The following is a 60752-nucleotide window of genomic DNA, read 5'->3' on the forward strand; positions in this document are numbered from 1 at the left end:
TATATATATATATATATATATATATATATATATATATATATATATATATATATATTATTAATATTATTACGTTATAATTAAAAATAATCAAGTCCAAAAATTGTATCATATAAAAAAAAATTAAAAAAATATAGTCGATACCTCAAAGAAAAATATAGAAGAAGAAAGAAAGAAAAAGAGCAACATAATATTATATGCCACTGCACTTCTCATCGAAACAAACTATACAAAATCCTCTCTTCCAAATAAAAACTATAAGCATATAACTTATACAAAGTGTAAGCGTATAATTTAAAATTATGAACATTTATTTTTTAAATGATTAAGAAAGAGAGTGGATATATCACTTTTCGGATTTTATTGATATACAATAAAGCAATACTAATTAATGTGAGATTAATAGCACATTATGAAAAAGGGAAAATTTAAAAAGAATAACGATAGAAACCAAAAAACAAGAGAAGAGATATAATATATATATATATTACACTCAAGGAACTTTCTTCTGTGGGTGATTTATGTAGTTAGAAACTTGATATAATAAAAACAATGCTCCATATATTATATGGTAAAATAATAAAACTTATCTAAATTTATGTTTATAGTAATATATACATATTTCTTTGCTTAAATCTAATATTGATTCGTAAGAAGTTAGCCCGTACATTTATGAGCTTTTACTTTAGGTAATTAATTATTGTTATTTTTTCACTTTTGATTCACCAAAAACTATGTTGGAACTTGATTATAAGAAACTGTTTTTTACTGGATTACAAGAATCCTAAAACTTAAGAGACAAAAAAAAAACAATATACAAAAGAATCGAGAAAGCATGAAGGAATTTTGCAGGTTACTATTATTTATATTTTACTTCTTGAACATGGTAAATTGAGATGAATTTGGCCTACCGAAGTATTCACACCGAAAAACATTAAAGTTTTGATCTATTTAGATACCTAATAAAAAAGAAAAAGAAAATAAGAGTATAGTGATAAAAGAATACATGTAATGAGAGGCAACAAAAATTATAATAACTTCACAAATATATTTTCCTTACAAAATATACCCACGCTCATATAAAATAAAAAGTTAGAAAAGAAGTTGTCACTCCCTGAGCCTACACCTTGGGCGGAATCAAAACTCGAATGCCATTGTTGGACCCTAAGTGAACCCTTGGCCTGACTTACTTAACTCAGTGAAATACTAAACTCAACCTAAGCAAGACCGAAACATATTTAAAGAATACTCCATATCATAAATCTGGCCAAAATGACACACAACTCTCAATAACTGAAACAAACTCTAAAAAAAATTACTATTGTCCACAAAGACTCTAAACTGACTGAAGAGGAATGTTGGTACATACCCCACAACATCCTAAAACTAAACTACTAAAAGTACATGAAATTGATGTCCTCTGGAAAGTAAAGAGGCTCACCACTCACTCTGGAGCTCAATCTGGATCAACGAAACACCACATGTTGATCGTGGTTACCTGCGTCTGCATCATAAAATAATGCAGACCAACTGACATCAGTACATTGAATGTAAGAGTATGCGAGTTGGAGAACTAACAAAACCAAGGCTTGAAAGGGAGTAAGAATGAATACTTACCTTGGCTCTACTCAACTCATGATCTGCTAACTCTTATTCAATATACACAGTTAAAATAAGTGCAATATAAAGAAATGCTGACTGAAAACATGCTTAAATCTCTAAGTGTGTGTGTGTCTATATATATATATATATATATATATATATATATATATATATATATATATATATATATATATATATATATATATATATATATATATATATATCATATTATATTATATTATAAGTGGGAAGATTCAAAGCTCAAAGTTGAATTACCATTTTATCCTTATATTAAAATAATTAAATAAATATTATAAAATATAATTAAATATTTAATAAATAACTCATTTAGAGGTGCATGAATCAAATTCACATTAATAATAAATTATTCTATTGTAAAAATCAGGAGTATTTGAAAAGTTTTTCCATTAAACAAATATGATATGGACTAAAATCATTGAACTAATTTAATGCAAATTAATTATCTAGTCAAAGGTCATCATAGCTACTTCTATAAATTACCTAGTATGATTTTCATGTAAATGACAAGAGGAGGATGAGAGATTATCATGCAAAAATGAACTTTGCAAATCATTTTGTATGCGTAGTAATTTTTTTTTTTTTAGGAAAAGGGTATGATATACCCCTCAACTTTGTCATTTGGAGCTGATATACCCCTCGTTATAAAAGTGGCTCATATATGTCCTTACCGTTATACAAATGGCTCACATATACCCCTGCCATTACAAAATGGCTCACATATACCCTTCATTTAACGGAAGTTAAAAAATTAGTTTTAAATTTATATTTATTACTTCTATTTTTTTAAAAAAAATTATTTAGGGGTATATATGATTCTTCTATCAAAGTTCAAGGTATAATTTTAATTTTTTTCATACATAAATTATTTTTTGACTTCTTTTATTATAATTATTTGAATTTCTTATTCTTATTTTGTTGTTTTCTTTCATTCCTTAGTTTAAAGAATAAAAAACTAAACTATTTTTTTGTGTGTATAGTAATTTAATTTCGTATTCGAAGAAAAAATTTGGTCATCTACAATAAATTTTACAAGAATATTAGTGAAACATAAATAAATTTGATTATCAAAATAATAATTATAAATTAGTCATTGAAACAAAAAAAAGTCAAAAAAAATATGTTTGACGAGGATTAAATTTACTCATATGGGATTATATTTTTTAGAAAAAAAATAATAAAAATTTAGATTAAAATTATTTTTTTCATTTCCGTTAGAGGAAAAAGGTATATGTGAGCCATTTGTTTACAAGTAGGGGTATATATGAGTCACTTTCATAACAAGAGGTATATCAGCTCTAAATGACAAAGTTGAAGGGTATATCAGACCTTTTTCCCTTGTTTTTATCCGCTCCTTTTTGTCCGTCCTAAGTATTATATATTTCCTTTTTATATATGTTGATGTACTTTCGTATGATTATATTTTTTTATTAGAATATTTTGTGTCCCACATGAAGAAAATAGTAATATACAATTCATGTTCTGCTATGTATCTTAGTTACTGATGAAATTCATATTAATGAAAGATTAATCAGTTCATTTGACATGCTTATTTGGCTCTCGATAGATTATTCTACTTTCGTATAAATATATTTTTGAAATTATTATTTATGAGTAGTGAGAAGAATGACCAAATGAGAAATCATATATATATATATATATATATATATGAATGAATCCATATCCTAAATAAAATGGCCCACCTAATTGGAGATAAAAAATGGATCATACTCTATACAGTATATATGTGATTGAGGTTGTATTTTTATTTAAACTTTTCGTTTATATATAATTTATTGATCTTATTAGTCTATTATTTGATTGTTGGAACATTCATTCCTCAAATTGTTCATATATCTAGAATAAGTCATTTTGAAAAGTTTATATTGCTCAATATATATTAATTATCAAAGAGAAATGTTATAAAAAAGGAGTATTATTCTTTTCTCTTCATAAATCATGTGTACAATACTTTTTAAGGTTAAAAAAGAAAACGTATATGTGATATAATGATAAAAATAATTGACATATTAATCATGGTAATGGCTTTAAGTGTGTTTCGTAATATACCAAGTGTTTGTATCATAAATTTGCATATGTACCACATTGACGAAATCTTTTAGCATTTATAAATTTTATGCATAAAACGTCTATCTACTGTGATTATAAGCTATTTATTTTTTATGTAAAATTTTAACTATAGCTGGAAAATTGTCAAACTCCCATCTATAGATTATTGATTGGAGCTGGACCCATAAATAGTAAAGTAGTAATTATTTTTCAAACTAGAATGTCTACTTTTGCCTTAGAGATATTATTTTATTTAGGAAAAATGCACAAGTACCCCCTCAACCTATGCCCGAAATCCAAGATACACACTTATACTATACTAAGGTCCTATTACCCCCCTGAACTTATTTTATAAGTAATTTTCTACCCCTTTTTAGCTTACGTGGCACTAGTTTGAAAAAAAAAGTCAACCATCGTTGGGCCCACAAGATAGTGCTACGTAGGCTAAAAAGGGGTAAAAAATTATTAATAAAATAAGTTCAGGGGGGTAATAGGACCTTAGTATAGTATAAGTGTGTCTCTGAGATTTCGGGCATAGGTTAAGGGGGTACTTGGGCATTATCCCTTTTATTTATGATATTGTGATAGTCTTCTGCCTACTTATTGATTGTTAATTATTTCTCATACACATAATTTTTTAAAATTTAAAGTTCATTGTGAAGAGTCATTCTCCACTATTTATGTAAAGACACTTTGAGAATTAAATTTTTAATACGCTTTTTAAGAACCAATTTATTAAGATTGATATTATCATAGGAAGGAAATTGCACTATTCAACATGAGAAGAAAAGAGAATGAGAGAAGGATAACAAAAAAATATTAGATATATCATCTATTTAATGTTCTTCATATTATATTTGTTATTATTTAGAGAATAAAAGATAAATGGTAAAACTACTATTGTTAATTTAAGCATCTTTTTAATTACTTAACTTTTTAGTATATAAAAATTTAATAATAATAATAAGGGACGAACGTGCAAGGCACGTTCTCAGAAACTAGTATATATATATATGTATGTATATATATATATATATATACCAAAGTTATAACACCATATCTCCAAAGTTAGTATGAAAGAGTACGTACGCAAAACAACAAGTTCTTGGCAATTGTAACATACATATGTATGTTTACTTAAACAACAAGGTATATAGTTCCATTGAAATAATGAACACACTTGGCCTCTTTCTTTTTTAGCACATGGTGATAATGTATTAATGTACGAGTAGCAATGTATCAAATCATAATACAAAATCATTTTTTGTAACGCTGAAGTTGGGATTAGTTTGCACATTCCACTGTGTACTTGTTGCCTCCCATAAGGGTAACTTTACAATCAAAGTTCAGGCTGATTTGAGTCATCCAGTGTCTTTCGCTTCTGACTGAGATTTTGATCTTGCGAGGTACCACAGTTAGCTGAAAAATACAGAAATTAACTTCATGAAAATCATTGTCCAAAATTTGAAAGATTAAAAGAATCCTACATGACATTAGAAATATGTAGGGTATGAATTGACACAAGATACGATAATAATAACAAATTGAGCACTAAATCAAGATTCCAGAAATATGGAAGACACGACATATAGACAATCATCTTTAGAAAATATGGTTGCCCATCAAGCCCAACAAGAAGAATCACAAGAACAATAACAACTATCTTCCATGATCACAACTGTTGTTTCACAAGCTTACAAATTATAAACTTTTTATCTTCCATGATCACAACTGCTGTCACACAGAAGATGAACATGCCATCCAAGTCTTCTAGGAACAAGCTTAATTACTTCAACAATCAACAATGGAAACCTCCTGTAGCTCAAAAGTCCAGCAACAACAGTAAGCAAGACTGGAGGTCGAATTCGAGACAATCTGTCTGCTGCCAACTGTGCCAAAAATTAGGTCACACTGCAGATGTATATTGTTTCGAATCGAACAATCATTTTGAAGGTCTTGGGTTTTGGATTCTGGCGGGACTCATCATGTCACCACTGATCCGCACAATCATAAAGAGTATACAGGCAATAAGGGCATATCCATGGGTGACTGTAAAACCATTTCTAGTACTCATACTGGTTCAATCTCTTATACAAGCATCTAATTCTGCTTTTAGGCTTAAATTTCTAACACTCTTTGTCCTCATCAATAAAAAACTTGACTTTTGTCCGCCAAGTTTCGTCTAGACAATCTGACATCGGCTGAGCTTTTTCCTTTTACTTTTATTTGGAAGGACCCGCATTCCCAAAAGCCACTGGTACAAGATCGGAATAAGAACGGACTCTATGAGTGGCCGTATCAAACAACAAAACCAGATCCTACACCAAATAGAATAACAGCTAGGTCCCATGTTCTGTTATGTTAGGAACCAAGTTCAAGAACACGAGGTCTTGTCACACACACTTACGCTTGTGATCAACTTGCTGATACATTTAGGATTTACCAAGCCCTTGCCAAAACCAGCCTTTGAATAGTGTTTTTCCAAGTTAGGCATTGTTGCACTACTCTTTTGTTTCACATACCAATGTGGTGATACAGATCATGGACGTGACATTAAATTCTATGCCGTAGAGGCTAGGCTGAACTCTTTACACCAGGAGATGTTATTGCTGCAACTGACGGAAACAACACCCTACAAGAGATCCTTGACTGATTATACCAAAGTTCCAAACTCTTAAAAAGGAAGCTATTCATTTCCTTCATCTAGTTAGGACCAAAGAGCAATTGGATAGCATTTAACTGATGCACTAGTTGTGCAACAAATAATTCCTCTTTCATACTCTTTCCAAGGCACTCCAATTTTATTTTCTTGTCATATTGCAGTTTAGTTTGCACCAAGCGTTTTTGGTATTTGTGGACAACAGGAAGCACTGAAATAGACATAACTTACGATGCACAGATGTATATATTTTTATCATGAAATAGACTATACTTGAAACAAAATAAACACATTTGCACATAAATATCTTGCTCAAATACAGATATTCAAGTCGAAGTGACAGGTCAACACAAACAAGACTATGACAAGATAGAGAGGTTACCAGTGCTATCCCCACAGTTTTCCCTTTTCAATGCATCTTGAATTCTGACTCCTTTCACAAGCTGATAGGATTATCAAATTGGTTATTCTAGTAACTAAACCTCAAAACTGAAAAAAAAAGGCAGCGTCATAGGAAACAAAGTACCACTAATCCATACCTTTGCATTGATTGATTTAATACGATCCAACAACTCTTTTGCACTACTTTTTTGTGAGTGACACAAAATACGAATGCCAAGATTCAAAATCTTTTTGATGTCAGCATAAGAAGCAACAGATGTGCAAATGCTTAAAAGCTTCAAAGCATGTGGAACCAAATCCGTCCTTGAATCACAATATCGACAGAGATACTCTGCATTCAAATTGATGCTTCCTTTGACTGTCCCAGCCATGTAAGATCGTAGAGCACACTCTAGATGGGAAACATGTCCACATATGTGGCCATCAACTACTGTAGCTTCACATCGGATGTAACTGTACCCATCATAGTCCAAAACAATAAGCTTCCCGCAAAGTATACAACAGCAGTCTCCGCAAAAACCAGGCTCACTGCAACAGAGATCACAAAATCTGGTGCTCGTCAAAGGATTTTCTGCTGTTAAACTGCTACAGATTCGGTTTCCAGCCTTACAAGTAATGACTCCGAAAGGAGAATCAGACAGTAAAGGCTGCATTTTTGTCCCCGAAGATGTAGTCCTTTCTTTCATATCTGAGTCAAAACCAATACCTAAATAATGAAAAAAAAATGGCATAAGGTTAGTAAACTACCAGTAGTGGCGGAGCCAGAATTTCAATAGTTTTTATGCCAAGTAGATTCAACAACTTACAGATGTGCAAAAAAAGTCCTTTTCCCTATCTATATGGTGTAATTTTCAACGAAGCTCCGTTGCGCACAGTATAATCATGGACAAAATTCACTTCAAAAACAAAAAGGTTCACCAAAAGGGAATAAAAAAATATAAATTTGTGTGGACTGACTAGGTACTTGTAATGAATAGGAAACCAAGTTCAGATCACCATTTTCCTAAAAATCCAAATTCTTAAGAAAACTCGAAATGTTTGACTTCAAAATTAGGAATTAAATAGCCTCTACTGATGGGGTAATAAAATCTTGAAGTAAACAGTGAGTAATAAAGACGGGGAGTCAAAAAACGTTACCCAATTGAAGAATCTTGAAAAGCCCCTTTTTTATTGCCTTTACCGAGCTCCCGAAGTTCAAAAATGGTGTAATAAGGATGAATCCATGATTTTGGAAAGAAGAATCTATCCAGGTCACTTTTACCCTTCCCAATCGCGACCCATTGTGATGAGTAATGCTGGTCAACTCATTAATTGACCATCGTGATCGTGACACAGGGCCACGCAATCAGGATGCTCAAGATGCTATTGCGATTGCAACATCCTCCTAAGTATTGTAAGCTTCTTTTTTTTCTTTCATAGTGAACAACTCTCTCTGCTTTTATTGGGAGAAGTAGGCCTATCAGAACCTCATTAAATCCTTGTTTATTCTTCTTCTCTAATTTTTCATTGTTTGTGATTGTGTGCTAGTTAATGTGTGATATTTCTGCAACAATTGGTATTGGAGCTTTGTTAAGGTTTCTAGGAATAATCAAGGGTTAAGATGTTTTTATCATCTTCAATAAAGTATGAAATAGAGAAATTTGAATTTTTTTTTTTTTGAGTGTGTGTGAGTGATCTAGTTTTAGTCTAGGGAAGATTAGAATGAGATCACCTTTGGTGTTACAAGGATTGTGAAAGGCAATCGAGGAGGATTTTCCAAAAATGTTGAAAGAAACAGAACAAGCATACTTGAAGGGAAGGGTTTTGAGTGCGATATTCGTGCGCATTACAAATAGTGTTCTTAAGGAAATTGCGCGCTAAATAGAAATCTTTAACAACGACATGTAATAAGTTAGAAGATTTGTACTCTTAAAAAATCGCTGACAAACAACCTCTACTTGAAAAAAAGGTTATACAATCTCCGTATGAATGAAGGTACACCGGTCAAAACTCACTTTGATGAGTTTAATTCAATTATAATGGACTTGAGAATGTAGATATCAAAATTGAAAGTGAGGATCAAAACTTAATCGTGTAATGTTCTTTACCACCGTCTTATGATACTTTTGCTGATACCTTGCTGTATGGAAAAGACAATATTTCACTTGGTGATGTTTGTAATGCACTAAATTCTAAAGGGGTTGTTGATGTAAAGAAAGTATCTATACATAATAATACAGGAGATACGATGACCAAGACAGTCTGGACCAATAATTTTAGGCATTGCCTAGACTTGATTGGTGTGACTAGTACTCAGTTAGCCCTTTGGAGGGCTTGGAGCAAGGCAGATATGTTTTATTTCAATTGATGAAAGGAAATCAAGCCAAAGGGAAGATTTGTTAATTATGTCTGGAATTATATTCTCTTGTTTATTTTAGGTAACTATAATTAGTATTAGTTTAATTAGGAGACCCTTTGTCCTAATAGATTTGGAAAAGGAGAATATTGTTCTTTTAAGATTAGGAAAATACTATATTAACTGTGTGCTGCTTCTCTGTGTCCAGTGGTAGATCCGCCGCTCTCAGCTTCCATCTCCGGCTGAATCCTTACTGTCCTCCGTGTTCGCTGGAAGCTCGATTCACTTAAATTTAGTTATTTTCCAACCATTTATTCGAATCATTTAGTTAGTTAAGACTTAAATTTGAAAAAATGTCTGATTGGTCTGAGCTTAACTCCGATCTTCTGGTTCTAGTTGTTAAGCGTATTAATTTGATTGAAGATTTTCTTAGTTTTGGGACTGTCTGCAAATCCTGGCACTATCTGGCCACAAAGGATAATGTTAATGTTAGCCGAGGAAGAGGATGATGACACATGTAGGAAATTCTTCAGCCTAGAAAATGGGATGATTCTGAAAAAGAGTATCCCTAGAGCTAGGGGAAAAAGGTGTGTTGAGTCGATGAGATAACTTGTAACATTCCGAATAGGCCAGAACAAAACAAGTCTGTTGCATCCATTTTCTGGTGTTGAAATCCAGCTGCCAGATAAAATTCTATACCACGTGCCACATTCGAGAAATAATGAATATTGTGGACACGTCACTTTCTCACGAGTAATCTCTATCCATAAAGTATTTTTGTCAGCTAATCCTTCCCATACATCTGACTAATGATCATTGAGGGAGACTTCAGTTTCCTCACTCTATGGAGACCAGGTGATTTGTTATGGACCAGACTATCGCCCTACAATGGACAAATTACTAATGTAGTATATTTCAATGGCAAATTTTTTGCAGTCGATTATAAGGATTGTATCTATGTTTGCTCTGCCTCTGGCTCTGAAATTGATGAAAACCATCCCATAGCACAGCTAAATCAACGTATTGATGGTATTATAACATCCTAGGATCTTTTTCTCCTATTTCGAGAAGGATGCAGTTGGACATGGGGGTGTTCAAATGAAAGTATCCAGCCACATTATGATGGTGTTTCCATCAGTCGTGTTAATTTTTCAAGAAGTCTTTTTAGAATTTCGTAATACATGAATCTAGTAAATTGTGATACATGTATTTAGTTATTTGTGCAAAATATTTGATTTACATTATTACTATAAATACAAATGTAGTTGATGATAGTAATCATCTCAAGGGGCCTTAAGTAACCTATAATGAACTTGAACATTCGATACTATTTTCCTTCCATATTTCCTACAGGATCTACCAGTGAACACAAAGAAGCAGCACACCATTAATATAGTATTTTCCTAATCCTACCACTTGGGGATTCTAAGACATGATACACAATATAGTCTAAGAGATTCTTAAGTATTGTAAGCTTCTTTTTTTCTTTCATAATGAAAAACTCTATCTGCTTTTGTCGGGAGGAGTAAGCATAACTGAACTTCATTAAATCCTTGTGCTATTCTTCTTCTCTAGTTTTTCTTTGTTTGTGATTGTGTGCTAGTTAATCCACAATATTTCCGCATCAATAGATATACAATGCATTTCCATTTAACCTTGTGAATGAAACTGGATATATCTTAAAAATTCCAACTATTTCTCTCCTTCAACCTTTGAGTTTGATTATTGTTCATTTCCTTTTGTAGTTCAATTATTGTTTTGCCTTGTTTTTTACTTTTGTTCAGGTTGATTTGTAAGATTTTCTATAGTATCTTGCCATAAAATTTTCATTTATGTTATTTCTTTCTCTATACTACTTATGACCGTTATTTCTCTTGAGCTGAGGATCTATCATAAATAGTCTTTCTACCTAGGTAGTAATAAGGTCAACATACATTTTACCCTCTTTAAATCTCATTTTGTTAGATTACATTGCGTATTTTTTCTGTTGTGGATAATTAAACATTATAAAACAATTATAAAACAGGTAATGACATTCTCCAAAATAAAACAACCATTCCAAATACTTTCCGTACGAACAACACAATTGTGTTTACACTTTTGTATATTTTGATTTCTATAATACACAATTCGACCAAAAATGAATGTCAATGACTTAATAATTTCTAAAGTAAAATGAGAAATCTCAAAGCTTAACCAATATATATCTATACAACCTGTAGGTAAAGTTATTGGATAATGAGCTACATCCATTGTTCTCTTTTGTAATTAATGGATATTCAAAATACTTCTCAATGAGTATTAGAATGAATACTCTCATTAAATATGAGAACATAACAAAGTTTACTCGTAGCAGTATATTATACGAATTTTCACATTTTGTTTGGTAGTACTTGTAACTGGTATCATAACATTCACATTTGACAAAAGGAAACAAACAAGCTACTACGTAAAGATTAGAGATGTAACAAAGTCCATGGACACGGATGCATATGTGTAAAAGCCAAGAGGTGAGACATGTGATTTGGAATCGGTCCTTACACATAACTCAGTAAATATTAAATTTATTTTGAAGTTTAGTATACACAATGAGCCATGTAGTTATTACTGCTTCTTTTAAGTGATGCAAACGACTGAATAAATCTCTAAATGATATATACCAAAGAGCCTTGTTGAAGCTAACCTTTTGAGCTTGCCGACTTCTTTGAAGGAATCATCCAACTGAATGAGGCAAAGAATTGATCGATATCCATACCAGGGTAGGCAGATTGGAGATATTTTTTTACTAAAGCCTTACTTCGAAAGGCATTTTCCTTTCCATTTTTCGGTGCCTGAAAACGCTCCGGAAGATACAAATATCTATCTTTGAAGGTGCCTTTGTTTGTAACTCTTTTCCCTGTCCTCCATCCCCACTTATCACCAACATTTGGCCAATCCATAGGTGCATATGGTAAACCTTCACCATATTCATTCTCAGAAACTGGATACAGTTGAAGCCCTGTTTCATTAATTGTAGATGCACTCTCATTATATACAACAAGTGCAAGACTCTCCCCAACCTCCTCGTTGGATGACATTTAGTTGGAAATCTCTAACTCCGTTGATACCAATGAAAGTCTGAAATCATAGAAAAATAATAAAGAAAAGAAATGTCAAAGTCCACATCAGAAAGCAAACTGTTTTTGGCTATAAAAACTATACTTCATATGAAAATAAATGTAAGAACTACAAGTATTGGCAACCTAACCAGCAGAATGCTTGTATAATGCAGCATGCTTGATATAAACATTAGAATTTATACAACTCTTTATCGATTTCCTCTCATTAATGCTATGTTTTGAATTTACTTCACCCTAGTTTTATAAGAAATAGTCAACTCAACGATATATTTAATTAAACTTACTATTTATAGGAGATAATTCCATTAAGGATAGGTAGTGATAGTTAGCGCTTTTATTTAGTGGAGGAATTAGTTTCTCGCAATGTATTCAATTGGACCCCCTTCACTAAAAAAATATACTGTGCAATTATGGCAGACCCAATCTTCCTAGTTATGTGTAAATTGTTGAATCCCCTTGACATAAGGTAAGATACTAGAGTAGTGGCCAATGGGGTTCATAATTTGGCCTCCATGGCACAATGGGTGATGGATCACTCTAGTACCATTGATACAATCGAGGAGAACATGAAACTAATATGGAGTAAAGAAAACGATAAAAGCTTCTAACACAAATGAGTATATTACCTACTTGAAGAAAAAAAACATTATTTTTAAGCATTGAGGACAAGTATATTAATTAACAGAAAACCCTGATTGAATTTGAGAACATACCTGAGAGATTAGGAACTTGACTAAATTGTTCTCCTGCTAATCCTAGACAAACAAGAAAACATAAAATCAAAAGCAAAGGAAAAGAAAAAATCAAAACCCTAAAACGGCCTTGTGAAATGCGAAGGCTGTAATAAGGTTTTTTTCTTAGTATTCAAAAACTTTTATACTCCCTCCATGTGTGAATTGGTACACACCTGTCACATTCCTTAACGAGCAATAATAAAAAGAGTAATTATATTGTATCATTCTTTGAATATTTAATTATGTATTAGGGAAATCAATTGTACTTCCTCTAGTTTATATATTATAACTCTCCTCTTAAACAAAAATATTTAAGGACAACATTAAAGACTATTTTTTTTAATTATTAATATTCCTAAATTATTCTCTTAACAAACGTAAAGTAGTTAATAACATCGTTAAAAGAAAGGATAGATACGGAAACAAAAATCCTAGTAACAATTATCTTTAACTTTGAAAATTTCACTTAGTTTGAACTATAAAATTTTTTTTTGACAATTCACTTAATTTGGGCTAGAGAGTAAATCTTAATTGTTCAATTTGTTGATTACCTGGACTTTTGTTTCATCTTGTTGGTGAAGGTCCAATTTATCAATAGCCGATTGACGGTAAAAAAGGACATCTATTTTTTTTTAAAAAAAGTAATGGTCAAAGTCACATTGGCATTACCGGTTAATTTTTTTTCTTTCTACGTGAACTATCACCATATATGTATTAAACACACACTTCATTTGAATAGTTGATTGTATATAAATAGTATGCACTCTGTACTTTAATTCAAAAAAAGATGTCAAGCAACAATCCACATGTGTGTATATATCTATATTATTATTATTATTATTACGTAATAATAAAAAATAATCAAGTCACAAATTTATATATATATATATATATATATATATATATATATATATATATATATATATATAATAGTTATTATTACATAATAATAAAAAAATAATCAAGTCCAAAAATTGTATCATACAAACAATTTTTAAAAATATATATTCGATACCTCAAAGAAAAATATAGAAGAAGAAAGAAAGAAGAAGAGCAACATAATTATATGCTACTGCACTTTCCATTTAAATAAACTATACAAAATCCTCTCTTCAAAATAAAAACCATAAGCATATAACTTAGGGAAAATGCACAATACCCCCTCAACCTATGCCTGAAATCTCATAGACACACTTATACAATACTAAGTGATATTCAAGAGAGGTGGCGCGGATTAAATATTCACTTAGTCAGCTATCAATAGTCGATAGTTGACTCACCTGCAAGTTAGTAAGATAATAAACAATAACAGAAAGTTGCAGTAAATAGTTGACACACAAAATTTTAACCTGGTTCGGATCACTAATGTGGTGTCTAGTCCAGTCCCCTTTGGTTTCAAGGGTTTTCCTTATTAGGGTTGAAGAGATATTCTTTTTTACACCGACGATTGAACTTTTAACATGTCTGATATGCAAATCAGATTTTTACCTTGACACTGTCTAAACTTGTATACCTGCACTCAGATATTTTTCTTTTCTCTTTTCTTTCCAATTGTATCACTCAAGTATTTACAAATTTTTATGAAAGACAAAAGAAACCTATTTGCTAAGCTCAAGTAAAGTTGCGTGCTTCGTAATATCTAGGTCGATATAAACATATGATAACCTCTGCTCTTTTGTAAGGAAAAACCCCAAGGATTTTATCTCAATCAAAGATTACTTTAGAGAGTCTTTGATTGAGGCGATTTAGTTTATCTGTAGTAGATCACTTCTTCTTCTTTCCTTGTGCTGATTTAATCTTGTCCTTGTTTGATCATTATACTTCTTATCTTGTGGCTTGATTTATGGGTCTTCGTTTTTCATCGCTTCTTCTGCTTTTCTTGTGTTGATTTGATATCGTCCTTGTGTGATCAACAATCTTCTTATATTGTGGCTTGAATTGTGGTTCTTCCCATTTCTTGATGAGTTAATTGTGATTGCTGCCAAGAGTGTGAGATTCTTGCTTCTTTCCTCTATGTGCTGATTGACCATATTTTCCAATCATATATTTCTTTCTTTCTTTTGTCCCTTAGATTTGAGGCTTTCCTTTCCAATTCACCTCTGTATTTTAATGAAAAAAAATTTCCTTCTTGAAGTCATCTGTGCTGATGACTTCTCTTTTTAGATTTGTGACCTACGAAAATTGAGATCAACATGTTATGAGTCTATTTTCAAAATCAATGAACCATATGATGTTAACAATCTCTCCCTTTTTGATAAAGAAGCTTGATCACAATTTTAATAATAATATGGATAGTCAATTATACTGAGAGAGTTTAACTATACTTCCCTAAGGTTATATGTTGTTGATGTATGCAACTCCCCCTGTCTTAGCTCTCCATGTTTCAAAGAGAGGTATATAATTGTTTTCTCCCCCTTTGTCATAATAAAAAAGAATATCTACACAGCAGATTATATTAAAGTATAGACATTAGAAACTAGAGTAGTCTAAGAGTTAAGGAAAGGCAGTAGTCCAAAAGATAGAGAGGGACAAGCTCCTATTGAAAGATAGAGAAAAAGAAAGAGGTGTAACTACAAAAGTTAATGGCCACCCCAAAAGTACTTGAGGGAGTTGATCACATTTTCGTAAAAGGTGATGTACGAACATTTCACATTCTTGGAGAAGCTGGAGTAAGAGGTCTGAACTGTAAAGACAAGCTCATTGTTGGAGGAGTTGACTCCATTTTTAAGAGAGTCAACTTGCTTAATCAAGCGATTTAATGTTGAGATACCTTCCTGCTTTGTTGGAATTCTAAATTCTGACCCCCAAATTCACCTAAGGAACAAGTATATTTTATATGTTCCTTTGCAGATTACAATGTTACGTTTTTGAAGCAAATAAAATAATAACATAATATTTTATCACGAAAAACCCTAACTCATAAGGGTAAAAACCACGACCTACACCTCTGTAGGATTTAAATTCACTTTACTAAACTCCAAGTCTCAACACAAGATTGAAAACCAATGTAACCTAAGGAATTATAACTCTAATTCCTAGAGGAATTATAAACTCTAATTCCTAGAGGAATTATAAACTCTAATTCCTAGCTAAGAAATTATAAACTCTAATTCCTAGCTACCCAAGACAAAAAAAAACCCAGGTTTAAGTCTTTTACGGTCCGTCAAGTTTCTCAAATTTGTTAGATGAATCCTACACATACACTCAATTGTAATCAAAACTCTTAATTACAATCTTACAACTTTTTCCTCACCAATTGCAACACTCACGATAAATATCAAAACTCTCTCAAATCCCTTGATCATGTTTTAATTTTCTCTCATGTAAGTGTGCAATTTTCTCCACCGAAACGATCGCTCTATTTATAGATTTGAAATTGAATCCAAAACCTATTTCAACTAGAAATCCTACTTATGCTCTACTAATTTTCTCTTGAAACTTAGAAGCTCATGCGTATGACTCCTACATTGTGCGGAAGTCATCTTGCCACATCTTCAACTTGGTTGCGAACTCCTCTATAAAAGGAAACTTTTTGTAATGGTTGCTTGTCAAAAAATCAATACTTTCACAGCTTTATATCTTCTAGTTTGCGAGGTTGAGGTTCTCATTATCCAAGTCGGATTCGGTCTATAAGGAACACGTCGCACAACCTGTTTCTTTCATCTGTTCCTCTATTTGTAAATTATAAAATCTTTCTCATTCTAACATGCTTGATTCCTATCATGGCAACGCACAACTTACCAATATCAGTGCTAGAGTCTTTTTGCAAGCGAAATACCTTCTCCGCAACATCATGAAGGGCTTTCCTATTGGCCTACGTGACACTATCTTGTGGTTCCAATGTGTGCTGATAATTTTTTGAAGCTGGTGCCACGTAGGTCGTAAAGGGCTAGAAAATTATTTATAAAATCAAATCAGGGGGATAATAGGGTAAAATCAAATCAGGGGGATAATAGGACTTTAGTTTAGTATAAGTTTGTTTCTGAGATTTCGGGCAAAGGTTGAGGGGTACTTATGCATTTTCCCTATAATTTATACAAAGTGTAAGCATATAATTTAATTTTTTAAAAATTATGAACATATATTTTCTAAATGGTTAAGGAAGAGGGTGGATATATTACTTTTTGGAAGTCCCACCGTTTAAAAAAAAAGTCTCTATTTTATTTTTAGTTTGTTTCAAAAAGAATGACCCATTTTGCTTTTTTGGCAACACTTTAACTTTAACTTTCCACGTGACATGTTTAATACCACAAGATTAAAGGGCATTTTGGTACATTTGACATAACTTTAATTTAGAATCACAAGATTACAAACTTTTCTTTCTTCTCTTAAACTCCGCTCCAAGTCAAACTAGGACATCCTTTTGGAAACGGAGAGAGTACTAATTAATGTGGGATTAATAGTACATAAATGAAAAAGAGAAAATTTAAACAGAATAACGATAAAACGAAAACAAGAGAAGAGATATTAATAACATCAATATATATATATATATATAGTGCTCTAACTCAAGGAAGATTCTTCTATGGGTGATTTAGGTAGTTAGAAACTTCATATAATAGAAACAATGCTCCATATACAATATGGTAAAAAAAATAAAATTTATGTTAATAGTAATATATACATATTTCTTCCTTAAATCTAATTTTGATCCGTAAGAAGATAGCCCGTATATTTATGAGCTTATTCTTTATGTAAATAATTATTGTTATCTTTTCACTTTATATTCACCGAAAACTATGTTGGGAACATGATTACAAGAAACTGTCTTTTACTAGATTACAAGACCCCTAAAACATAGAGACAAAAAAAAAAAGCAATATACAAAAGAATCGAGAAAGTAAGCATGAAGGAATTTTGCAAGTTACTCTTATTTAGATTTTACTTCTTGAACATGCTAAATTGAGATGAATTTGGCCTACTGGAGTATTCACACAGAAAAACATTGAAGTTTTGATCTATTTAGATACCTAATAAAAAAGGAAAAATAAAGTATAGTGATAAAAGCATATGCGTAATAATGAGAGGCAATAAAAATTATAATTACATCACAAATATATTTTCGTTACAAGATATACCCATGCTCATATAAAATAAATAGAATTACAAATGAAGCAACAACACTACATCAAAAAATTATAAAAAGATCAGAGATACGAAAAAGTCACCTAACAAACTGATGTGGTGTAAAAAGGAATGACAAAACCAATTATGCACATCAATTTTTTTTAAAATCGTGTTATTCCAACCAAATGAAGGTTTTCATCAATTTTTTTCCTTCCTTCTAAATTATAATACTAAAAATGCTACATTCTTTTAAAATTGGCAGTATTGATATGAATTAATACAAATATATTGTTCCAATTTAAATAGGAAATTTCCTCGTTCTCGATTGATATGCTTATTTGCGTAAACAATAAAAGAGCAATCTATCCGTTATTTTTAAGAAAAAAATCCATAAAGAATCCAAGAAATGTAATGGATTTTTTAATTTACGTCAAGTACTTACATCACTCCAATAATTATATGTCACTTCAAATACTTAGTTATCAAAAAAGATTGCTAATTAATTATTTTTATCCTAAGTTAATATCTTATTAATGATATATCAGTTCAATTCGAGATAAATACAAAATGCTCTACTAACTAATATTAATTTAGTATATGCGTAATGTGTTTTGCAGACAAAAAATCTAATGATTATCAATCTTTCTTTCAGGGGTTAATAGAACCCCAAATTGTATAAAGTTACACTTTGTCGAGACTAACTTTGAACACCACATGTCCAAAGTTGTTTGAAATAGTACATATGCAAAACAACAATTCCTTGCCAATTGTAACATACATATGTATGTTTACTTAAACAACAAATAATATAGCCAAATAATGAACAAACTTGGGCTCTTTCTGTTTGAGCATATTCTCATAATGTATAAATGTACCAGTAGCAATATACCAAATCATTTTTATGACAATGGTGTCCCGAATAACTTGCTCTTTTCACATACTACTTGTTACCTTCAATTAATTAGCATAGGGTAACTTTGCGATCAAAGTTTTCAGGGATATTGAAATGTTTCAAGGGTCTTTTGCTTCTGATTGAGATTTTGATCTTCTGAAGTACCAGAGTTAGCTGAAAAATCAAGAAATTAACTTCATGAAAACCATCGTCCAAAATTTGAAGGATTAAAAGAATCCTACATGACATTAGAAATAGAGTAGGGTATGAACTGCCACAATAGCAAATTAAGTACTAAACCAGACTTCCAGAAATACAAAAGATATAGACATATTCCATCATTAGAAAATATGATTGCACATCAAGCCCAACAAGAAGAATCACAAGCACAATAATGACAATATCTATCTGGATATATCAGACTAACAGATAGGCTCCGATAAATCTGAGTAGTATTGCTAAAGGAAGAGAAAAAATAACACGTACTGTTAGCTTCATCAACTTATATTTTAATGATGACACTATGCTAAATGATCTGCGCCAAAAATAAATGAGACATCCAAAATATGTGAAAAGAAGGCATGAATCAAGGAAGAATGACTTGTCTACGATAGATTTGAATGAAGGAAAAAGAGCACACGCTAACCACAAGAAAGAACAGGACAGCCGGACAAATTTGAATATCAGCGAGAAAATCCCTTGGGTTACATTAAGAGCAAAATACTGAAAATCAGAAAAGAAGATTGCGCAACTTCTCTTCTTCTCAGATCAATCTCAGTGACATTCCAGATCATAGATTAGTTGAAGATTAGCGAATTGGTATCAATTCCATTCTGTCCAAGCAACGGTAAAGAAGCAGCAAGCAATATAAAAGCAGATCATCATCACAGAAGTATTAAGCATTAGTTAATGTAATTATTAGTTACGGTAACTAATACTGTTTTAGACTCCCCTATTGTTTTGGAATTCAGGTAGTAGGTTAAGTTTAGCTGTAGGTTGTTTTTATCTGTAGTATATAAAGTTTGGGTACTGAATGAATAAGATTATCTTTCGACTACTTTGAAGCGCAATTTCCCTTGACCAAAAGCATAGTCACTCTTTTATCACTGTATTCAAAATAGTTTACTAGTGAAAAGAAAACTATAAGAGTAGAGGATGTGATCGACAAGTAAATTGGAATTTTTCTGGTCAAGGAGTTCAGAATAGGCCATCTATCTAATCATAAACACTCAAGCTCTAAGGAAACGCTTGTAACTCAAGGGGACTGGATTAGGCGTGATCCGAACTAGCATAGAATTCTTTGTCAACTGTGTCTTTTATGTCTTTATCGTTATTCAATATGTTGTTTTATCTAATCGTCTAAACTCTAGGGTAGCCGACTTGAAGAAATCAACAGTCAACCAATTATAACTTGACTAACATTCGAAAAGAATTATACTAATGTGGGGAGACAAATCATGGATGTGACATTCAATTCTATGCCTTACGGGCTAGGCAGAACTCTCTATGCCAGGAAATGTTATTAACGCAATTGACCAAAACACCACCCTACAAGAGATCCATGAGTGATCCGTTCCTTTCTCTTTAGGTTGATTACACCAAAGTTCCAAACTCTTTTTAAGTAAGCTATTCATTTCCTCTTTTGTACTTTTTACAAGGCTCTCCAATTTTATTTTCTTGTCATATTGCAGTTTAGTTGCAACAAGTGTTTTTGGCATTTGTGGACAATGGGAAGAACGGAAATCGACATAGATGTATATATTTGTATTATGAAATAGACAATGCTTAAAGCAAGATAACCACATTTGCACATACTGAAATATCTTGCTCAAATACATATATACAAACAAGACAATTACAAGACAGGGAAGTTACCAGTGCTATCCACACAACTTTCCTCTTTGAATGCATCTTGAATGCTGACTCCTTTCATAAGCTGATATGATAATTAAATTGGTCATTCTAGTAACTGTAAGCCTCAAAACTGGGGGAAAAAAGATAGCATCATAGGAAACAAAGTACCATTAATCAATTAGCGCTATACCTTTGCATTGATTGATTCAATACGATGCAACAATTCGTTTGCAATACTTTTTTGTGAGCCACGCAAAATGCGAATGCCAATATTCAAAATCTTCTCGATGTCAGCATAAGAAGCAATGGATGTGCAAATGTTTAAAAGCTTCAAAGCATATGGAACCAAATCCATCTTTGAATCACAGTATCGACAGAGATACTCTGCATCCAAATTGATGCTTCCTCCGACTCTCCCAGCCATGTAAGCTCGTAGAGCACACTCTAGATGGGAAACATGTCCACATATGTGGCTAGAAACTACTGTTGCTTCACAGCGAATGTAACTGTACCCATCATAGTCCAGACTGATAAGCTTGCTGCAAAGTATACAGCAACAGTCTCCGCAAAAACCAGACTCACTGCAACAGAGATCACAGAATCTGGTCTCCATAAGAGGATTTTCTGCTACTAAACTGCTACAGATTCGGTTACCAGCCTTACAAGTAATGGCTCTGAAGGAAGAATCAGACAGCAAAGGCTGCATTTTTGTCCCTGCAGATGTAGTCCTCTCTTTCATATCTGAGTCAAAATCAATATCATGTAAGTCTTCCATCCTCAATAAAGGAAAAAGATTCGGGATTCAAAGAAAAAGTATTATGCCAAGCAGATTCAACAACTTACAGATATGCAAAAAAGAAACATTTTCCCTATCTATATGGTGTTATATTTCAATTAAGCTCCGTCCCTGACAACATGCACAAACTGTGTAATCATGGACAAAATTCACTTTAAATATAAAAAGATAGAAATCAGTGTGGACTGACTAGATATTTGTAATGAATAGGACACCAAGCCTAAATCTCCATTTTCCTAAAAATCTGAATTCTTGAGAAAATTCACAAAGTTTGACTTCAAAATTAGGACTCAAATAGCCTCTAATGATGGGGTAATAAAATCTTGAAGTAAGCAGTGGGTAATAAAGACGAGAAGTTGAAACTCGTTACCCAATTGAAAAATCTCGAAAAGACCCTTCAAAATAGCCTCTACCAAGCTTCCAAAGTACAAAAATGGAGAAATGAGGATGAATGCCGATTTTTTTTTAAAAAAAATCTATCCAGGTCACTTTTACCCTTCGCGATTGCGAGCCCATACCTCTCAATTGCGATGAGTAATGCTGGATAACTCATTAGTTGACCATGCGTCATTACACAAGACCACACGATCATGATGCTCAAGATGCTATTGGGATTGCAACATCCTCCATGCGATCATGAAGCACAAGACCACATACTAATGCGACCGAGACCCAGAGCCTCATGATGCAAAGAATACTTAACGTGCATCATATACAACATAGCAGCAAACACCAAGACTCAACAAAATCACCTAATGAGCCCTCAAGATTCCTTCAAAATTTGCACATGCACAAACTAGATATGCTACCCAACCAAACTTAACGTTCCAGACTCAATGAACGTCGGGACACGTATACGAAGTCTCCTTGACCCAGTATTTGTTTAAGTAGCAATAAAATAACTTTTACTCAAAAAAACTAAATTTCCCCCGAACCTCTGAAAATTCAAACAAGCCTTCATGTAGGACTCAAAATTAAATCTAATGGTGTCGTCGAAATTCCAATTCGAGCGCTCAAACTCCAAATGTTGACTTAAGTCTACTCTTGGCCTAATTATACTTAAACTTCCACTTCAAGATCTCAAATCCACGAAAGGGTCTCCATATTTGAAAACAACTAAACTTCTAGACCAAAATATGCATTCCAGAGCTGATGGGACAGACTAAAGTTCCTTCCGTGACTCATAGCTCTGATTATTGCCAAAACCTACTTTGAACAACTTGAGGTCTCCAAAACTCTAAAACTTCCAAAAGTCTCAACTTCCCATTCCGATTTTAAAACCAACATTATAAACTGAAAACCATGACTTGGGACAACTATCGAGAGGGGCAAAATGATAAATTTTCTAGAAGTTTTTTGAAAATGTCCTTCAAGGTCGTCATTTCAAGAGGTTGTGATGATTCAGACACGTGCAAGGAAGATGTACAAATGATTTACTGCAGAAGTGTGAGAGGTTGGCTATGAATGGTTTCAAGAGAGGCAGGTTAGGTCAATGAAAAATTAGGGAGACAAGATTAGACATGATATATCGTAACTATATTTTACCAAGGACACGACCTTAGGTAGGCATTATGGAGGTCGCAAATTAGGGTAGAAGGGATTATGGAGGTCGCAAATTAGGGTCGTAGTATTATCCTTATAGTTTCTTCTCTTTGAGTTTGGTAACTTTTTTTCGAATTGGTAACAATGTATACTTCAACATTAAGGATTTGGTGGGTACCTTTAGAAAATCACAAAAGAACAAAAAGTGTAGTACTTACAAGAATCCTAAGAACTATAGAAGTTGATATGAATCCTCTTATCTTATATCTTTACACCAAAAATATAGATGTTAATTATGTTATGAATTTTTCCCTTGTTTATTTTAGGAAACTATAATTCCTATTGGCTTAGAAGACCATTTGTCCTAATAGATTTGGAAAAAGAAAATATTACTTTTATAGGATTAGAAAATAGGTTGGGGCGTTTACTCTGGATCTATTGGGGATATAGATATGGATCCTATAACATGGTATATGATAACACAATGTAGGCTAAGAGAGTCTTAAATATTGTAAGCTTCGCTTTTCTTTCATAGTAGAAAACTCTCTCTGTAGTCCTAATTGAACTTTATTAAAATCCTTTTATTATTCTCTTCTCTACTTTTTTTTTTGTTTGTGATTGTGTGCTAGTTAATCCACGATAATTCTGCGTCAATAGATATACAATGCAGCTCCATTTAAACTTGTGAATGAAGTTGGATAGATATTAAAAATTCCTACTATTTATCTCCTTCAACCTTTGAGTTTGGTTATTCTTCATTTCTTTTTGTAGTTCAATAATTGTTTTACCTTGTTTTCTTACTTATATTCAGGTTGATTTGTAAGATTGTCTATAGTATCTTGCTATAAGTTTTTACTATGTTATTTCTTTCTCTATACTGCTTATGACTGTTTTTTATCTGGAGCTGAGGGTTTATCATAAATATTCTCTCTACCTAGATAGTAATAAGGTCAACGTTCACTTTACCCTCTTCAAATCTCAATTTGTTGGATTACATTGGCTATTTTTCTGTTGTGGATAATTAAACATTATAAAACAGGTAATTAATGTTAAATTATTCACAACCATTCCAAATACTTTCAGTACGAACAACACATTTGTGTTTACACTTCTATATATTTTGATTCCTATAATACATAATTCGACGACCAAAAATGGATATCAATGACTTCCCTAATAATTTCTAAAGTGAGCAACCTCAAATCTTGACAAAAATATATATATACTACCTGTAGGTAGAGTCATTGGATAATGATCTACATCCATTGTTCTCTTTAGTAATTAACGGATATTCAATATACTTCTCAAAGAGTATTAGAAATGTTAAATACTCTCATTAAATATGAAAACATAACAAAGTTTACTCCTAGCAGCATTATAAAAATTTTCACATTTTGTTTGGTAAATTGCAAGTACTTGTAACTGGTATGATAACATTCACGTTTGACAGAAAAGGAAAAAAATAAAATACTAGGTAAAGATTAGATCCATGGTCAAAGATACAAATGTAAAGGCCAAGGGGGAGAGAGAGGTGATTTAGAATCGGTCCTTACACATAACTCGATAAACATTAAATTTATTTGGAAGTTTAGTATACACAATGAGCCATGTGGTTATTACTATTTCTTAAAGTTGATGCAAACAACTAAATAAATCTCTACATGATATATAGTGAAGAGCCTTGTTGAAGCTAACCTTTAGAGCTTGGCGAATGCTTTGAAGGAATCATCCAACTGAATGAGGCAAAAAATTGATCGATATCCATACCAGGATACTCAGATTGGAGATATTTTTTAACTGAAGTCTTACTTCGGAAGGCATTTTTCTTTCCATCTTTCGGTGCCTGAAAACGCTCCGGAAGATACAAATATCTATCTTTGAAGGTGCCTGAGTTTGTAGCTCTTCTACCTGTCCTCCAACCCCACTTATCACCAACATTTGGCCAATCCATAGGAGCATATGGTAAACCTTCACCATATTCATACTCAGAAACTGGATACAGTTGAAGCCCAGTTTCATTGATTGTAGATGCACTCTCATCATATACAACAAATGCAAGACTCTCCCCAACCTCCTCCTTGACTGACATTTAGTTGGAAATCTCTAACTCTGTTGATACCAATGAAAGTCTGAAATCATAGAAAAACAAAAAAGAAAAGAAATGTCAAAGTCTAGACCAGAAAGCAAACTGTTTTTGGCTATAAAAACTATACTTCATATGAAAATAAATGTAAGAAATACAAGTATTGGCAACCTGACCAGCAGAATGCTTGTATAGTGCAACATTCTTGACATATACATTTGAATTTATACAGCACTTCATCGGTTTCCTCTCATTAATTCTATCTTTGGAATTTACTTTACCCCTAGTTTTAGATGAAAACAATCAGCTCAACTATATATTTAATTAAACTTACTATTTATAGGAGACAATTCCATTTAGAATGGGTAGTGATAGTTAGATCTTTTATTTAATGGCGGAACTAGTTTCTCACAATGTAGTCAATTGGACCTCCTTCAATGAAAAAATATACTGTGCAATTATGGCAGACCCAATCTTCCTAGTTATGTGTAAATTGTTGAATCCCCTTGACATAAGGAAAGATACTAGTGTAGTGGCTAATGGGTTCAAAATTTGTTTTAGACATTCAAATCTTAGGTGTACATTCTAGTATATTTACCTACTTGAAGAGTAAAAAACATTATTTTTTTAGAATTGAGGTCATGTATATCGATTAACAGAAAGCCCTGACTGAATTGGAGAACATACCTGAGAGATTAGGGATTTGACTAAACTGGTTCTCCTGCTAATCCCAGACAAACACGACAAACATAAAATTCAAAAGCAAAGGAAAAAGAAAAAATCAAAACCCTAAAACAGCCTTGTGAAATGGGAAGGTTGTACTAAGTTTTTCTTTAGTATTCAAAAAATTTTATACTCCCTTCATGTGTGAATTGGTACACACCTGTCACATTCCTCTAGTTTATATATTAAGTGAATTGTTAGGATATAACTCTCCTCTTAAACAAAAATATTTAAGAACAACATTAAAGACTCATTTTTTTATTAATATTCTTAAAGTATTCTATTAACAAAGGTAAAGTAGTTAATAACATTATTAAAAGAGAGGATAGATACGGAAACAAAAATCCTACTAACAATTATCTTGAACTTTGAAAATTTCACTTATTTTGAACTATAAAAAAAGTTTTGACAACTCACTTAATTTGGACTAAAGAGAATAAATCTTAATAGTTCAGTTGGTTGATTACCTGGACTTTTGTTTCATCTTGTAGGTGAAGGTCCAATTTATCGATAGCCGATTGATGGTAAAAAAGGACATCTATTTTTTAAAAAAAATAAAGTAATGGTCAAAGTCACACTGGCATTACCAATTAATTTTTTTCCTTTCTACATAAACTATCACCATATATGTATTATTATTATTATTACATAATAATAAAAAATAATCAAGTCCAAAAATTGTATCATATAAACAATTTTAAAAAAATATATATTCGATACCTCAAAGAAAAATATAGAAGAAGAAAGAAAGAAAAAGAGCAACATAATATTATATGCTACTGCACTTTCCATTTAAATATACTATACAAAATCCTCTCTTCAAAATAAAAACCATAAGCATATAACTTAAAGAAAATGCTCAATACCCCCTCAGCCTATGCCTGAAATCTCATAGACACACTTATACAATACTAAGTGATATTCAAGACAGGTGGGGTGAATTAAAAATTCACTTAGTCAGCTATCAGTAGTCGACAGTTGACTCACCTGCAAGTTAGTAAAATAATAAACAATAACAAAAGTTGTGGTAAATAGTTGACACACAAAATTTAACCTGGTTCGGATCACTAATGTGGTGCCTAGTACAGTCCCCTTGGGTTTCAAGGGTTTTCCTTAAGAGCGTTGAAGAGATATTCTTTGTTACACCAATGATTGAACTTTTAACATTTCTGATATGGAAATCAGATTTCTACCTTGACACTGTCTCAACTTGTATACCTGCACTCGGATGTTTTTCTTTTCTCTTTTCTTTCCAATTATATCACTCAAGTGTTTACAAATTTTTATGAAAGATAAAAGAAACCTATTTGCTAAGCTTAAGTAAAGTTGTGTTCTTCGCACTATACATCTAGGTCGATATAAATAGATGATAACCTCCACTCTTTGTAAGGAAAAAACCCAATGGATTTTATCTCAATCAAAGATTACTTTAGAGAGTCCTAGATTGAGGCGATTTAGTTTATCTGTAGTAGAATCACTTCTTCTGCTTTCCTTATGCTGATTTAATCTTGTCCTTGTGTGATCATCAGACTTCTTATCTTGTGGCTTGATTTATGGCTCTTTGTTTTTCATCGCTTCTTATGATTTTCTTGTGTTGATTTGATCTTGTCCTTGTGTGATCAGCAATCTTCTTATCTTGTGGCTTGTATTGTGGTTCTTCCTATTTCCTGATGAGTTAATTGTGATTGCTGCCAAGAGTGTGAGATTCTTGCTTCTTTCCTCTATGTGCTAATTGACCATATATTTCTTTTCCTCTTTTGTCCCTTAGATTTGAGGCTTTCCTTTCCAATGCACCTCTGCATTTTAATGAAATATTTTTTTTTCTTCTTGAAGTCATTTGTGCCGATGACTTCTCTTTTTAGATTTGTGACCTACGAAAATTGAGATCAACACGTTATGAGTCTATTTTCAAAATCAAGGAACCATATGCTGTTAACAATCTCCCCCTTTTTGATAATGACAAGTTTGGTCACAATTTTAATAATAATATGGATAGTCAATTATACTGAGAGAGTTTAACTATACTTCCCTAAGGTTATATGTTGTTGATGTATGCAGCTCCCCCTGTCTTAGCTCTCCATGTTACAAAGAGAGGTATATAATTGTTTTCTCCCCCTTTGTCAAAATCAAAAAGAATATCTAAACAGCAGATTATATTAAAGTATAGACATTAGAAACTAGAATAGTCTAAGAGTTAAGGAAAACAGTAGTCCAAAAAAAAGAGAGGGACAAGCCCCTATTGAAAGATAGAGCAAAATAAAGAGGTGCAAACACAAGAGTTAATGGCCAGCCCAAAAGTACTTGAGGGATTTAATCACATTTTCGTAAAAGGTGTTCTACGAACGTTTCACATTTTTTGAGAAACTGGAGTAAGAGGTCTAAACTATAACAACAAGCTCATTGTTGGAGAAGTTGACTCCACTTTTAAGAGAGTCAACTTGCTTAATCAAGCGATTGACTGTTGAGTTACCTTCCTGCTTGATTCTTGTCATGGTAATGCACAAATTACTAATATCAGTGCTAGAGTCTTTCTGCAAGCGAAATACCTTCTCCACAACATCATGAAGGGTTTCTTTTTTTTTGACATATGTTGTACTATCTTGTGGATTCAATGTGAGTTGACATTGTTTCAATCTAGTGTCACGTAGACCGAACAGGGGTAGAAAATTATTTATAAAATAATTTCAGGGGAATAATAGGGCCTTAGTATAGTATAAGTGTGTTTCTGGGATTTCGGGCAAAGGTTGAGGGGGTACTTCTGCATTTTCCCTTATTTTATCATTTCACACCCTTTCAATATTTGATAGTTATGTGGCTCCAAAATATGCAAATATTAGTCTCTTGAATGAAAAAAAATGGTATTTATAGCTTTTGGGGTAGAGTTGTTAGAATCAATCTCAGAAAGAGATCATATGGACTATGGTCGTCCTTCCCAAAAGGTTCTGTTGAATGCCTTGAATCGGACTTGTTACAGCGGAGTACATGGCCTTGACAGAGGCTGCAAAAGAAGGGATTTGGCTGAAAGGGCTGGTTAGTGATCTTGGTCTGCATCATGATCAGGCTACGGTGTATTGTGACAGTTTGAGCGCAATTTGTCTAGCCAAGGATCAAGTCCATCATGAGAGAACCAAGCATATTGACGTGAGGTATCATTTTCTGAGAAGTGAGAAGAGAATCAAGGTGAAGAAAGTAGGAACTGCTGATAATCCTGCTGATATGTTCACAAAGTCGGTTCCACAGAGCAAGTTTCAACAATGTTTGGACTTGCTCAACATCAGAAGCTGTTAATTGCCCTGCGGGGCAATTCTGAGGAAGAGGGGGAGGCCTGGCACTATCATAGTGTGCCTGAAGAATCTGTTTGGAGAATTCAAGTCAAGGTGGAGATTTGTTGAATGCCTTGAATCGGACCCGTTACAGCAGAAAGAACGGAGTCGGGGGGTCCAGGGGGCGTAGCTTAGCACTATATATAGACGCTATGGCAAACTCTATTCTGTATTCTGTTCTTGCCTCTCCATAATAAAACTGCTCCCCCTCTTCCCCGTGGACGTAGCCAATTTATTGGTGAACCACGTAAATCTATTGTCTTGTTTTTCGTGTTTATATTTTCTCGTATTATCTCGAATTCCGCATAACAGGTTCGTTACCCTTCGTACCTTATCTCAAGATCTAATTAGCACACCTACTGTAAAAATCTTATCTGCGTCCTCAGTAATGAAAAAGCTGTAAAACTTATTGTGCCCAAATCTTTGACAGAATAGATTTTTATATTAGTACTCACCTTGTTGGTTTCCTCATATTTGTCTCATTGTCATTTTCTGTTTAGATTCCCTCAAGTATTCGCTGGATTATTACTTCTTCTTGACATACCATGTACCATAACAAATGTTCACACAGTATTAATTTTTAAGAAGGATGTCTTGCCCGTGCCTTTTGGTATATGTTGATTAACATTCACTTAGTAGAAAGGGGTTGTTAAGCACAATTTCATTTCGAATAAGCAAGTATATGTGTTTCTCTCGGGTTGGAGATTATGGTTAGTGTTGTTAAGGTTCTAACAATGAGTATCTTAACTTCAACTCATAGTCCATTCTTTTTTTTGATCTTTTATTCTAAAATCTATGTTGTTATTTTCTTTATTCTCCACTCTTCTGAGATTTGCTCTTCTTGAGTTGTTGCTTCGATTTCCAGGTTAACTATTTCCTTCAAAATTCCACCAAATTTTGTTCTTCGGGTTTTAAAATGTGGCCTTACATCTGCTCTCCAGATATAGGTATCTTATTCATCATGTCGTTTGAGCTACATTTAGAGTTCTTAGTCAATTGGCTTAGTGGGAAAAGCTAACCTTTCGGATTCAATTAACCATAAATTTTGATATGTACTTTCTCCGTTCACATTTACTTGTCTACTTTTAATTTTACACGGTTCTAAAGAAACAATGATTAATTTATATCTATACTTGGATCTTAGAAAAATGATTTGGGGACAAAGTAATTAATGTTAATAGTAAACTAGATTTTTTTTGTCTTGGTCTCTTTTTGATATTTTAAAAGTAACAAGTATAATCGAAAATCTATTTTTTTAAAAAAGTAATGGACAAGTAAAAGTAAATGGAGGGAATATCAACAATAAATTTAACATCATTAATTAATTAATGCATAGTTTCTTCAAATCTGTGTCTGTACTCTGAAGCAAACTATTATAAGTTAGCTAAGAGATGGAACTACTAAATGAGAAGACCCGTTGAAATATATCCTGACTTTATTAAATTTTATTCTACACAAGTCACAGTCCTTGACATTATTTGTGTTGTCATGTAAATTGTCTCTGTCCAATGTTGCTTCAATTATCTAAAACAAAAACTTGTTCAAGAATTACCCATCTATTCAATCTATAGTTAAAAAATAAAATTCCCAAACAATTAATTATTTAAGTACTTTCTTTTATTTTGTGGGTATTTATCCAAGTTGAGTGCTATGTTGTTGTTTCCTTGGCTTATTGGTTTTTAATGATGATTAACTGCTAAAAAACGATTGAACATGTGGGAGAATCCAAACGAATTCTGCTTCATTTCCCCGTATGAAGCACTGAGTTACTAAGTTAAATTAAAGGGTTTGAAGAGAGTTGTAGTATCGATTGTTGTGAAAATGACATCTCCAAAATTGAGACAAAATAATCGTCTTCTTCCTAAAACAAATAGTGCTAACATCTCGTGTATGATTAATCTTGCTATTACTGCCTCTTGAACAATTTATCGAATAGGTTAAAATACCAGACTTGCTCCTTAATGCAGTACCTTTTGTCAAAAGCAAAACTATAAACTAAGAACGTTTTATTGTTGTTCCCTGGATCAAAGGTAAATATTATTTGAATGTGAACAAGTCCTTGAAGTTGTTAAATTCAGCTCTATTTATCAAGTACTGCATTTTATATGGCTGTGGCTATTCTGCTAATTCAAAATACTTAACAGTTAAACTCCTTCCAAAACACCTTTTGAATTATTTTTTTGCATACAGTTGTTTGAATTTGATCCTCAGCCAACATGGCCTCATCTCTATGATATCATAGCTTATAACAACTTACTACATTCAACCTATATATAGTGACAAACTGTGTTGTGGGGGTCATATGAATTGCATCGAGATAGTATCAGCTACAGCCTACTCCATTTTTTAAGAAGATGCCTTTTTCGTGTGAATATGACACAAATTTTAGCTTCATATGGCCTCATCTTTTGAATTTTCCATGTGTACTGCAAACAGCTTTTGTGTTGAATGCCTTGAATCGGACCCGCTACAAACAGAAAGGACGGGGGTCTCGCTGCCCGGTCAGCGAGTCGGGGGGTCCAGGGGGGCGACGCGCCCCCTGGCCTTGGGGTCCGGGGGGCCGGAGACGCCCCTGGCCCGACGGTATACAATGTTGTTGTATTGGGCCCTTAATTTTCTGTTGATTCTGTATGTTGGGCCCAAGCCTTTTAGGGCGTAGCTTAGCACTATATATAGACGCTATGACAAACCCTATTCTGTAATTCTGTTTTTGCCTCTCCATAATAAAATTGCTCCCTCTCTTCCCGTGGACGTAGCCAATTTATTGGTGAACCACGTAAACTGTTGTCTTGTTTTTCGCGTTTATATTTTCTCGTATTATCTCAAATTCCGCACAACATTTTGCCATTGTTTAATTCAATAGGTGAAATTTTGGTTTGTGCCCCAATTGCACATGTCCAATCAAATACATGTATTGATAGCATATGTGTAAGTGATCTTTGCTTAAGCATTGTCTCTTGCATATTTTTTGTCAACTCAAGGAACTTTTTTGTCACGACCCAGATATTCGTGATTGGCACTCACACTATAACTAAGTTGGAGAGCTACTACTAGCAACAAACTAAAGCAAGAAATCTAAAACTAAGGTTTTTAAGTTACGGAAGCAAGTTAAACAGCTAAAGACAAGGTTTCATTACTAAATAAGGATCAAATAATTAACTAACAATGTAGAAGAATAAACCTAGAATCTGAAAGTCAATGTACCAAAACTATAACGATATTCAACTAACGGAATCTCTAATGAATTAAATAGTAACTAAAACAATATCTAAGCCTAAAATGGTGGATATAGACAAAGGAGAGTTCCTTGGCAGCCCGAACGATGTGGCTCACCCTTGAACTCGGAGCGATCACTGATCTACTATGTGAGGTCTGTCAACAGTTGCGTGAAGATGCCCTATACTCAACAAAAATAAAAAGCAAGTGCAGAATCAGTACACAATCACATTGTACTGATAGGATCACACGGATATCCCACTAGTGCAACATAAACAAGTCAATACAACATTATAATCACATGCATATATACATCGCACACTTAATATTATCCACATTAAGAACAACAACACAATTCACATGCTTTCATGTCGTTGGTCCTCTCACGGAACCCAAAGTCAACCTGTTAGCTTCCGATACGTGGCAATTCGATCCCATTTTATGCCGGATTTTGGCAATCCAATCTAATTTTATGCCTGAATGTGGCAATCCGATCCAATTTTATGCCGGAACGTGGCAATCGGATTCAAGTTAGCTTATCAGAACATGAAATTCTAATCCCTAATCACACACCACAATCACAATTACAAGTACATCATTAATGATCATACATTAATTAGTTCATGATTTCATGGTAATGATAATCACACGTTGCATTTTCAAAGTCTCTAATCAATATTGCAACATCATACATAAACAAGTATCATAATGAAGAAAGACAAGCATATCTCACACATCATAAAATCACAACCATCACCTACCTTGAAACAAGCTTAAAATCCTAAACAACTTGATCTTTCCCTTTCCGGATTTGTTCCGCTTGTTCGTGGTATACAATCAATAACGTATACACGAAAACCTATAAGGAAACACTAAATTCTTGGAAACTCACAATCTATGAGCCCTAGTTCAAAACTCATGACCTCAACTAGTCAATTAGGGTTAATTCCACCATAGAATTCTTCAAGAAATCATTGCCAATCAATATTGACCCGTTCTAAAATGTTCTACGGATCGAAAAATGAGTTCAAGGAGTGAAAAGCTTACCTCTAGATTTAAGAATAGTCGAAACAAGTTGGAATAGCCCAAGGGTCGTCTCTTAGCTCAAAAAGTCAAAAAATACAAAATAAGATCGTCTAAGGGTTTTATTTACAAAATTTAAACCCGTCATCCCGCTACAACGGCACCCATCCCGCTACAGCGACACTAATCCTGTTGCAGTAGCACAAAGCAAACCAGTGAGCTTCCCTTGAAAAATCCCAAAATTCTTTTATTCCATCTCCTCCTCGCCCGTTACAGAGAAACCCCTTCTGGTTTAGCAGCATCGATGCAGCGCCAAGAATCTCACTGCAGCAGCACGAAGAGAGGAAGTGAGCTCCTTAAGATAATTTCATTTCTCCCTTTTTACAACATCCTCTTAACTCACTACGCTCAGAAAAAGCTCTTAACGACAAAATCAATTTCCGGTGATCTACTTATCCGAATTCAATTCCGTAAAGTCGCACGGATTTCTGAACGAGTTATCTAACCGATTATGTAATCAAATCCACATTTAATCCGTCCGATTTCTACCAGGTTTCCTTTCACCTTGATGACTCTAAATTCCTCAAAATCTAGACAAGGTTGGGAAACTCCTAATATTATGAAAATGTTTTTCCAGCCCCAAATTTTTCCCATTGGCATTTCTATAACAACGAAACCCGATCGTTATATTTCTTTGTGGGTGATTTATGTAGTTAGAAACTTCATATAATAGCAACAATGCTTCATATACTAAACGGTAAAATAACAAAACACACACATAGCTCTAATTCAAGGAACTTTCTTCTGTGGGTGATTTATATAGTTAGAAACTTCATATACTAGAACCAAAGCTCCATAAACTATATGGTAAAATAATAAAATTTATCTAAATTTATGTTAATGGTAATATACACATATTTCTTTTGCTTAAATTTAATATTGATCCATAAGAAGATAGCCTGTATATTTATGAGCTTATTCTTTAAGTAAATAATTATTGTTATCTTTTCACTTTATACTTACCAAAAACTATGTTGGGAACTTGATTTAAAAAAAAAAACTGTTTGTTACTATATTACAAGAACCCTAAAACTTTAGAGAGAGAGAAAAAGCAATATACAAAAGAATCGAGAAAGCATGAAGGAATTTTGGAGCTTACTATTATTTAGATTTTACTTCTTGAACATGCTAAATTGAGATGAATTTGACCTACTGGAATATTCACACCTAAAAACGTTAAAGTTTTGATCAATTTAGATCCTCATAAAAAAGGAAAAATAAAATAAGAGTATAGTCATAAAAGAATATGTATAATGAGAGGCAACAAAAATTATAATAACTTTAAAAATATATTTGTTACAAGATATACCTATGCTCATATCTAGTAAATACAACTACAAATGAAGCAACAACACTATATCAAAATATAATAAAAAGATGAGAAATACGAAAAAGTCACCTAACGAACTAAAGTAGTATCAAAAGGAATGACAAAATCAAATTATGCACATAAAAGATATATTAAAATCGTGCTATACCAACCAAAGGAAGGTTTTTGTCAATATTTTTCCTTCCTTCTAAATTGTAATCCTAAAAATACTATATTCTCTGCAAATTGGCCGTATTTAAAATAAATTAATACAAATATCTATTAAATTTGAAGCACAAACTGCAGAACAATTTTCTAAATCACTTTGATGCATTAAGTGACATTTTAATAAGAGTGGATAAGATGATTTAGCCATATTATTATAATGTATTACTCAAAAAAAGTTCAGTTTTTATTTTTATAAGTTTGTCTTCAAGAATTCCAATAAGAGTAGATGAAAAGACTTGATTACAATATTATTTATTTATTACACCATAAAGTATCATTTACTTTTTAAAATGTTTATCTTGAAGACTTATGTCTCTATGAATAATATTTATTAGAGTAAGATATATATTCATATATTTATATCAAAATATTTTAAGTTCAATCATGTAAAAAACTCAAGATTTGCAGACAAACTTTTTTAAATTTGCATTTTTATTTGTAATTTGTAATTGTTTAAGAAATAAGTTAAACTTAGGGGGTATAAAAGTCTATTTTTTAATAGTATGTAATTCAATTTTTTAACTTAATGATTTCTTGCTTAATCACCCCTTTATGTAATTTAAATACTATTATTAAATTAGATATTTAATTAGAAATTAAGTGAATTAAGTGAAAAGGTCAATACACATTTATGTAATTAAAATGAAATAGTTTTACGAAGAAGGGCTTAAAATGCTCTCAACTATTTGAAATGGTATATAATTACCCTTTATTTACCTTACGGTCCCCAAATACCTCTAACGTCAACCTTTGCGCTCAAATTTACCTTTATTTCTTATTGCCCACACTCATAAGGTTGATGTAGGGTAAACTTATATCCCACTCTCGTAGATTAAGAGCAATTTAGGCCCTTCTCCCATTAATGTGTTCTTTAACTTGGTCTCATTTCATATTATGCCCTTCAACTTTGGGTGTGCATAAGTGTGCACTTAAACTTGTATAAACTTGAACAAGTAGACGCATGAGTCCTACGTGTCATAAGACATGTAGGACACCACGTAGGGGAAAAAATGACATATAGAATGTCATGTAGGACATGTATGTCTGTTTGTTCAACTTTATACAAGTTTAAGTGTCTACTTGTGCACACCCAATGTTGAAGATCATAAATGTGATTTGAAGTCAAGTTAAAGGGCATAATTATATATTATGTTCTAAAATAATTTGGAATTACTTAATATATGAAATCGTATATTTGGCTTGATTTCGATTTCCATGGTAACTTTTTCAAAAGAAATTTCTACTATCTATACTCACTCCCACCCCATCCCCCCTCCACCTCCTCCCCCAATAACATCCTCTTCACACTATTTTTCTTCTAAGATCTTGTCAACCATTTAAAATTTTTAATTGTTTTTCAATTAATGATAAATTTAAAAAGGGAGAAAAATAACAATGAAATTCATTTATGAATGGTTAGTTCAATAGAAAATGATTTAATTAAGCAACTATGTACGTATACTATAATTTTATTTTGCATGTATCCAAAATTCAAAACAAAAGAATAAAAATAACATTTTCCCTTATCCCACCCAACCTGAAAATTATACAAGCTCAAACAATATGAACATGTAAGTTCATTTCAAGTTTGAATCATTGATATTTAATTGAGAATAAGAGATAAACAAGAAGAAAAGAGGAAAATGAACAAGAAAATTGGATAACTGATAGAGAATATAATATTAATAAAAAAAAAATCTTTGTTTAGATTGACAATCAAACAAGGCGAGTATCGATTTTAGTTAGATCTCCAAATATGAATTAGGTAAAAAAAGAGGAAAATGAAAAAGACAATTGGATAACTGATAGAGAATATAATATTAATAAAAAAAATAATCTTTGTTTAGATTGACAATCAAACAAGGCGAGTATCGGTTTTAGTTAGATCTCCAAATATGAATTAGGTAATAAAAGAGGAAAATGAACAAGACAATTGGATAACTGATAGAGAATATAATATTAATAAAAAAAAATATTTGTTTAGATTGACAATCAAACAAGGCGAGTATCGATTTTAGTTAGATCTCCAAATATGAATTAGGTAATAAATTGGAGGTTGATTTAAGTACGTCTATACAAAGATATCATGAAATTAATATTTTTTGAATATTAGTTTCAAGCTTATCAGGTCAAAATATGAATCATATGTAGTTTTCATTCTTAATTTTAAAAGGGTTTAAATTAAGACCAATCAGATTTGGCAACATAATAAATAAATATTTAATAATTTTACTTTAGAGGAGTTGTTTAAAATAAGGGGAAATATGATTCAAAGGTTTGCATCGAGAATATTATTGAGACAAAAGGTTAACGTCACGGATAATTCAAAGCCGAAAGATGGATGAAGGGTAAAAAGGTTTTTTTGACAAAAGATTAAATTTTATAAATGATACATATAATTTTATAAAAGTTTAATTTATAGAGAGACAAAAACGTAATTCAATTGTGACTTCTTGTACAAGTACATCAGAAAAATAAAATTATTTTTCTCCAATAGCAAGCTAAACAAAATATTTGGAGCCCAAGGTTAAAATCAGTGGCACGTAGCAATGTATCAAATCATTTTTATTATGATAGTGTTCGGACGCGCTTGCACATTACACTGTGTACTTGTTACCTCCCATCAGTATAGGGTAATTTTGTGATCAAAGTTTAGACAAATTGGATCATCCAGTGTCTTTTGCTTCTGACTGAGAGTTTGAACTTGCAAGGTACCAGAGTTAGTTGTAATGATCCAGAAAACAACTTCATGAAAACCATTGTCCAAAACGAAGAATTAAAAAAATCCTACATGACATTAGAAATAGCGTAGGGTAATATCTATTTCATTAAAAAAATCCTACATGACATTAGAAATAACACGACATATATACATCATCATAAGAAAATACGATTTCACTTCAAGCCCAACAAGAAGAATTACAAGCACGATAATGGTAATATCTAGATATATCAACCTAACAAATAAGCTCCAATAATTAATCTGAGCAGTATTGCTAAAGATAGAGAACTAATAACACATATTATTTGTTTCATTAACTTTTATTTCCAACTTATGTTTGAATGATGACACTAATTATAAATAATATGTGCAAAATATAAATAATGAGACATTCAAAATATGTGGAAAGAAGGCATAAATCGAAACAAGGAAATCACACACTACCATAATCAAGGAGATTGACTCGCATAAAGATGGAAACAAGAAGAGTCAGCAACATACCACAAGGAAAGCACACACTGCCAGAATCAAGAAAGAGTGACTTGTTTAATTGCAACAAGTGATTTTGGTGTTTGTGGACAATGGGAAGCACTGAAATAGACGAAACTTACTATGAACAAATGTATATATCTATAGTATGAAAGAAACAGTACTTAAAGCAAGATAATCACAATTGTACATACTAAAATAACTTTCTCAGATACAGAAATTCAAGTCAAAGTGATAGGTCAACACAAACAAGAGAATGACAAGGTAGAGAAGTTAACAATGTTATTCACACAGCTTTGCTTTTCAAATGCATCTTGAATGCAGACTCCTTCCGCAAGTTGATATGATTATCAAATTGGGCATTGTGACAACTGTAAACCTCAAATTAGAAAAATATAGCATCATAAGGAAAAAAAAAGTATAATTCATCAATTAGCTATACATTTTCCTTAATTGATTTAATATGATGCAACAACTTTTTCCTATTTTTTTTTATGAGTCAAGCAAAAGACAAATGCCAACATTCCAAATCTTTCAATGTCAGTACGAAAAGAAACATATTTGCATATGTTTTAAAGCTTCACAACTTGTGAAATAAAATTCGTTCTTGAATCACAATATTAACAGAAATACTATGAATGCAAATTGATGCTTCCTCCGAATATCCCAGCCATTTTAGCTTGTTGAGCACAGTCTAGATGGGAATCATGTCTAAATATGTAGCCATCTACGATTGCTTCACATCGAATATAAATGTACCTATCATAGTCCAAATTGATAAGTTTACAGCAAATGTTATATCAATAGTATCTGTTGACACTCAATTTTGACCTAAGATTTTTAAAAATTTATAATTTTGGACCACAATACTAAGCCCATTATTTGATCCCATTTTGTATTTTTTATTTAAGTTATTAACTATGTCAAAATATGAGAAGGATTATTTTTTAGATAAAAAAAAGGACAAACAAAAGGAACCTCTCCCTCTCCTCTCTCTCCACAGCCGCCAACTCCCCTCCCTCCCTACACAGCCGCCCTCTCCCCTTCCTCTTCCTCTCCCCTATCTCTCTTCTCCTCCGGCGAAACCACAGGAGGCATCACCACCGCCTCTCTCTTCCCACCGACCAGCCACCACCCTTTTCACTCCAAACCACCCTTCACTGTTTTCCGCCGGGAAGAACCCAACAACAACAACCAAACTCCACCGGAAAAAATCCACTCTTCCTCTCCCCTCTCTCTTCCTCCCAGCCGCCCCCTTTCTGTCACTCCTCCACCACCCTAGCAAGCACAACTACAATCTCAGCAGCAGCCTGCCAACAGCGGATTTTACCGTCCTTCTGGTGTTGGATTCTATGGACAGGCCCATCAGCAGACGGCTCCAGCAGCGCCGCGGCTCTTACTCCTCCACGGTGATCTCCGTCGAGGCACCTTTCGATGCCGTCCTCTCCACCTCCCTCTTCTCCTCTCTTCTATCTCCTCTATTCTCTCTTTTTCCGGCAGCGAACAGTAGCGAGCAAAACAACAGGTGCTACCGCTACTCCTTTCCCCTCTTTCTTAGAAGAAAACATCAGCAAGACGAGAAGCAGCCAAGGGACTCCAGCCAGCAGTGACGGACTACAACCACAACGCCAGCCAGCCAAACGACACAAAATTCCTCTTCTTTTTTTATTTGTTTACCGACAGACCAATTTCCAGCCAAAAAAAATATATACAAATAAATTGTTTCTCTTTTTCCAGCAACTCCATGACCTCCAGTGAGGAGCTTTGTGCTCCGATGAACCGGAGCACTCAGACCAGTTCCCTTACCCCTTCCACTCTTCAGATTTTACTTGTTTTGTAGGTGTCCCGATGAAACTCCGAACTCTGGCGGCATGGCATCACAGACCGTGCTCTTAACAGTGGTGAAACTTTCGGATCTAGCCTAAAATACCTCACTCAGGTGACCCATTTCTTTTTCACATTTTGTTTCATACATATTTGACTAATTTTTAGTTGTTTAGTGTTATTATTGACAATATTTTACTCTTAACTATTTGTTGGACTGATTTAGGGCTTACTATTGACATTTTTTCATCGTTATAATGTATGAGTTTTTTTATTATTGTTTCTGTTTAACCATTTACCTATTACTTTGTTACTATTCATTTTTATTTCTTTTATATTATATTGATTTTGTATATTTTTAATTTAGTTTGCTATTATTTTAAGTTGTTTTGATTACTTCGTTATTGATGATCTGTTTTCTCTTAATTCCTATAAAGTGACATATAGTGCGAATTGCTAATTGTTGACTAAAGAATTTTATGTATTTTAATTATTCTTACGTTATTTAGTTTATATTATTATATCATGCCTTGTCCTCCTTTTGTTTATTATTATTATTATTATAGAAATGTTATTACTTTACTATTAAGTTTTTTTTTACATAATATATAGATTTTTTTTCCATTATGTTTCTAGCATTTTATGTTATTATTGTGCTTGTTTGGTGATTTAATTATTTGTTAAAACAATGAAAAATCTATCCGTCGGGTTTAGAGGTCTTTCCATTTTAAAAGACGGAAAATTTTAGTTTAAGTCCATATAAGTTGTTTATTAAAATTGTTAAAATGGCCAATGAAAATTCTATTCGTCGGGTTTAGAGGCCTTTCCATTTTAAAAGACGGAAATTTAATTTAAGTTTATATATAATTTTAGTTGTTGGAATTGACCGATGAAGAAATTACCGTCGATTTTCAAGGCCTCCCATGTTAATAAGACGGGATTTTATTTTTTTTAGTTATTATTTGAGTTATTCATTTTACTCATATTTATTCTTTACGAACACTTTTATTAAGTGTGTTGACAAGTATCCAAAACTTGCTTCCTCGAAGCCATTCGAAAAGCTCAAATTATACTATTTCATTATTTTGTAAATATTGACGTTAGATAAACCTTAGGCCGATAATTATTATTTTGTTTTATTGGGCATATTGAATGTTTATTATACTTGTACATTATTTTATTCTTCTCCTCAATTTGAAAAAAAAAAATTCAGTCGGGAACCACAATTGTGGATTCTGAAGGGTGCCTAACCCCTTCCCTTCGGAATAACTTGAACCCCTTACCTAGAATCGAATTGGTTTCGTAGATTAATAATTGGTTTCCTAGTTTACCTAAAATCAGGTAGCAACTCTTTTCAAAACTCGTTTATTTTTAAAACTTTGTTAAAATTGAATCAATTAATTATTTTTTGAGTTGCCGCGACACTTCGCCCTATTTCGACAGAGTAGGGATGTAAACAGTCTCAAAAAACTAGGCTTAGTGTAACAAATATCACAAAGCATAGTCTCCTGAAAAAGATGACACTGCTCCTACATTCTTTAGGCATGCTTGAATTTCATGCTAATTTGGATTTTGTTCTTATTACTCTTCTTCTTTTCCTTATAGCAACTTTCTTCTCTTCCAAACGGAGAAGCAAATAACTAAAAAGGAGTCGGATTAGCTAGAAAAGGTGGTGGTGGTATACATGTCCTTCTTGTTCGCGATCCACTTCCATCAGCTCGTGAGCCAGAGCTAGCACCAAATGGAAGAGCTATGGTATTTATGCCTAGGCCTCGTGAAATAATATCTCTCCATGTTGGTGCTTTTAACACCATCTACATAGAGGGACTTCCTTCGAACAACTCCAAAAGAGAAGTAGCTCATATCTTTTGAGATGTCATTTACTAAATCATTATTAGTTTCTGAATATATTTGTTGCTTGTTCCCCAACTGTGCTTAAAAGATATTTTTCATCCTTTTGTGGGCTACATAGAATGTAGACACAAAGGAAGCAAACATGAAAGTTAGTGTTTATGTGATTTCTATTAGTATAGCATTTATATATCATGTGATGTTTTGGTAAAAACTTCATTTTGTAGCGGTGGATAAACTTTTATCCTTGGCTTTGTGGATTTTGTAGATTTAGTGTGTGCAACTATTGCTTTGAGTGCATGCAAGGTGATTTTTTTTTTCTCAATGATAATAATCCACAATTCAACTTCTTTATAATACCATGAAATATTTCTTTATAAGTCACTAACGGAAGGTGGACAATGGATTATTATCGAAAATACAACTTGCAATGCACTCAAAGCAGTAGCTGCACAAGCTGGATCTACAAAATCGTTAAAGTCAAGGATAAGAGTATCTCCACCACGTTGCAAAATGAAACTTTTATCAAAACATCACCTGTTAGATTAATACTATACTAATATAAACATCAATTTACATGTTTTGATTTCTTTCTAACAAGTCTGATTTCTATGTAGCCCACAAAAGGATAAAAACTATCTTGTAATTGCGGTTAGGGAACAAGCAATAGATTTATTCAAAAATTAATAATGATTCAGTAATAACATCTCAAAGGATGTGAGTTCCTTCTCCTCTAGAGTTGTGCGAAGGAAGTCCCTCTATGTGGAGGGTTTTAGTATCACCAAGAGGGAGAGGTAGTGTTTCACAAGGCATCCACATAAATATCATAGCTCTTCAATTTGGTGCTATCTCTCGACTACGAGCTGATGGAAGTGGATCACGAATAGGAACGACACGTATACCACCTGCTATAGCTAATCCAACTCCCTTGTAGTTATTAGCTTCTTCATCTGGAAGAGAAGAAAGTTTCTATAAGAGGAAGAGAAAGAATAGTAAAAACAAAATCCAAGTTTGCATGAGTAATATAAAAGTAGTGTCAGCTTTATCTTCATGTTTACCAAACTCACTTCAATGATTATCAAATTTCTACTTATTATGTGACCAGCCTTACAAGTAATTGTTATAAATAGGAGAATCAGATAGTAAAGGTTGCATTCTGACCCTGAAGACATAGTCATCTCTTTCATATTTGAATCAAAATCAATATCTAAATAAATAGAAAAATTTGGCTTCAAGTCTAATAAAGAAACGTCAGAGCCCACATCAGAAAGCAAATCATTTTTGGATATGAAATAACTATTGGAGAAAAAATTAGTTAAAAGGAGAATAGCAAAAAGTTGGCATACTCACCAGGAAAAGAAGACCGCGAATTTTCAACCAGAAGAAACCATAATGCAGATGAAGATAAATGCAAGAACTACCAAAACACTCTCCTCTGAAGGAAAAAGAACATCAAAGTTGACCTGCGAAATATTTGTTTGTAATGCACTAATGCAACATGCTTGACATAAGCATTTAGGGACTGTTTGGTTATTGGTTAGAGTTGTGCATATATTATCTATACAGAGTTTAGTTATGCAAGTATTAGTTATGCAGGTATTAGTTATGTAGAATTTAGTTATGTGATATTATTTATGCAGGATTTAGTTATGCAAGTTTAGTTATGTTGTTTAGTTATGCGGGTATTAGATATGTGGATATTAGTTATGTAGATATTATTTAGTTACGTCGAGATTACAATACATGAGTTATTAACTATTGAATATTAAACTTGTTGTAAATTATTATAATATATTATTTACAAAATAATATACATGCTAATAAAATGTGAAATATATTGACTAATATATAATGCTAATATTTGATTAGCATATGTACCATTAAAAAATATACAATCAATTTCTAATATTAAAATATATTTATATTTCCATAAATCAATCAAAAAAGTAAGTATAAAAAGAAATGAAAATAATCTATATATAATAAGAAATAAAAACAACACATGTTGATAGGAAACAATATAGTTTTCAATTAAAAAATAAAATAAAATAAGAAATAAAAATTGTCTAAATATATATTTTAAAAAAACCTATATATAGAAAAACAATAAAGTTTTCAATTAAAAACAATAAAATAAATTAACAGGGTAAATATGTAATTTATCACTTTAAAACATGTATAATTAATATCCACATAACTTGTTCCACCTTCTACCTTGCATAACTTTATACATAGATTCCCTCATAAGTTATGTTGGTATTTATTATGTCAAACGACAAAAATGCAACCAGCATAAGTCATGTTGACTTTTCAACCTAATTTTTTTTACCAAACATAGTAAAACTAATGCAATGTTTTATATATGAATAACATTCCTTCTTATACCGTAACCAAACAGCCCCTTGATGTTTCATGCCACCTTTGGCATGAAATTATATTACTGATGTTCAACTTGTATTACTAAGATATTCAGAACTAATTTCAAAACTAGAAACATAAAACAAGTAAAGAAATACAATCTGAAATAAATTAGAAATAATAAACCAAATGTTTCCTCAAAGAAGAAATTCGAGTTTAATGGATTATATCCTCTCAAGATAGAACATTCTTACTCACTTATGTATGGGTACCTAAAATATGTTGTCAATAAATCGCTCAACACTAGTAAAGTACACTTAGAATACTAGATTTAATAGTAAAAGAAATTTGTTATTGTTATTGAAAAATAAAAGGAAACCCCTCTATTTATAAACAACAGAGGGTAGTGTGAACTAATGCTTATTGTGTCTTATCGAAAATGTCACAACTCTTTGGAAAAGTTACAACCCTTCATAAAAGTGACAGCCTTACAGAAAAGTCGCAACTCTTCATAAAAGTCGCAAATTTTCATGCGAATCGCAACTCTTCTGAAAAGTCAAAACTATTTATAAAAGTCAGGACTCTTGATTTTTAATTCACACCCTTTAAAACTCAACACTTACTCATGGCATTAAATAAATCGTGGCCTTGAAGGGTTCTTTTTTAATAGATCCTACAACATGCAAATCCTGATTCTGATGAGTTTAGAAAGCAGGGTATAAAAGAAATCTCCTTTCAGCAATGCCAGTATGTAGAAGCACAAACAATCTCAATCCCACGTACTTATATTTAGCTTTCGAAACCATTTCTATAAAAATCCAATTCCTAGGAGAAAACAAGTTACCTAATATTAGCAACGCACATTAACATTTGAGACTGTCAAAAATTACACAACACATTTCCACCCTTTAATGTTATGTTTTTAATTTACTTCACCCCTAATTTTAGTGGATAACAATCAGCTTAGTTATATATATGTTAAGAATGATGGTTAGAAGTTAGAACGGTGTACATTCTAGTATTCATCTCAAAATTTATTTCATAATTCTCCTTCGAAAACTGCTGCAATTGAGTATGAGAGTCTTATTTGTCTGTCAATTCCAGATTAACTGTTTATAAACGAAAACCAACACTTGTTACATTCTGCTTCCATCTTACATTTTATTCTACAAAGAAATTAATATTTATGCCTAACCCGACCCAAAAGTTATCAATTGTTGAAGACTATATTATAGACAACTTTTTAAAAACAAATTTGGGGAACTCTAAATCCACTCAACCACACCCCAAAAGTTCGCTATTAATTTGGGAGAGTCTCCGAACTAGGTAGCTTTCATCGTACAACAAGTAGATAGTTTTTTCCTAGATAACTCTTTTCGAGTTCGGTGCCCACACGCCTCCATGACACAATGAACACGAAGGGTCTTGGATTAATCTGATACTATATCATTGATACAATCTAAGAGAAAATTGAATTAACATTGAGTAAAAAAGACCATAAAATGCTTCTGACACAAATGAGATATTTATCTACTTAAAAAAATATTATTTTTTTAATAAAAACACTATCATATATAGTGAGGACATGTATATCAATTATCATGGATGCTTTGACTGAATTTAAGAATATACATGACAAGATTAAGGACTTGAATAAACTTGGTGTGTTCATGGTTACCATTGAATTGAAAGGGCCGATTAAAATCTTTCATATTTACATTCGTAGTTTTTTCAATTGTAGTCATGTTGAATCTCCTTAAAGCTGTTAGTAAAAAGTTACAAAATAACAGAATTACAAGATTACAACTAAAAGTGAAATGAAGAAATAAAAATTTTTCTAAGTTGAGGCGCTGATATCTCGCTTTCTTTAAGGAAATTCAAGCTCACTACAGCAAATGTTTTTCACTAGTTCAGCAGTAGTCCTTGACTAGTTACATATGTTATAAAGAATAATGGAGGAATAAAGAATGAAATGATCGAGAATTAATGGTCATAGTTGACCACTACTCATTCTGCCAAGAAACCCAACGGTCAACAATTACACATCGACTAGACGTTTACAAATGATAATAAAGATGACATCAAATGTCATCAACTGCCAAACGGCAATAATACACCTAGTAATGAGTTATTAGGCAAACTTTACACAAAAAACTTGCAAATGGCATTTAGTAGTATAATAATATTAAAAGATACAATAATATATGATATTAAATAAAATGCCACAACAATATATCAATTGATCCTGTTAACCTCCATAAGCCAGAAGTGCTATGCTTTCTTAAATTAAGGAAAAGAACAATTGCCTCTATTCATATTCCCATAAACTGGTGCGATTTGGACAGATTATCTTAGAGTATCCTATTAATGGAAAATGAGAACACAAGTTCTAATATTGAATTTCTATATAGTGAATGAAACACATGCAAATGATATCTTCTAATTCGAACACCAGTCGATTTGATTCAGAGTTATACTGTTTCCTTAGCGATCTCCAAAAAGAACTTTCCTTCAGTACCTGATTTGTGTATAAAGTTAGACGTCGTCAAGACTAACTTCAAACACTGAATGTCTGCAGTTGTCTGAAAGAACACATGAAAAAACGCGGACACAAACTAAACGATGACACCAAAACTGAGTATCAATGCAATTTCGTCCTAGCCAATTCTAACATATACAATTATGTTTACTTAAACAGCAAGGTATATAGCTCATTCAAATAATGAACAAACTTGGAGTATGGTCGAATCAGATACTACTCTTTTACTTATGTCTGTTTTGTGTTATACCGCTGACCGGAAGTGAAGGAGCATATAGGAAAAACAAAATTGCAACTGATATAGGGTTCTACTTTTACTGTCTTAATTATATTATTCTCTTGCTCCACTAGAGAGCTAAACAAGCACATTCCACCGAGTACTTGTTATACCTCCCATCAACATAGGGTAACTTTACGATCAACTTCTAGGCAGATCAGAAGAAATCATCTAGCGCGTTTTCTTCCACCTGAGATTTCGCTGTAATGATCAAGAAAAAGCTTCATGAAAACCATTGTCCAGAAGTATGACATTATCGTTAAGAATATCATTAGAAGGATTAAAAGAATCATATATGCCATTAGAAATAGAGTAAGGTATGAACTGTCATAAGATTTGCTAATAATAGAAAATTGAGCAGCGAACCAGGATTCCAGAAATACGAAGGACAACATATAGACGTCATCATTAGAAAATATGGTTGGACTTCTTTGCATCAACTGTGTCTTTTATCTCTTTACGTGTTATATAATATGTTGTTTTATCTAATCATCTAAACTGTAGGGTAGTCGACTTTGAAGAAATCAACAGTCGACCAATAACTTGACTAAAATTCAAAAAGAATTTTGATGCACCTCCCCACCCCACCCTTTTTATGTTTCACATACTAATGTGGAGACGCAAATCATGGATGTGACATTCAATTCTATGCCGTAGGGGCTAGGAAGAACTCTTTATGCCAGGATATGTTATCACTGCAATTGACTAAAGCAGCACCCTACAAGAGATCCTTGAGTGATTACACCAAAGTTCCAAACTGTTAATAAGGAAGCTATTCATTTCCTTCATTTGCTAAGGACCAAGGAGCAGTTGGATAGCATTTAATTGTTGCACTGGTTGTACAACAAATAATTCCTCTTTCGTACTCTTTCCAAGGCTCTCCAGTTTTATTTTATTGTACAACACTCGAGCTGATTATTTTCTGGTCATATTGCAGTTAAGTTGCAGCAAGTGTTTTTTGGTACTTGTGGACAACAGGAAGCACTGAAACAGACGAAACTTACAATTGCACATAATGAAATATCTTTCTCAGATACAAATATATACAGGTCAAAGTGACATATCAACACAAATAAGACAATGAGAAGGCAGAGAAGTTACCACTGCTATCCACACACGAATGCATCTTGAATGCGGACTCCTTTTGTAAGCTGATATGATTATCAAATTGGTCATTCTGATAACTGTACACCTCAAATAGAAAAAATATAGCATCATAAGGAAATTTAGTACAATTCATCAATTAGCTATACCTTTGCCTTAATTGATTCAATACGATGCAACAACTCTTTTCCACTCCTTTTCTGTGAACCACGCAAAACACAAATGCCAACATTCAAAATCTTTTCGATGTCAGCGTAAGAAGCAATGGATGTGCAAATGTTTAAAAGCTTCAGAGCATGTGCAACCAAATCCGTCCTTGAATCACAGCATCGACATAAATACTCTGCATCCAAATTGATGCTTCCTCCGACTGTCCCAGCCATGTAAGCTCGTAGAGCACACTCTACATGGGAAACATGTCCACATATGTAGCCATTTGTTGTTGCTTCACACCGAATGCTACTGTACCCATCATAGTCCAAACTAATAGGTTTAAAGCAAAGGATACAACAACAGTCTTGGCAAAAACCAGGCTCACTGCAACATATATTACAAAGCATTGTCTCCAGAAAAGGACTTTCTGCTGTTAAACTGCTACAAATTTTGTTACCAGCCTTACAAGTAATGACTCTAATAGGAGAATCAGCCAGTAAAGGCTGCATTTTCGTCCCTGAAGATGAAGTCCTCTCTTTCATATCTGAGTCAAAATCAACATCTAAATAAAAAGAAAATAAATTTGGCATCAGGTCAATAAAAAGATGTGGTAATGCTTTCTTTTTTTGATTGATGCAAACAACCGAGTAAATCTCTACATTCTATATACCAAAGAGCCTTGTCGAAGCAAACCTTTTGAGCTTGACGACTGCCTCGAAGGAATCATCCAACTGAATGAGGCAAAGAATTGGTTTATATCCATATCAGGATACTCAGACTGGAGATACTTTTTAACTGAAATCTTACTCCGAAAAACATTTTTCTTTCCATCTTTCAGAGCCTGAAAACGCTTCGGAAGATACAGATATCTATCTTTAAAGGTGCCTAAACCTGTAGCTTTTTTCCCTGCCCGCCAGCCCCACTTATCACCCACATTTGGCCAATCTACAGGAGCATATGGTAAACCTTCGCCTGAGTCATACTCAGAAACTGGATAAACTCGAAGCCGTGTTTCATTGATTACAGATGCACTCCCATTACATTCAACAAATGCATGACTATCCTCAACCTCCTCCTTGGCTGACATTCTCTAACTCTGTTGATATCAATGGAAGTCTGAAACTACAGAAAAATAATGAAACGTCAGATGAAGAAAGTTCATAGGAGAAAGCAGCCAGCCATTTTTGGTATAAAATAACTAATGGAGAAAAAAGCAGCTAAAGAAGAACAAGACAGTTAACTTTCAACCAGAGGAAGCTATGGTTCAGATGAAGATAAAGAAGGACGTGTTGTTCCCACCCTTTAATCTATGCTCCGATCACGTCTTAATCGTGGTAATTGGGAAATTCTACAATATTCATATTACAGAGACAAGAATGATTAATATTTCTGAAGTATTGTTTTAGTCTAACAGAACTTTCTGGGTGGATTAGGATTCCTATTACTATAGTTTTATAATACTTCTGTTATTTCGAATTTATTAGGACTCTTATTATTGTAACCCTCTATTTAAGAGAATTGACATTATTATATCAAGTTTCAGTTCTCAAACAAGTTCCCAAGTTTGCAACTCAATTGCAAGTTTCAGCAATTATGAGCAAATCAAATGAACAAGAACAAGGGTTTACACCTTGCAACCTGACTTTTCAATTTACAGTTAATTAGTATTTCTTTATCCAAAAAAAAAAAATCAAAAACATTTATACTCCCTTCATTTCTAAGTTTTGTCACATCATTTTAATATAATTGAAAGAAATAACTTATTGATTTATAAACTCTAAAAATCAACTGATTAATGAAGTGTTTTTTATCCTTTTAACTAACGGACCTAAAAAAAAAATAAACGGAGAGTTAGGGCTATTCAGGTATTTAAAAATTACTGGAGAGAAATAGAATGTCTATACCTATTTTACAGCAGGAGAAAGCGAAAAGTGAGGTAAAAAAAATTAACACAGCAACCAACTCATAATCACCATTAAAAAATAACATCGAGAAGACATAACGAGAGATAAAAATTAAGTGACATACCAAGAATCAGGTGAGTTTTGTTGGTGTAGCTTAAATGATTTCGCGTTCGTCAGACAAATATAGAGATCTAATGCCCTTTCGGGTGGATTTTATTCAAATGTAGCTTAAATTAATGAGCTTGTTCAGAGAAAACTGTTCAGAGACAGAGACGGTATTGCAGAGCAATTAAACCAAATATTATATTTATCCCTCCGTTAAATTATTCTTTGGGTCTGTTAGTGGAATGTGGAGACGTCAAAATTATAGCTAACCCACTCCATCTGTCTAAAATTTTAAAGGTTGGATCTAAGATAATTTAAATTGAGTTTAATCTCAATGAATTTTAAGAGAATTTTCAATTTTAATCACGAATGTATGAATTACTATCTATTGAGATTATTTATTCATTTATAAATTTTTTTAAAAGAAAAATGATGTACGTCAGACACGACTCATTTTTTAGTTTTTTTGAGTCCAAAATAAACTTGAGTGGATAGGACTCAACCCAATTCTATTTCAACTCATTTTAATATCTTTAATTTCAACTTAACCCGCTAATTTAACATCCCTAATTGAAAGATAAAACCATCACATGATATAATTGAAGTCAATAATGTTAAATTAGATAACATAAGGATTAAAATTAGAATATATCATTAATACAAGGACTAAAAATGTCCCTTAATTGAACACGAAATAATAATATATCATACTATGTTAACTAAATACTAAATAACATACCATATTATACTACTAAATATTATACCACTAAATATTAAATAGTAATTATATCATATTACAAAGAAAAAACGCTAATAATACTTATGAATTATCATTTTGCCTTTATAATTAATTAAATATTTAATTTAATTTAATTAATTAATATTATTTTCCCATTTAGTTAAAAAAAATCTGTTAAATTTTGTTTTTCAGTTACATGTATTGGACATGATTTGAAAATGGAGAAGTTATACTTTACTGCTCACACACGTGGCTACAAAATTAATTGCTATAAATTCGTAGATTATGTTTTACTATATATAATTTCTACGATTCCTATTATTTACTTTTGGTTTTTTTAAAACTAATTGCCTTTTCAAATTCTCAAACATTTAAGTCGGTCACCTATTTGTTAATACAAAGAGAAGTAGAATTTAAATAGTTCATTAAGTAATTTATACATTCGAATTTTTAATTTTAATAGATAGTAATTTATACATTCGAGATTAAAATTGAAAATTAAAAAAACAACATCAAGAAACATTGTTAAAAGGAATTTTAAGATATGTATAAATTCTCTTAAAATTAATTAAAATTCAAAATTAAGAGAATTTTCAATTTATTAAAGAATTTTCAATTTTAATCTCGAATTTATAAATACATATGTTAAAAGGAATTTCAAAGAACAACATCAAGAAACATTGTATAAAGACAAAAAGTGATTTCCATTTCCCTCAACTTTTATATTTTGGTTGAGTGGCTTTCCTTTTTGTTCTTTTTCTTCAAGAAAAAAAAGGGAGATGAGAAACATATATTGTTGATAAATATCGAAATTGAATAATTGTCATATTTAATTCACCTTCAACCTTTACGTAATGATATATGAAGGTTGTGTTGTTCATCTAATATTCATAAGATATTTAGAACAAAATTTTGAAGAATTTGGTAAGAAATAACAAAGTTTAAAGAGTATTTTTACAACTAAAAAATTAAAATTAGTAGAGAAAATAGAATCAGAAACAGATCAAAAACAATATTTAAGAAATATTTTACGTAAAGAAGAAAACCGAGTTCACTGAATATACAATATCCCCTTAAAAAAATTATTTCCCTCAAATACCTGAGGGTAATGGAATATATCCTTCCAGGATAAAAGATCTTACTCACCGGTGTATTGGAACCTAAAATTACGGTGTCAGCAAACCACTCAACGACAGTAAAGTATACTTAGAATATTATATTTAAAAGTAGAAAAACAAGTCCAGAAAGTGGTTCTTTTAAAATGAGAGGAAATTCCTCAATTTACATAAAACAAAAGGTAGTGCGAATAAGTTTTTATTGTGCCCTACCGGAAAAGTCACAAATCTTTGAAAAAGTCACAATCTTTCAGAAAGATCACAACCTTTAACAAAAAAAGTCGCAACTTTTCATAAAAGCTACAACATTTCATAAAAGTCGCAACTCTTTATAAAAGTTGCAACTCTTAATAAAAATCGCAACTCTTATTTTTCTATTCACACCTTTTAAAAACCAATATGTAACTATCACTATTCCGTAGTAGTAACACAGGTTCAAAAGCTATGAAAAAGAGATAGGTATAGGGTGTGTTTGATATGAAAGAAAACATTTTCTGGAAAATGTTTATTCAGTTTTCTCATGTTTGGCTTGGACAAAAGTTTTGGAAAATATTTTTCAAATTAACTCACTTTCCTCAAAATTAAGGAAAATGTCTCCCCGGAGGAAAACATTTTCCAAAACTCTTATCCAACTTCAAATTACATTTTTTTGAAAAAAATATCAATTTCTAAAAAAAAAGTTTATTTTTGAAAAATATTTTGAACTTCAAATTTTAATTTCCCCCCCCCCCCTCCAAAAAAAAATAATAAATAAAATTCAGAGATATATTTTACTCATTTTATCAAAATAAGAAAGTAATGAATGTTTTTAAGGGTGTCAATAATTCATAAATAAAATTAATAATTTACATTAAAGATAATAAAAACTATTTTTTTTAGTTTATATATATATATATATATATATATATATATATATGAGTTTTATAACTAAACTATTTTTATTAGTTTGAAAAACACACCTCATGTAATACACTCTCTCCTTTATTTGAAAATTCTTTATACACAACATTTCACATGGATAAATGTTCACCTTGGCAAAAATTAAATAATAAATTATTTATCTTAATTAAAAATTAAGTACTATTGTTCCTAAAAAAATAATTTTTTAAAACTAAATTTTATTTTTCTCACCCACTCTACCGACGTCCCTTGTATCCCCTCCAACCAAAAGACAATCTCTCCGTTCTTTTAATTTTTTTAAAAATTCTTTTTATAAAATATTTAAAAATCATACTCACCCACCCCATACCACCCACTATTTTTTAAAAAAAATGATATTTTTTTTCTTAAAGAAAAAGTTATTATTTCTACCCTATCTAACCCTCCTCTCCAATTTTATTTATTTATTAACATTTTTTTCGTTTGTTTTAGATATGTACACATAATTTAGGAAAATGTTTTTTTAATATTTTGTGTACCAATTATAACATAAATAAAAAAAATTATTTCAAAAAAATTCTTGCAATAAGTAAAAAATATTTTCCTAAAAATATGTGTATATATTTAGCACAAAATGAAAAAGAAAGAAAAACGAAAAGCTAGGTGGGGTGGAAATATTTTTTTAAAAATATATTATTGTATCTAAATAATTATTTGAGGGAGAGGGGGGCGAGGGGATGGAGTAAAAAAAATATTATTTTTTTAAAAAAAAAGATAAAATGGGAGAGGAAGTGGGTGATAGAGTGGGATAAGAAAAATATTCTGTGTATTATAAATCCATTGAATTGTGTGGATTGTCCTTTAGATATACTCAAGACTTAATTGTATTCATGTATACATGTTTCCAAGGTGATAAGAACCATTTGGATAACTATGTACCTACTAATGGAGCATTTATCATGGAGGCCTTTAAGATGATATCTCAACTCTATAAATAGAGATATCATTCACCTTTTGTATAATACACTTGAATACGAAGAAAGTCTTATCTTCCATCTTACTTCTCTTGTCTTCATCTCTTTATATTTATATCGTCATGGGCTTGATTTTATAACACGTTATTAACACGAGTCTCTAGCCAATTAAGATTGAGTTTTAGTTTTTCTTTAACTCATGTTTTGGTTGATCTCGTTATGAGAATCAAGGTATTATATGCATAAAATCAGGTATGTATTTTCTAGAATATTTTATGATTTAGAATAAAAATAATATTCAGTCACTAACAATTATCAAGAACCGAAGACATATACTACTATTGGTTGAATATAACATGCTATACAAAACTTCTTAAATAGAAGAAGGTATAAAATTTTAATAGCATGAGTTTGAATGTTATTTTGATTGTTTTGAAAGACTCAAAGGGTGAGTCATGTTGTACTTCGGTCTATTATACCGTTGGTTAAGGGTAAGACGATGGATTCAAGTTTCATCGCACCAAAAGGGTAAGCCATCTGATTAAAGTCCGGATGCACCATAATGAAAAATATTTGAGGATAAGACGATAGATTCAAGTTCTATCGCACCAAAAGGGTAAGACATCAATTTGAGTTTTGATGCACCGTGATTGGGTTCAAGTCCCATAGAATTATGGCGTAAAACGCCTTATATGGATAAGACATTGAGTTTGAGTCAATGCACCATAGTGATGATATAATGATGACTAAGGCTTTGATGAAAAGTCTTGAAATTCGTCCTATTGAATTTGCTTCATTCCTTGAAAAGAATGTGGTAGCAACATATGATAATTTTGAAATCGCATGTTCACTTGCTCTATTCTATCTTATGAATGTGGTAGCAGTAAATAGTTAGTCTGAAAGATGACAAATATTTAACGATATTAAAAGGGGCATGAAATGACGGAATTATAATAGTCATCATTGTGATAATTATAAAAGGAAGAACACTACGGGGTCTCCAAATAGTCCTTCAAAATGTGAAGGCAATTTTTATTATAAAATGGTATGAAAGGTCATTGAACTTGTGAATGTTGTCGACCCAATTTGACAACTTTATAAATCCCCCATCAATAGACAAGAAGATAAAGTGATGATACACTTGATCTTTCAAAGTGATGTTGAGGTATGTCATGGAAATATGATGAATTTTAAAAATCATGACAATGTACTTATAATGCAAATTTATGAAGTACATTTAAATGATTAGTCCATTCCTTGAAGAGAATGTGACGTGTAATGAGTATCGTGAATGTTCGACCATTCTATAAGAGAATGAGTCAAGATGTGAAAAAAATTATTATGGGTTGAATATATGTCACTACCTCTATGAGAGGTTTGAGAAAAAAAATGATATATACACCAAAATTCACCTCTACATAAGGTTTGAGAGGAAATTTTATTTGCCAGAAATAGTTAATGGTATTGTATGTTTATACGTCACTATGGTATGTTTATTGTAAACTACAGAAAGGGCAAAAGAAAGAAATAGTTCTTGCCTATAAGGGTTGTAGTCATTATTGTGTGGCAATACAAATTTGTCATTGGTTGTGTACCTATGGTACAACAAAAGTAAAGCAAAAAACATGTCTTGCTCATAATGATTTTGACCATGACCATGACAATATAATTTCCTCCTTGAAGGAGATGCTCACCATAGGAATGATGTCATGGAATATGTGATAGTACACAAAATTAAATTGCAAGCTCTAACGAGTTGTGCTATTATCAATGGAATAATATTGGGTTGTAGTAAGTCTCAAAAGAAAATTTTTAAGTTTCGGATGAATTGAAAAGAAATATTGAGACTATAAATTATGAAAAGATTTAATATCTTTAAATTACTACAATTGAAGAGGGTTATAAATATTACCCATTTTTTCCTCGTGTTTGTTGCACACAAACATGTGCATGCTGATGGAATCACATGCAAAAGTAAACTATAAGTGTACTGAAATAAAAATCAATTGGCATGATCAGTTGACTATTCTGATTTAAATGTGATGCAAACGTAATTGAGAATTTTTGTGGCTTATATGATGAAGAAATAAAAGATTCTTCAAGAATTCTCTTGTATTGCTTGTTTTCATTGTACCAGCTAAGGTTGGGATTATAATCCCTTGAAGTTTTTGGAACATATAAAAAGGTGAATATGGGCCCATTCACCTTCCATGTGGATCATCTGCAACTATATGATAGATGCATCTATGCGATGATCACATGTGTTTTATTGTCAACTTACAAATGGTGTATGTAAGGTTGTTTGCTCGAATTGTTAAATTAAGAGCACAGTTCCAAATTATGAAATTATATTGATAATGCTGGTTGATTTAGCTAAAATTGTATGCCTCTAACTATAGCTAAATCATGGTTATGAGAACAGAACTCCCAAAACAAAATTTGGTATGAGATAAATTTATTTAACATGTATCAACACATGTATGCATCAAGCCAACAAGGTCTCCCCATTAAAATTGGTTCAGGGTCAGGAACCATATAATTTTCATCTAAAATGTTAAAAATGTGCGGTTATGATTTTAATTGCTCCACCACGCACAAAGATGAATTCCCAAATAAGGTTGGGATGAATGTTAGATTTTCTAACATTAGGGGGAGAGATGATTTTGACAGCTGAAAATTATGTGTGAGCTTAATTATGAATTATCTAGATCCTCGTTAAATATATATGTGAACTTAAAGTTCAAGGAATAATTCAGTTGCATAATGTTGCAAATCAGTTGCCAGATGAATGCACTGACCCTATGATATAATTCAGCTGCAAATGCACCAATGTGAAGTCCTTGAAGGACAGAGTCTATGATACGCCGGAAGCGTAATAGACCAATCGATTTCAAATATAAAATTCCTTGAAGAAGGAAGGAGCAAATGATCAATATGGTCATGATAATGAGGCAAGTGCTATAAAAGAGCACATTGACATAACACTTCATAAAATCTTGAAAAAGGTTCAGGTACCTGAAATAATGAAAAATGAAGAGATCTCGATAAGTTATGTCTTGTTGGAATCGATATCAAATAACCGTCGATGATATCTTTGATATGAGGTAGCGCTCAATGATATAAATTGTGACGAGGATCTTGAATTTAAATTTGTCATATAGTGTGGACAGATAAATGGTTGGACAAGTAAAATGCACAATTCAAGTATATTTTGTTTCACTTAGAAAAGTGACATTTTGGACTGGTAGTCCATAAATCAAGGTATAATGTCAGTGGGGTACAAATAAATTATTATGCCATACTATAACCGTAAGATATCAAATACGGTTTGTGCCTTGGTGCATACAGGTTTATCGCAAAAATCTTGACATTATTGGAGATGTTCTTTTTTTTGTGGATGCAATGAGGTTTGTTTTGATCTGGCAACATATGAAAAACTTGAATGCATGTAATGAATAATTGTAATGTCTAGCTAGACAATGAAGGTTATATGAAAATCCTTGAAACAATCGAGGTGTGTGAAGCATATAAGAGTTTGAAAGAAACTTTTTCAATAAAGCTTCAAGAATCCTTATATAGATTGAAATGGTCAAGGAAGAAAAAGGGTACAAAAGAATGACCCTAATTGTCCTTGTATTTTTATGAAAAGGTTTTGGTAAGACAAAATTTTGTCTTGACCTACAGATTGATAATTTGACAAATGAAATATTTGTCTAACAGTGCACATACACTGAAAAGTTTTGATACAATTTTATATGGATAAATCACATGCATTGAGTAGCCCAATGATTATGAGATCACTTGACATAAATGATGATTCAGTTTGATCTCAAAAGAAGGATGAAGAGTTTCTTAGTGATGAAACTCTATCTTGGTGCAATCAGAGTACTAGTGCATCTTACTAACAATATTTGACCAGATATTTGTTTTGCAGTAAATTTACTTGCAAGATTTAGTTTCTCCCCGATAAAAGGACATTGAAATGGTGTTGAGCACATGATTGAATATCCTCGAAGGACCTTAGTTATGGGTTTATTCTATTCCGAGGAATCCAAGACAAAATTGATTGGTTACGCAAATGCAGAATATTTATCTGATTCGCATAAAGCTCTATCTCAAGCACGCTATGTGTTTGCATGTGGAGGCACAATAATATCTTGGTGATCAATGAAGCAAACAAATGTTGCTATGCAGAAATAAAAGTCCTCCATGAAACAAGCGTTTGGTTGAGATAAATGACACACCATATTCAAGAAATGTGTGGTTTTTCTTTAAAAAAGAATATACCAACCACAATGTATTGGAGACATCATCACAAGAAATTAAGTGATGTTTTAATCAGGGGGAGTATAATACGCGTTGCACTCTTTTTCCCTTGACCGAGGTTTTTTCCCACTGGGTTTTCCTGGCAAGGTTTTTAATGAGGCAACAAATAGTGCGTATCAAAAGATATGCGTACTCTTTTTTCTTCACTAGAATTTTTTCCCACAGGGTTTTTCCTAGTAAGGTTTTAACGAGACACATTATCTATGGACATCCAAGGGGGAGTGTTATAAATCCATTGAATTGTGTGGATTGTCCTTTAGATATACTCAAGACTTAATTGTATTCATGTATACATGTTTCCAAGGTGATAAGAACCATTTGGATAACTATGTACCTACTAATGGAGCATTTATCATAGAGGCCTTTGGGATGATATCTCAACTCTATAAATAGAGATATCATTCACCTTTTGTATAATACACTTGAATACGAAGAAAGTCTTATCTTCCATCTTACTTCTCTTGTCTTCATCTCTTTATATTTATATTGCCATGAGCTTGATTTTATAACACTGTGATCTATTTTATAATTTTTTGGAATAATATTTTTGTGATCTTTAATTTTGATTAATACTAATTAATTTTTGCAAAGGTAAAATATGATGTGACAAATTTTTTTAAATAAAAAAAAGGGAGTGTATTTGTTAAACTAATTAATAATGTTAAGATGCATCTTTTATGCTTTATTTCTAAATTTAAAGATTGGTTTCCATACTTGTCACGAAACTAAATACTATCTTCGTCTATTATTAATTGTCACATTTTTCATATTTAGAGTCAGACTATTACGACTTTGACTAACATTTACGATATAGTTTTCATAATATGGATATGTAAAAAATTGTGATGTATAGTACTTTTCGTGTTAAAATATCAAATTTATATAATCTAATATACTTTTCGTTTCACAAAGAATGACCTGTTTTGATTTTTATATTTTGTGATCCTACATTAAAGCTATGTCAAATATACAAAATAATCATTTGATTTTGTGACTTTAAACGTGTCATGTGAAAAATTGAAATTAAAATATTATTAAAACAAAAAAAAAGATGTCATTCATAGTGCAATTGCCATATGCTTTCATTCTTTTAGAAACTGATTAAAAAGAAAAGAAAATCATTCATTTTAAAATATACGAAATATAATTTTAAAATTAATCAAATAAACTCTAGAAAAAAAGTGTAAAACATAACGAATAAAAGTAAACGAAAAGAATATTAAAAACAGAGTAGGTAGGAACGCTTTAACACCCCATCTTCGAGAAAGATATGAAGAATAAGGTTTGCCATTACAATAATAATCCTTCAGGCATCATGCATAGTGGCAATTGCCATATGCTTCCATTCTATTTGCCTACTGCCTGCACATTTTCCCTTTACACAGTAGGATATTATTCTGATAGCTGGGCGCAACTCTCATTGTGCAACAGTGTCAGAGTCGCTATCCACAAACGATAAATAAAAAAAACGAAAGAGAGCTTTCACTTTTCAGTTTCTCCATTTTGTTGCATTAATGGAGAACGGGAACAGTGTCTCCGGTGATAAGCCGATGGTGATGGTGACCAACGATGACGGAATTAATGCACCTGGTTTGAGAGCTATTGTTCGTGCCCTCGTCTCCACCAATCTCTTCCATGTCCTCGTTTTTGCTCCTGACTCGTACTGCTCTTCTCTTTTATTACTAACCTGTATATTCAATGAGCTTAATTTGTCTCTCTGTTTTATCTGCAATTAGAATTGTAAATGGATTTTGTGATGAAAAATTGAGTTTAATTTGGCCCTGACTCAATCCGAGAAGTTAAACTGTGAGGATTTTCCAATACATATCTGATATACTATACTTAAGCATCCATCACCTATTATATTCTATCATATGTTTAAGAACTTCCAATAGAAGCTTTCTGATATTCCTTATGCTTCGATTTATTTCCGTCTTCCAGTGAAAGATCAGCTGCTAGTCATTGTGTTTCATGGCAACGCGTGGTTACGGTTAAGAAAGTTGATGTCCCTGGCGCCACAGCTTTTGCAGTTTCTGGTTAGTTTTGGTGTTACATAATTTGCGAATTGAGAACTGCTTAGATTTGCATTCTTAATTCTATCTTTGATTTTTCTAGTGTTATGTTAATCGTTTTAATTTATTAATTCGAATCAATATACATCTCTGAGTACTGTTTTAATTGGCTTTTATCAATAACATAACTGTCTATCTATATGATATTGGTGGTTTGATATTTTCAATGCTTTAAAATCTCAAATTTATTCGGTCTTCTTGCGGTGGAAAAATGGTTAAAAGATATGCACAAGCTAATTTGATTTCTT

The 60752-nt window shown here is 32.1% G+C and overlaps 4 protein-coding genes and 1 long non-coding RNA gene across 6 annotated transcripts in view; 2 read left to right on the forward strand and 3 right to left on the reverse strand.

Annotated features, from left to right (window-relative positions):
* Positions 1-5047: 5047 nt before the first annotated feature.
* LOC109120476 (uncharacterized) lies at positions 5048-12181 on the reverse strand. The gene is made up of 4 exons (XM_069299721.1): positions 11788-12181; positions 6907-7475; positions 5438-5597; positions 5048-5127 (listed from the first exon to the last, which is right to left on the reverse strand). The coding sequence occupies exons 1-4, from the start codon at positions 12179-12181 to the stop codon at positions 5048-5050; spliced, it is 1203 nt and encodes a 400-aa protein (XP_069155822.1).
* A 7411-nt stretch (positions 12182-19592) lies between these two features.
* LOC112941718 (uncharacterized) lies at positions 19593-25336 on the reverse strand. Its single transcript, XM_026031727.2, has 2 exons — positions 24804-25336; positions 19593-21511 (listed from the first exon to the last, which is right to left on the reverse strand). The coding sequence occupies exons 1-2, from the start codon at positions 25195-25197 to the stop codon at positions 20955-20957; spliced, it is 951 nt and encodes a 316-aa protein (XP_025887512.1). The 5' UTR covers positions 25198-25336; the 3' UTR covers positions 19593-20954.
* A 12799-nt stretch (positions 25337-38135) lies between these two features.
* LOC138349154 (uncharacterized) lies at positions 38136-42173 on the forward strand. The gene is made up of 2 exons (XR_011221759.1): positions 38136-40223; positions 41714-42173. It is a non-coding gene; the product is annotated as an uncharacterized lncRNA (long non-coding RNA).
* On the reverse strand, positions 39219-50610 carry LOC101253791 (uncharacterized). The gene is made up of 5 exons (XM_010323957.4): positions 50419-50610; positions 49084-49512; positions 48387-48952; positions 48235-48284; positions 39219-47334 (listed from the first exon to the last, which is right to left on the reverse strand). Exons 2-4 carry the CDS (start codon positions 49475-49477, stop codon positions 48240-48242), a joined length of 1005 nt encoding a protein of 334 aa, XP_010322259.1. The 5' UTR covers positions 49478-49512; positions 50419-50610; the 3' UTR covers positions 39219-47334; positions 48235-48239.
* Positions 50611-59733: 9123 nt separating this feature from the next.
* LOC101261528 (uncharacterized) overlaps positions 59734-60752 on the forward strand; it is a 4579-nt gene continuing 3560 nt past the window's right edge. The window contains exons 1-2 of one of the 2 annotated variants that reach the window (XM_004241004.5): positions 59734-60092; positions 60374-60468. In XM_004241004.5, the coding sequence (XP_004241052.1) occupies positions 59947-60092; positions 60374-60468 (241 nt within the window). In that variant the 5' untranslated portion in view covers positions 59734-59946. The remainder of the gene's footprint in view (positions 60093-60373; positions 60469-60752) is intronic. The other variant, XM_010323958.4, reaches the window with a different exon arrangement.

Source organism: Solanum lycopersicum, chromosome 6 (assembly GCF_036512215.1).
Source record: "Solanum lycopersicum chromosome 6, SLM_r2.1".
Taxonomy (NCBI): Eukaryota; Viridiplantae; Streptophyta; class Magnoliopsida; order Solanales; family Solanaceae; genus Solanum; species Solanum lycopersicum.

Bases quoted from the DNA above. Each gene is read 5' to 3' on its own strand.
- LOC101253791 (XM_010323957.4), bottom strand. From the start codon at position 49,477: ATGTCAGCCAAGGAGGAGGTTGAGGATAGTCATGCATTTGTTGAATGT. The intron at 48,953-49,083 runs GTTTGCTTCGAC...CTTTTTATTTAG, and splicing joins GCAGTCGTCAAGCTCAAAAG to ATGTTGATTTTGACTCAGAT. The intron at 48,285-48,386 runs GTATAGCTAATT...TAATCATATCAG, and splicing joins TTGAATCAATTAAGGCAAAG to CTTACAAAAGGAGTCCGCAT.
- LOC112941718 (XM_026031727.2), bottom strand. From the start codon at position 25,197: ATGTCAGTCAAGGAGGAGGTTGGGGAGAGTCTTGCATTTGTTGTATAT. The intron at 21,512-24,803 runs GTTAGCTTCAAC...ATTTTGACTCAG, and splicing joins GCATTCGCCAAGCTCTAAAG to ATATGAAAGAGAGGACTACA.
- LOC109120476 (XM_069299721.1), bottom strand. From the start codon at position 12,181: ATGTCATCCAACGAGGAGGTTGGGGAGAGTCTTGCACTTGTTGTATAT. The intron at 7,476-11,787 runs GTTAGCTTCAAC...TTCATTATTTAG, and splicing joins GAAGTCGGCAAGCTCAAAAG to GTATTGGTTTTGACTCAGAT. The intron at 5,598-6,906 runs GTATGGATTAGT...TTTTTGGCACAG, and splicing joins TTAAATCAATCAATGCAAAG to TTGGCAGCAGACAGATTGTC.